General features: G+C 41.2%; 1 protein-coding gene across 1 annotated transcript; it reads right to left on the bottom strand.

Annotated features, from left to right (window-relative positions):
* Positions 1-39293: 39293 nt before the first annotated feature.
* CNPY1 (canopy FGF signaling regulator 1) lies at positions 39294-47635 on the bottom strand. Its single transcript, XM_073334569.1, is given in 5 exon segments — positions 39294-39694; positions 44680-44776; positions 46539-46615; positions 46618-46741; positions 47263-47635. Coding segments are annotated over 4 exon segments (276 nt in total). The 5' UTR covers positions 46682-46741; positions 47263-47635; the 3' UTR covers positions 39294-39656.
* Positions 47636-72089: the final 24454 nt, after the last annotated feature.

Below are 72089 nucleotides of genomic sequence, written 5' to 3'. Positions count from 1 at the left end.
GTGTGGGGGGGCGGAGGGCGAGAAAACCTGGATCTGCGCTGGAAATGGCCCAACTTGATGATCACTCTAGATAAGCTTCAGAGTAACAGCCGTGTTAGTTTGTATTCACAAAAAGAAAAGGAGTACTTGTGGCACCTTAGAGACTAACAAATTTATTTGAGCATGAGCTTTCGTGAGCTACAGCTCACTTCATCGGATGCATACCGTGGAAACTGCAGCCACTCTCCCTACGGTGTGCATGGTGGTCGGGGTGGGCCATTTCCAGCACAAATTCGGGTTTTCTCACCCCCCCACCCCCATATGTGTGTATGGGGGTGGAGGGGTGAGAAAACCTGAATTTGTGCTGGAAATGGCCCACCTTGATTATCATGCACATTGTAGGGAGACTGGTCACTTTGGATGAGCTATTACCAGCAGGATAGTGAGTTTGTGTGTGTGGTTTTTGGGAGGGGGGTGAGGGGGTGAGAGAACCTGGATTTGTGCAGGAAATGGCCCAACTTGATTATCATGCACATTGTGTAGAGAGTTGTCACTTTGGATAGGCTATTACCAGCAGGAGAGTGAATTTGTGTGTGTGGGGGGGTGGAGGGTGAGAAAACCTGGATTTGTGCTGGAAATGGCCCAACCTGATGATCATTTTAGATAAGCTATTACCAGCAGGACAGTGGGGTGGGAGGAGGTATTGTTTCATATTCTCTGTGTGTATATAAAGTCTGCTGCAGTTTCCACGGTATGCATCCGATGAAGTGAGCTGTAGCTCACGAAAGCTCATGCTCAGATAAATTGGTTAGTCTCTAAGGTGCCACAAGTACTCCTTTTCTTTTTGCGAATACAGACTAACATGGCTGTTACTCTGAAAGATGATCTGGATGATTTTGTAAACTGTAGTAATAGAAATGGGATCAAATTTAATAGTGCAAAGTGCAAGATCATGCATTTAGGGACTAACAACAAGAATATTTGCTATAAGCTAGGGACATATCAGTTAGAAATGACAGAGGAGGAGAAAGATCTGGGTGTATTGGTGTCTCACAGAATGACTATGAGCTGCCAGTGTGATGTGGCTGTGAAAAAGGCTAATGCAGTCCTAGGCTATTTCCAGTAGATACGGGGAAGTGTTAGTACCATTATACAAGCACTGGTGAGATCTCATCAGGAATAGTATGTCCAATTCTGGTCTCCCATGTTTAGGAAAGATGAAGTCAAACTGGAACAGGTGCAGAGAAGGACTACTAGGATGATCCAAGGAATGGAAAACCTACCTTATTAAAGGAGACTCAAGGAGGTTGGCTTGTTTAGCCTAACCAAAAGAAAGCTGAGGGGAGATATGAATTCTCTCTGTAAACACATCAGAGGGATAAATACCAGGGAAGGAGAGGAGTTATTAAAGTAAAGCACTAATGTGGACACTAAAACAAATGGCTATAAACTGGTCATCAACAAGTTTAGGCCTGAAATTAGGTGAAGATTTCCAACCATCAGAGGAGTGAAGTTCTGGAACAGCCTTCCAAGGGGAGTAGTGGTGGCAAAAAAACCCAACGGGCTTGAAGACTGAGCTTGATGAGTTTATGGAAAAGATCATATAATGAGACTGCCTACATTGGCAGTGACTGCTAGTAGCAAATAGCTCCAATGACCAGTGATGGAACACTAGATGGGGAGGGCTCTGAATTACTACAGAGTATTCTTTCCCAGGTGTCTGGCTGGTGGGTTTTGCCCTCATACTCAGGGTCTAACTGATAACCATGTTTGGGGTCAGGAAGGAATTTTCCCCTGGGTCAGATTGGCAGAGACCCTGGGGTTTTTTTGCCTTCCTCTGTAGCATGGGACACAGGTCACTTACAGGTTTAAACCAGTGTAAATGGTGGATTCCCAACTTGAAATCTTTAAATCATGATTTGAGGACATCCGTAACTCAGCCAAAGGTTAGGGGTCTATTACAGGAGTCGGTGGGTGAGGTTCTGTGGACTGCAATGTGCCAGGAGGTCAGACTAGATAATCTTGATGGTCCCTTCTGACCTTTAGGTCTACAAGCCTGTAGTTAGTGAATTGAATTGATTATATCTGGTCACTACACATGCCCTTCAAGATTTTAGAATTAGTAGATCTCATCCTCCCACATCTAATTTTTATTGTTTGATTGGATGAGAAAAACAAGCTCTCCTGATTTTTCAACTCCCAATTGCTTTCTTAACATTGAATGAACTGAACTAGTTGAATAAATTGAAATGAAGAATATATTCTCTCTGCACCTGAAAAAGAGGCCACTGAAGTCAAAAGCTGGTTTAGCACTTCATCAAACTCTGGTTCCAGGTACTTATCCAGTAACTTCTTCCAGTTCAGTGTACTAATTATTTTTTGTATTTAATTTAAATGATTTTAATAGATTATAATAAGTTTAGGTCTTAACATAGGTTGTCACTTTCAAATTTAATTTTAAACAGGTTTATTTTTTAAAAATAAACCCATAGTTAGTTTATATTAAAGAAATTGTGATTTAAATTTAAAAAATTGATTTTGAACTAAAAAAATATTCAATTTTTTATCTACCGTGCTGTACAATATGGACGATAAAAAGTATTTTCAAGATATATTGCTTATTTATATATAAATTGAATATATAAATATAAAAATATATACACTATTGTATAGTGTACAGGTTTCAGAGTGGTAGCTGTGTTAGTCTGTATCAGCAAAAACAATGAGGAGGACTTGTGGCACCTTAGAGACTAACAAATTTATTTGGGCATAAGCTTTCGTGGACTAAAACCCACTTCATCAGATGCATGCAGTGGAAAATACAGTGGGGAGATTTATATACACAGAGAACTTGAAAAAAATGGGTGTTGCCATACCCACTGTAATGAGATCAATTAATTGAGGTGCGCTATTATCAGCAGGAGAAAAAACCCCCAACCTTTTGTAGTGATAATCAGGATGGCCCATTTCAAACAGTTGACAAGAAGGTGTGAGTAACTGTAGGGGAAATAAATTAGCCTGGGGAAATAGTTTTCACTTTGTGTGATGACCCATCCACTCCCAGTCTTTATTCAAGCCTAATTGAATGGTGTCCAGTTTGCAAATTAATTCCAATTCTGCAGTTTCTCGTTGGAGTCTGTTTTTGAAGTTTTGTTGTTGGAGAATTGTGACTTTTAGGTCTGAAATCGAGTGACCAGGGAGGTCGAAGTGTTCTCTGACTGGTTTTTGAATGTTATAATTCTTGATGTCTGATTTGTGTCCATATATTAATATATTACTTCCTATTTAATAGTATAGAGTGAAATACATGTCTTTCAGCTTTCTCGGCACATTTTTTCTGACTCTCTCCTTCCATCGTCAGTCCCATTCTCATGCCAATATAATAAAATAAGTTTCTAAAAATAGGAAAATCAATCAATTACATTTGTTAAACAGAACTAACATGATACATACAGTGGAAAAACAAGTAACCTCATGAACTTCTATTGTGTATATCTGCCTACCATTAACCACAACCTTTGTCGGTTGTCATGCCTCCTTGTGCCATATTTTACTTAACTTAGGGCTTGATCCTGCAACATTTACTCTTGTATTAATTCCAGTGGACTACTGATGACTGCAGTCCCAGTCTGTATCTTCAAGTGGCCTGGGTACAGCATATCTAAAAGATCACCTAAAGCTCCAGGATGAGGATTGTGATCAACAGCTCTGTTCCTTGCACACAATAGAACTTTCTATCATCAGGGTAAAGCTTATCCATGTGAGAGACAGAGCTTTCTTGGTGGCTAGTCTGCCACAGTGGAAAGAACTCCTACTGGAACTAAGGGCCATGGCAAATCTCACCACCTTCTTCTCCAACGGCAACACACACCGACTTTGCCTTCTCTAACACAAACACATAGCAGCATGTACATTTTAAACAAAGAAAACATTACCAAAACAAAACCCTACATCTCCCTCCCCTCCCTCCAGGGAGAGGAGGAGAGAAAGAACACACCACACATGGCAAACATTAGTCATGTTGTTTAACGCACTATTGGAAGGCACTAAGTCCCAGACCCACAAAGCGACTTTGGCACCCAAATTGCAGTTTTAAGCTCCATTGCAATCCACAAAACTCCAGCTCAGCTACCACCTAATCCTGTAGGCATCTAAATTCACTCTGTGCCAAAGTTTTCAGGGTAAAAGTTCCTCGGCACCTAAATTTCTGCCTCTAGGCATGTGCACAGTTGCCGAGCTAAGCCTCAGTGTGATCCACAAACTGGGGGAAGATAGGCAGAGGAGCACCTATCTTGCCTTTAGAGCCCAAGTCAGTAGGTAGGCTCAGAGGTGGTATACCAGAACAGGTCCCATTCAAAATGTGGCTGGAGGAGTAGGTGCCAACCTTGTAACTTTTAGTCCAGTGGTTAAAGCACTCACCTGTAATGTGGGAAACTTGGATTCAATTCCCTCCTTTGGGAACAGGGGTCTCCCACATCCCAGGTGAGTGTTCTAACCACTGGGCTAAAAGTTACAAGGTGGGCATCATCACCGCCTTCTCCAGCCATTTTGTGTGGCGAGAGGCAGGCAGCTAACTCATTCTCACAAGAAACGGCTTAGGTGCCTAAGCTGCCTGACTTCAGGGGAGAGCTTCCTTGTTGTGGATCCCAAGCAGTGATAGGTGCCTCCCAGCAGCCCAAACTTAGGTGCCTAACTCTTTGAGAAGGAAGGAGCTCAAGCCCTCTCATCAGCATCTCCCATTGGCTAGCTGAAGCAGTTCCCTACCTAGTGTGCTAGCTTTTGTGGTTTGCATTCTAAGGTGCCTCTCTCTCCCCATGCATTGTATAGAAGCCTAGGCACCTAATTCAGGCTTTGTGGATTGCATTGTTGTTTCAGTGATTATCTAGGCACTCAAAGTTTTGGCATTGGAATGCTTAGTGTCACAACAGCTAAGCCTTTTTACTTAAGAACATAAGAACGGCCATACTGGGTCAGACCAAAGGTCCATCAATCCCAGTATCCTGTCTTCCGATAGTGACCAATTCCAGGTTCCCCAGAGGGAATGAACAGAACAAGTAATCATCAAGTGATCCATTCCCATTCCCAGCTTCTGGCAAACAGAGGCTAGGGACAGCATCCCTGCCTATGCTGGCTAATAGCCATTGATGGACCTATCCTCCATTAATTTATCTTGTTCTTTTTTTAACCCTATTATAGTCTTGGCCTTCACAACATACTCTGGCAAAGAGTTCCACAGGTTGACTGTGCATTGTGTGAAGAAATGCTTCCTTTTGTTTGTTTTAAACCTGCTGCCTATTAATTTCATTTGGTGACCCCTTGTTCTTGTGTTATGAGGAGTAAATAATATTTCCTTATTTACTTTCTCCACACTAGTCATGATTTTATAGGCCTCTATCATATCCCATAGGCCTCTATCATATCCCCTTTTAGTCGTCTCTTTTCCAAGCTGAAAAGTCCAAGTCTTATTAATCTCTCCTCATTTGGAAGTCATTCCATACCCCTAATAATTTTTGTTGCCCTTTTCTGAAACTTTTCCAATATATCATTTTTGAGATGGGGAGACCAGATTGGCATTCAGTATTCAAGATGTGGGGGTACCATGATTTATAGAGGCAATATGATATTTTCTGTCTTATTATCTATCCCTTTCTTAATGATTCCCAATATTCTGTTCACTTTTTTGACTGTCGCTGCATATTGAGTGGATGTTTTCAGAGAACTATCTACAATGACTCCAAGATCTCTTTCTTGAGTGGTAACATGGTATAATAACAGAGCTAATTTAGACTCAATTGACAGTCTTGCTACATGCTGCAGAGCTGAAATCACTGATACTTAGGTCTATGTATTAGACCTACTTTGGGACACTGTCTCTATTGCAAGAAACTGCCCAGCGAGCACCAGCAGTGAGGCTCCCCCACTAACAGCTGAAATCACTGAGAGCTGTGTTAAGTGGTGGGCCCTGAAGGCATTTTGGTGAGTGGCCAGCCGGGTGGCTGGCAGAGAGGTGCATCTAGCAGGGTGTCTGGTGGAGAGGCATGGCAAGTGGCCAGTGGGGCAGCAAGCGAGTGCCCAAGCAGCGGAGCATGTAAGGATGGGAAATGGGAAGTGAACTCTGAATTCTGGGGCTGTACTGGCCAAGGACAGCAACTGTGACTGGGGTGCAGAGAAGGGACGGGCACGTTAAGGGGACTTTTGAGTTGACTTTTGACTTCTAGAACCTGAGGGGGGAAGGACACTGCCCAGCTTACTTGGGAATGGGTCTTTTGCTCATGGTTCATGTTTATGAACTCTAGTTGCAGTGTTTTCCCAAATTAATGCTGAGTTACTTCCCCCCTTAAAAGTTTTCCCCTTATTAAAAGTTTTCGCTATGCTCAGACTCTCTGCTTGTGGGAGGGGAAGTATTGCCTCTTAGAGGCACCCAAGGGGGGTGAGTAATTGTCCGAGGTCACTGGGTGGGGGCTCGAGCCGGTTTTGTGTTGTTTTGATAAAAAGGAACTCCTAGATACTTGCTGGCTGGCTCCACCTGGCAGAAGGGTTACATTGAAAACTGACCATTTATTCCGACCCTTTGTTTCCTGTCTTTTAACCAGTTACCAGTCCATGAGAGGACCTTCCCTCTGTGGATCTGGGCCTAAGATACTATGGCAACAAGGGTGGTATAAGAACTTGAATAGAAGAGAACTCTTGTGTGGGTAAGCACTGTAGGATAAAGCCCACAGATTGTCCTTGGGGGCAGGGACTGTGGGTGAAATTCTGGATCTATTGAAGTCAATAGCAAAACTCCCATTGATTTCAACAGGGCTAGGATTTCACTGTCTCTTTAATTTAGCTTTAAAGCACCATGCATGCTGTGATGGGGTAGTGTGCCTATGACATTCCCCTCTGCTGTTATCCGGACCAGTGATCTGCTAGGTCTCTCCAATCCTTGACTCTGGGAGCCAGACTTACCCTGCTCTGCTGTGAGAACCCCCACTCCTGGGCTGTTCACACACAGCCTCTGGCATGTAAGCTGCTCCCAGCTAGTTGAAACCAAATGACATAGACAGTATCTCCGGTCCCAGACACAACTCTAGGAACCTCTGTCTTGCAGTGTCCAGTTATGCCTGCTGGATGCTGCAAGCTTATATGAGTTTGTCAATTTAACAAAGAAATTGATATGTACCAGGCTTGTTATCCCAAGGGGAGTCTCTGACAGGCTTCAAACCAAACGCACTGTTTCAGGTAGAATAAACAAACAAATTTATTAACTATAAAGATAGATTTTAAGTGATTACAAGTCACAGCATAACAAGTCAGATTTAGTCAAATGAAATAAAAGCAAAACACATTCTAAGCTGATCTTAACACTTTCAATGTCCTTACAAACTTAAGTATCAGAGGGGTAGCCATGTTAGTCTGGATCTGTAAAAGCAGCAAAGTGACCTGTGGCACCTTATAGACTAACAGACGTATTGGAGCCTAAGCTTTCGTGGGTGAATACCCACTTCGTTGGATGCATGTCAAACTTACAAACTTAGATGCTTCTCACCACATGCTGGCTGCTTACTCTTCAACCAGGCTCTCCCCTTTGATCAGTGCTTCCATTGCTTGGTGGTGATGTCTGTAGATGTAGGTGGAGGGAGCATGGTAAACGTCTCTCCCTTTTATCATGTTCTTTCTTCCCTCTTAGCTTTGCCCCCCACGACCGCTTCAGAGTTAGGTGAGCATTGCTTCATCACTGTCCCATACCGACCAAAGAAAGGAGGAGTGACTCACTCAAACAGATTTTTTTGTTGCTTCCTAGGCCAGCGTCCCTTGTTCCTGTGAGGCTGGGCTGGGTTTGTCTCATACCTGCCCTGATGAGACGTGAACTGCCTCTCTGCTCCTGGAGAGTTTTTGCCTGGGCTTATTTTAAGCCATGAGGATACATTTTCAGCCTCATAACCAAATACATGTAATTATAACCTATAACATTGCTGTAACAATTACTAGAACATCACTATAACAACCATGCTCAGTGCATTGTGAGCCTTCCAAAGACACCCAACATGACAAACTTTGCATTGGATACCACACAATCATTTCATAAAGATGAACATGGGGGTGTAGGGTGTTCCCACAAGGTACACAGCATCACAGTGTCCCTTAAGGGTAACGGTGACAATCGGTCAGCCAGGCACGTGGCATGGCCTTTTAAGGTTCTGGGAGTTATTTTGAGGTATACAAAGACCTAGGAAATAAGAGGTATTAGAAGAAAGGAAGAGGTTCCAGAAGTATGTAGTGTCTGTGAGAAAGTTATTCGCTGTTTCTTTAAGGCCTTGGGACCAGGAGCCTTGCAGCGTGGGTGAGGAAAGACTCCCCTCTTACCCAATGTCAGCAGAAAAGGCTGTTTGCGGAACCTGCCAAGGTGAAGGATTAATGGGGAAAGTGTGCTCAGCTGACCGTGAAGCCAGATTGAAAGAACCCCTGCAAACAGTGCTCTGAAGATGAAGCTTGACTACCCTACTGTATTTATTTTAATTATCATATTCCATTATCATTTACTAATTAAAATAAGGGAATAAAGTACCATTGAGATGCAGTATTCTGGATCTCTTCCCCCATATTTGTTCCCATATTTAACTCATTGACATCAATGGAAGTTTTTTCCATTTGGTATTTGATGTGTACACTAACTTACTAAACTGAAACCAGACTTTCAGTCAAAGAAGAACCTTCCATATTCCTTACTAAACTTGTCAAGGTTTTTTTAAAAATTCAAAATTTCTATAAAATACTTTCAGGAAAAACTGAATTTTGAGGGGGATAAGTTTGCAGCTCTTCTCAATGTGCTCTACTCCTTACTCAGAGAACATACCCAGTGAAATCTACTATTAAAGAATCAGTCACTGACAGCTGTAAAAAATGAATTCAAGTTTAAAAATGCTCTAAGCACAGGAAAATTCTGAGAAAGTGGATGTGAATCCATATTCTGAATCCTGCCTCAAGCACTGATGCAAAACAATCTCTGAATATGAGGGGGAAAGATTTTTGGCTGTGTCCATCTGTGATGCACATGAGTACAAAACCCCTCACCCCTTGCTTTGTTCATTAAACTACACTCCCTACCTACATAGCAAAAACAGAACAAGGTTTCTTGGTTATCCATGTTATATTGAAACAAACACACAATCTTTTGAATAAAAGGAACAAATGGTACATGAATAAAAATCTGCATCACATCACAGATTCAGGTCAATTCAGGATGATGTCCCTAGCCTCTGTTTGCCAGAAGCTGGGAATGGGCGATGGGATGGATCGTTTGATGATTACCTGCTATGTTCATTCCCTCTGAAGCACCTGGCATTGGCCACTGTTGGAAGACAGAATATTGGTCTAGATGGACCTTTGGTCTGACCCAGTATGGCCACTCTTATGTTCTAATGATGCCTTACAGTATGCTGTCCATTCCCCTGCCAATGCAGAATTGCTCATTATGGTGTATTTCCCTCCAGTGCTTAATTCAGTACTTGTATTTTTCATATGTGTTCAGTGATGTGGTTTTCACCACTTCCTTTAGCAAACTATTCAACAGTCTAATAGAGCTCTGTTTAGCAAGCTTTCCAGATACTAGATCTAAATTTTTCACTGAAATTCCATTGTTCAGAATTGCGCATCTTGCATTGTCCTTTCCTCACTGATGTTTAGACCCTCCAAATACCTGCAGACCCATCTAGCTGAGCTTTTTCTAACGCACCCATCACTGAAGTGGTATCTGAGCTCTTATCATGGCCCCACTTAGTCACTGTTTCTCCATGTTGAACCCTTTAAATCTATCCTTATGAGTAGTAGTGAAGTAAGGTGCTGCAGGGTCTGGATTCCTAATATTTTGTGCTCCCCCCCTAAAATTGAAGCACCCCCATATTAGATACTTCCTCTTAGATGGACTCCCCACCCTCAACTCTTCCTCTTCAATCCCTTTTCCTCCATGCACACTAACGTTGCTGAAAAGGAAGCAATGGCAATAACTTACCTTTCCAGCCTTCATGCCAGTTTCCTTCCAAATCTAGGCCCAACATTAAACTGTCCCGTGAGCTAAGTTGGGGGCAGGCTGTTGGGATCCTCTCTTGCTGGGAGTCTTTTGTTCTTCCACCCCACTCTCCCACACTCTCTTCTCCGTCCCCATTCCTTCAATTACTTGCCCATTCCCAAATCTTTCCCTCCCTCTGTCTGACTCGCTCTCTTCCTCTCACTCTTCACACATGGTGTTTACAGTCCTCACCCCATTCACTTCCCCCAATCCTTCCTTCTCTCTCTCCATATACTCTCCCCTGAACCTCTAAAGTAGAGCCATTTTGACAGCAAAGTTGGGGGAGAGAGACAGACCCTCACAAAACAATGAGTTCCTCCACACACACCCTGTGGCCCCCAGCAATATGTCTCCTTTTCCCCACTACCTCACACATAAGGCTCTGAATCCCTTCTTCTACCCAAACCTCCTCCTCTCAAAGTGTCCAGTCCCCCCTCCCTTCTTCCAAACACCTTTCAGTCCCATGACACCTCTCATCAAAGCTCTCCCAGAGCTTGTGTCCTGCCCAGCTTGCTTCCTCAGAAGCTCTCGTGTGTCTCTTTCATCCTGTAAGGCCTCCTTGGGCCTATGTCCCCCCACCTCAGCTCCAGTCTCCCTCCCCCCAGCCCTGCGCCAGTCCCACCCTCTGCTCTGGTGCCCCCCAATCCTGCACCAGTCCCACCCTGAGCTCTGGTCCCCTCAGCCCTGCTCCAGTCCCACCCTGAGCTCTGGTCCCCTCAAGCCCTGGCCCCATCCCACCCTGAGCTATGGTCCCGCCCAGCCCTGCGCTGGTCCCACCCTGAGCTATGATCCCCTCATCCCCCTCCCCATGGTTTCCTACTGCCAGCACAGTTCCAGCTCCCTCAGCTACAACCCCTCTCAGCCCAGACCCATGTCCCACCCTGCTGGTGTCTGTCCCCCTCACTCCCTTCCCCCACGTTTGATCCTGTTTCATGGTAGGGGATGGGGCTGGAGCTGCTGGGCAGAAGGCTGGCAGTTTGTCTCCCCTGTGGGCCAGCCCTAGCCAGTTTGGGGAGATTACCCCCTGCTCAGCCCTCAGAGCTGGTGCGGGAGGGGAGAGCTGAGCCACCTGCCCAGTTTGGGGAGGTAGAGTAGTCCCTAATGCAGGAGGCTGCATTGCACCTTCCACCTCCCTGCCCAGCTGTCAGTCAACCAGCTGTTCCGTGGAAGAGTGGCAGAGCCCCGAGCACAGCTGGACAGAGCAGCAGCCTCAGACGCCTGCTCTGGCTCTGCTTCCTCCCTTCTTCCCCTGCAAGGGGGCTGAAAATTGGGGTGAGGTGGGGGGAAATGCCTCCCTTAAAATTACACCCATGATCCCCCGTCTGCATTCACATTTGCTCCATCTCTCTGTCTGTCTTCTCTTCTCCCCTTCACTCACACATACACTCAATGACCCCTCTGGGGATGTTTTCACTATGGTGTTAACTGTTACTCCAGTGGGGACCCAACCCCTCGCCCCTTTCTACCCCTCCTCCCCCAAACTTCTGACCTGAGTTTGGTGGTGCTTTCAACCCTGGCAGCTGGCTTTTCTGGCTCTGTAGGGTAAAACCAATGGAGGCGTTCACTCAACCAGTTTGCAGTGAGGACATCAGCTCAAGCATTCGAGTGCTGATTAGTCCTCCACTGCCTTCCCACAAGACCCCTCCTGCTCCTGTGCCCAGAAGGCTAGGCAACTTCTCCCACAGTTCACTGGGAAAGACTCATAGAGCAGCTCAGTTTACTGCAGCACAAAGAACCATGGGATATGCTTCCAGAAATCATAAAGACACAGACAGGAGAGTGCAGCACCAGTGAGGTTACAGTAACTCCGGTTGGGTTTTGTAGTGTGTCTGCTCAGATCCGGCCTTGGCGAGGTACTCAGATCCATGTGCCAATTGCCCAAGTTCACTCTTCAGTGAAGACGCACCCTAAATTTGTTCCCTTTCAAAACCCAAACCAGGCCTCATTTGACACCCACCCCCACCCCATCCCATCTCCACAAACACCAGACAAGATGCCTCAGACTTCTCCCCTGCTTTGCCCTCCCACTCAGTTGTCTCTTGTCTTTTCTGGTCAGGGTATGAGTGATAACGGCATGTAATTCTGTCTGACCCTGCTGCCTTGGTGCTTGAGTTGTTGCAGATATCTTCTGCTTATCCTTTCCTGTTCTCCTATTGCAGGTGAACATGCTACCATGCTATGCGTTATGGACCATTTCAGATGGGTCCTCATTGGGCATGGCATAGTGTGCCCTGTGCAAATGAGAGGGAAAACAGCAAAGGACAGACAGGTCCAGGGATCAAGTATGCGGCCATCCTGTCTCATCCAACTCATACTTCCCTGGCCCCGCATGTCTCTATTTGTGGGGGCCCTTCATGGAGCCACAGATCCAGGCTTTGTAGGTCCCTGGGCACCTTCCCGACCAGGGGTCTGGATACATCTTAATCTACCTCTGTTCACTAATCAGTCCTGCCAGACTCTGAATTATTTTTATTGCTTTTCTCTTAATAATTTTCAGACTGTCACTATCTTTTTATGTGGTGTCATAATTAAATACCAAAGGTGCCATTGCAGCAGAGCCATACACCGAGGGTTCGTTACCTCCATGATCTGTGATGTGATATCTTCAGTCCAAGATCAAATTGACCTTTTTCTCAAGGCAAACTCATGTCTAATTTACTCTCTACTATTATCCCTAAATCTCTGCCAGCATTACTGTTCTTTGGGTTTTTATAACGGATTGACTATCTGGCTTTTAGATAGCTTTTCCTCAAATGTAGTTGCTTCTATCATCCAAGGTGAATCTTATTTTTATTTTCCATTCATATTTCCAGTCTCTTTGCATCCCTTTCCATTATTTCTCTGTCCTCAGTGGTGTTTGGAAGTCCTCCTAACTTAGTTTTATTTGCAAATTTCATCAACATGGTATTTACTTCCTCTTTTGGGTCATTAATGCAGTTGGTAAATAGGTCCTGATTCAGCAAAGTGTTTGAGCATATGCTTAAGTCTTAAGTGACTTGCTGAATAAGGATGACTAAAGTAAAGCATGTGTTCAAGTGCTGCGTTGAACTGGGGCTTAAGGCCTCTATTCTGCAATTTACCAGATGAAGGAGGCACCCTGTGCTTTTACAGAGCCCCGGTGCTTTCAGTGGACTTCTGTGTAAGTACAGGGGTTCACCTGCACATTGTAAATTGGAAGACTGGGCCTAAATCACGACCTAACATCAATCCTTTAATTCGCCACTCAACATTTCTCCCCATCCAGTACATTGTAGGGTTGCCAGTACTCCAGGATTGTCCTGGAGTCTCCAGAAATTAAAAATCTTTAACTAAAGATTATGTCATGTGATGAAACCTCCAGGAATATGGCCAGCCAAAGTTGTCAACCCTAGTACATTGCCATTCATCACTTCTCATTGTTAACAATAATTTTCCCATGCATTTTTTATTGCCAAGTTAATTTGAATTAATTTTAAGAGTAATATTTTTGAGAGGCTGCAGTAAATGTTCTGCTAAAATCCAAGGGCCCAGTTGTGCAGCCCATAGTTGTGTTGGTGAACACTTATTCATGCAAGTAAGCCCGTCTACTTTGATGGTGATACTTTAATTCACTAATTTTTAATGCTACCAAAAGGAAACCAGGTTTGCCTGTCAAGATTTGTTCTTCGTAAATCCATGCTGCTTATTTGTAATATTGTCTGGTAAGTGCCTGATTCTGCACCCATTGAAGCAGCTGAAAAGACTCCCATTGACTCTCATTGACATTGGATCAGGCTCTAAGGGCTTGATAACACAGTAAAATTGATCAGAATAGCTATTGTGGAATAAACCAATTCACAATAGGTATTCTGGAATAGTTGTCTGTGTGGGCACTGTATTCCAGAATAAAAATCATTTTATTCCAGAATAATTATCTCACTCACAGAGCATACTAATCATTCCAGAATAAAATTACTTTTATTCTGGAAGAGTGTGTTTACAAGTGGAGCTATTCTGGAATAGCTGCTGAAGAATAGTTTACTCCACAATATCTATTCTGGTCAATTTCCTTTTATAAACATGCCTTTAGTAGTGTTTTTCTTTTAATATTTGTTCCATTATATGATTATTTTGACAGATACAGTATAGAAAGTAAGCTTACTGGATGACAATTATGAGGACCGTTCTTTTCTTTTTGTCAATGTTGGTAACACATTTATTTTTTTCTAATTTTCTAGGAGATCCTCAGTTCTCCCTATAATTGCTAACGTTTTGGAGATTTGTTAGCTAATTCCATTATCACCATAGGAGAGGAATGCAATCCAGATTGCTAACTTCTATATGTTCACATTTTCCAAAACTGCACTTTCATCTGTGAATACCTATTCAAATTTTTAAATGAATCCACTTCAACCGTGTTCACTTTCTGCACATATTCCAGTGAATATGTTTGCTTGTAGGAATATTTATGAAACAGCAAATTTTAGGCATATATGAGTGAGTATTCTAGGAAAGCAAAAGTGAGCGTAAATGTGAGTATACACATTGGCGGCCTGATTCTAAGAGTTACGCTCATTCAGTCAGGTAATAGGTCAAATTTTATATTTCTAAGTGTTCACTGAAAACTAACTAGCACAGCTGGAATTTTGAGCAGTGAATACTTGCAATAAAGTGCTCACGAACAATACACAACACACAAAGAACTCAGAGTTTTCTTGGCAAATTTTAATAATGAATATATTTCATATAAATGCAAACATCTCTGATAATCTTAAAAAACCCCAAACAAACAAAAAGGAAAAATTACTTGAATAAATAACTAGATTTAAAAGTTTCCAAGTGTTCTTTTCTTTGATATTAATTATTTTACTAGGTCTTCATTCCTTCCAACTTCAATTATCCAGACTTCTTTCCCTTTTCTTATTAGACAGATTTTAAAAAGAAGTTCAGTGGCTCAGCCATTTTTGAGTCACCATTAACTTAATTCCTCTCCTTATTAATTAATGGCCTAATCTCTCCAGAATTTCTTTTTCTTTGATATGAGTTTAAAAGCCATTTTTAACCTCTTTGGCTAGCTTTTAACTTTTCTTTCCCCCTACCTTTATTATTTTCCTATAATCCTTAACCAAACCTGAATATGCTGGTTTGATTTCCTTCCACGCCCCCTCTTGCCTTACCATTTCAAGTACAGCTTTTTTTTAATTAAAAAACATTAAAAGCCTCAGATCTTTGAGCAGTCCTTTATGAAGCCACGTTGGCTCTTTCTTGTCCTCTCTGTTTTTCATTTTCAGAAGAACTGTAGCTTTTGCAGCTTAATTATGGCTTCTTATAAGATTCCCCCTGCTTCTTCTCGCTCTGGTGGCTTGTACAGTATTCCTCATCTCCAGTCTGCTGCTTTTTTAAAAAAAATAGAATGTGTACCATATATGGATTTTGTTTTTTAAGACTTGCCTGTTCTTACTTTGAACAATACCTTTTGGTAATATAAATTTACTCTGCTGGCATATACTTGTCGACAGATTTTCTGCTGTCCGTTGGACAGACATTTTGCTTCTGCTACCAAAGCTGCTTTTACCATCGTCATTATATTGCTGGATTAAAGACTGTTGTTTAGAAAGGACAAGGAGATATTACTACTTTTATAATTTTCAACACTGATTAATTCTTTATATTCCCGCAAGCGTGCTAAAAAGACTGCTCTCGATACAAAGTGCTGTGGCCATACTTTTTACACATTTTACATTAGTGGATCATATGACTCCACTTTTGAAATCAAAGGCCAGATCCACAGCTGATGTAAATCAGTGACGTCTATTGATTTCAGGGTTCTTACACAAGCCCAGGATCTGTCTTGAAGTTACTAATGAACTGTGATACTCGTCTCAAAGCTGATAATATTGGCACTTCTAGATGCGAATTTCCTGATGGCTTGATTTTTAGTGTGTATACACACACACACACACACACACACACACACACACACACATTTAGAAATGTTGAGGTCTTGAATTTTTAGAACTAATGGCTTGTATTTATGGAATCAAGTTTTCATTTCTGTTCTATTCGGATTAATCTGTTTCAGTTGAAATAAGATGAATTTGTTCAAATAAAAGTGGCAGAAACAACCATCTGAATTGTGTTTGGCTTGTAGAGCATCCCATTAACTTTGTGACCGCTGCTTTAACAACTATTTTTGATTATCATTTCTGTTCTTGTGTTTTCTCCTTTATGCACATATATCTACTGTTACCTTTTTAGCTCTTTTGTTCTGGAGCCTCTAAAACCCTCCATGCCTGATGGTGGGACTAAGATACTAGGATGCGGGGAACTCCCTTTGAAGGTAGGCATTTTAGAAAGGCAGGTTCAGAATATTTCTTTGATCACTGTTCTTGTCTTCTGACTGCTTGCATTCTTGCTGGGTTTTTTTACATTAGTTTGAAATTTATTGGGTTTGTTATGATTTGTTTTACTTGATTTGGTCAATTTTAAATTGATGATCTAGTTTCTCAGTTGGTGTAAATTGGATTAGCTCCATTGGATTCAATGAAGTTACGCCATTTTACACCAGTTGATGATCAGGCCTAATGAGTTTAATACCAGCTTTTTACATTTTCACCTTTTTAATCTTCCTGGCCTCGCTGGTTTAATACCAGCTCTCACTCCTTTATCCTTGGGAGTTTCGCCCTGCAGTTTTCTGTGAGCTCCCTTTTGTGCCGGTAGACTTTGGACATTTATTTGTTCATTCTTGATAGTCAACCTTTAGCAGGGCTGAAATTCATTTCCTCTTGTCGTGAAAATTGTTTGGACTGTTTGCTACTTAACGCTTGGATGATTTTTTTCTCTCTCTCTCTGCTGCCTGTAATTCCTCAGTTGCCTTTCAGCATTTCGGCTGCTAGTCATTGGCTGAGACACGTACCAACAATTCGCTGTTTTGAGTTATTCTTTGGTGAGATTTTCCTCTGCATTTTCGGCATTTTTTCTGCCATTTGTTCTGCTTGCATTTCTCCACTCGTGTCTGGAGTTCTGTCACAGAGAATCAGTGTCATGTGGGCTACCTCATGATTGACTTTCAGTCCTTCACAACTTTTCTTTTATTTCACTCAGTTTTGGCGTCATATGGCAACTGAATATAAAGCCCTATTCAGATTCTGTGGCGCTGAAGGGCTCCATTCCCTGGTCTGGATAAAAATCTTACCTGTAAAAGAAATACCAGTAGAGAGGTTGAAGTAACACCATGGCTAATGCCTCTAATGTTTCCATTTTACCTTTTATTTCTGGTACAAGAAAGGTAGGAATGAAATGACAGTATGTTTGCCAAGGATTCACATAGGAGGTACTGATAATTACATGACATTTAGCAGATGCAGTTTTTAATTTGCACGAATAATAAAATCACAGCAAAAATATGGAAAAAATCAGCCTTTCTATAATCAAAACACCAACATGTTGGCATTTGGTTTAGTTTTAGTTTTTGTAAAATGTTGAAATCCCTCACTCAGTTGAAAAATGTGACGGATGAGTAAATGACACAAATGTCGAAGGGTTGGATTCTCCTAAGTACCTAAGTGATTTAGGAACACAAGTTGCATTGAAAGTCAATTTGTGTTCCTAATTCATTTAGGCACTTTTGAAAATTTCTCCATAAGTGCACAATCCTCATCCCCATATTCACATAGGTAACTTCCCTCACACAAATATTCTCTTTGTATTCAGGATAAAGTTACTTATGTGCATATGTGGTTCAGGACTGGACTCTAAGGCTATTTCTTCTTACTGAAAATATACTAAGATGAGAGATTTTTCTGACAATTAATTTCAAATCATGCAGCTGCAATGTCTGTTTTCACCTATATGAGGAAAAACCTTCTACCTGTCTATCTAAGTCCTTATGTGGCTCATATCACTGTAGTATTTGAGTAGCTTGAAAACATCAAAGGATTTATCCACACACCATCCTTATGAGGTAGGGAATAACTATTATCTCCATTTCGCGGAGGGGGAAATTAAGGCACAGAAAAGTTAAGTGGCTTGCCTGAGGTCACCCAGGAGGTCTGTGGCAGAGCTGGGAAATGACTAGACGTCTCCTGAGTCCCAGACCAATGCTAGCTTTTGATGATTATTTTTAAATTCTGTTGCTCTTCCATCTGCAGAAGAACAAGCCTTACTATGTCCTAGCATGATTGGTTTTCAATGCCACCAACTGAGCAGACTACCAAAAAAGCACACATCCACCTAGGCAGAAGGGGTGGCCTGGGAGTTACAAAGAGTCTGAGGGTGAGGATAAATTCCTAGAGGTTGCTCTCGGAGAATCAACGTTATCACCAGAGAAATTAGAGGTAGAAAAGAATACTGGACCTATTAGATCATCCATCTCCCTGCAAGTGCAGAATTGTCCCTTACACTAAATGACGCAGTCTATGAAAGTACAAAAATAGCAGAAGCAGCACTTACAGGGTTTCTGTCAGAACAGAGCGCAGATCAGAAAACAAGTTGTAAGGGTGGAACAGATGGTTTAGAGCCCCTAAAGTGGCCAACGTCACTGCTGAGGGAGCAAGTTCAGCATCACTTCACTTGAGTGAGTGCGGGTGGTTAGGGTGGTTACCATGGAGACTGGTGTGGGATGGCTGCTGGGCCTGCCAAGGATTCCCAAGGTGCAGTAACCAACAGCCACAATCCAGCAAGAAGAAGCTGAAGGAAGAAGTAACAGCCTGTCCACTAAAGAAGTCATAGCTCCAACTCCAATGACTGAGAAAAGAAGAATGACAAAATCTATGCTGTGGGCTGTAGTTCAGAAGATCACAAAGGTGGCTTGTCTTCAAATGTTGGACATATCTGAGGACAAATGGCATGGGGAGCTAGCTCAATATTGCCAATACTTGTGACAAAAGGGGAACGGTAGCAACAAACGATTCAAATGAAGGGGGAAATGGACAGCAAGAGTCGAGGTGCTGTACAAAGAGGTCCTTGCCCTGAAGAGCTTACAATTTAAGTGTAAAACAAGATGCATGTGCGTACAACAGACAGAGGGAGTGCAACATAACAATGGGACAAAACTGGTCAGCATGATAAGCTGTGGTCACAGCACACCAGCTGTATATCAGTGGGGTTTTTGTAGGCATCATGGAAGAGGAGAGTTCTAAACTGGAATTTGAAGAGAACAATGAGGTGGCCTTGCTGATATTTATGGGATGCTGCTCCATGCATGAGCTCCAGAATAACCGTACTGTGATACACCCTTCCCCTTGGGTTTTTAGGGGTGGTTACACATGGAATGCAAAGTAGGCGTCAGTGCATCCTGCCCCACAGCTGGGAGTATCCACAGCAGAAGTCTTAATTCAAGTATCTGGGACTGGCGGCAGATCACACAAGATATTAGAGCTCCCGTGCTGAGGGAGGGGGCGGCATGTAGTCTGAATGGGGCAGATAATCCAGCAATGAACAGTGTGGGTGTGTCTCACCATTGGAGAAAAGCTGAAGCAGAATGTGAAGTTGTCAGTAGTCTGGAAAGTGAGGCAATGAACAAATGGGTGTTGAATATATATAGGTATGATGACCCCACTGTAGTTCCACTTGCTGGAATTGACCAGAAAGGAGGGAAATGTGGACTTCTATGATGATTTTCTTGATACACCACAGAATGATAACAGACCACAGAATGATAATGAAGAGCACAAGACTGATAAAGACAGGATGCTTTGCTCAGAAAAGTGGTGGTGGTGAAACTGGGTAACTGTACGTCTGCAAATCTTATTTGTGCAACTGGGCTGTGTGAAAAATATTCCATTAGGTGCAAAGCAAAATTCCCGCATAAAGATCTCAATGGCAGATGGGGTGAGATGGTTGTGGCTAAGGTATGATAAGGAGTATCAGCTGTGCACAGTAGCTGGCTCCAGCTTGTCCTGTTAATATTTTTGGCTAGCCCACAGAGTCTGGCCTTTTGTCTTGGAAATGGATAGCTCCAAGATCCACAGATATCTGTGCTTTTGGTACCTCCATACTGGACTTCCAACAGGAAGCTTCAGATAGTGTAGAATATGTCTGCCTGTCTTTTATAGGATGGGCTAACATGAACACAACACCTGTACTGTGTTCTGCTCCTCAATTCACTTCTAGTTTCAGTTCACAAGGCCGGTTATTTATTGATAAAGCCCTGGATTCTCTGAGATTTGGTAATCTCAGAAACTGACTCTCTCCTCCTACCCCATTGCAGAAGTCATAGCCAACTGGAATGCTCTTCCTGTTGTCCCTAGTGGTGAGCTTCCTGAGGTCAATGGCATGGTACCCTCACTGGAGAAGCCCTGCACTGGCAATCATTCTTTGATGCCATGTAGAATCCAATTTGGGTAACTTTTAGGATAGTGCAAAAGAGGAATTAATTCACTCTAGACCAAATTCCCAGGGGCTGTAACTGATTTACTCTGTTGCTTTCAATGATGCTACACCAATTTACACAAGCTGAGCATCCTGCCCTCAGTTTTACTTAATATGTTCCAACAGATAGGGCTATTTATCTTGTCCATGAGTGTAGGAGTTGGAGGTAGCTAGGTATGTGTGGTGACAATAGACGGCAATGGTTGCTTGTAGTAAGTTTTGTTGCATGCACCTAAATATCAGAGAGAGGTGCAATATAAATGAATAATTAAAAGCATTTCTGGTGGCAAGAAAGTGAATACTCAGAGCTGCGGTGACAATGGATGGCTCTACTTGACCTGCAATGCACACACCCAGCGCACTGCAGATACTATGCGGATTGTTGGTTCCCTTGTAGCCATCAACTCAAAAGACACAGGACAGTTGCTGTGTTGGGTGTACACTGAGAGGTGATGTTTTCATCCTCTCTTTAGCCTACAATTAAATGTGAATGTTCACACCATAGCAAGTGACTGCATGCACATGCGTCACAGGAGATCTGTTGTCCAAAGGGACAGTCTATAGCAGTGTTAGAAAGTAGGGTGGGGCCATAATTCAAGAGCTGGAGTGCTGGAAGGGAATGTTCTGTCCCAGTAGTGGCTCTATCATTAAATTTTAGGTAATGCTGAATGGATTATACCACAACCTATGAGGTACATTTTACCATTATAGACTTTCCTGAGGCAACATTTAGTTGTGTTGTTCCTAGAGTAAGCAGGGAACAAATTGTGATGGAGAGTCTCAAGTCCTTTCCTGCTCCCCCGTGCGCTGGGCAGGAAGCAAGTTGCTTCAGCGCTTTTCGTGGCATAGTTTCCCGCTGCGCTCTTGGACAGCATCTCGGGCCAATTAACTGCAAAGCCAGGTCTTCTCCAACCCTAATGCTTGCAGTGGGAAGCAGCCACTGCCATTCCCCTCACCCTTCTTGGCTGGAATCTTAATGTGATCAGGGCTGAATAAAGGAGGAATTACTCCCCTGTGTTTCTGAGTAAGGGGTGTGGTGATCTAGCCCTAAGGGAGTTAGGAATGACACTTAAAAAAATGTAATACAGAAAATATCCTATTGAAGAGTACTTTAGGGTACAGTCCTAGTGTCTGACACAAAGTTAACTAAAGTGTGAGCTCCATGAAAGTAGCTCACAAATAATAGGTATTAAAGGAGGGTTTAATTATTGGAAGCACTGCTTGTATGTCAGCTGTGAAGCTCCCAGTGACTTTAGTGGGAGTCAAACTGCTAAAAGCTCTACTCCCAGCTTCAAAAATGTACTCCCAAATTCTAAACCATAATGCACCAGACCCTTGCCTATGACAGAGGAACACGCCCTGGGTTAGGAGGGGAGGGAATGCACATGCCCACATACAAAGGAGGCATAATCCATCATCCTTGGGCTGCTGTATACAGGGACAGTCTCCCAGTGGAAATTGTACTACTGAGAGCTACTCTAATTTATATTGGCTGCTAAGTGCTTGAGGGGCCCAAAACCCACAGCCAGGGATCGGTGCAGTGTAGGAGTCTCAGCCTTGTCCAATTTCCTCCAGCCATGTTGTCCTGTGGCAGCATCAGGCTAGGAGGTGGCAAGAACCACAGCATCACTGACAGTATCAGAAAAATGACTTACCAGTAACTAGAGAGACAAGGTGGGTGAGGTAATATCTTTTACTGGACCAGCTTCTGTTGGTGAGAGAAACAAACTTTCAAGCTTCTTTAACTCTGTGGAAGCTCAAAAACTTGTCTCTCACCAATAGAAGTTGATCCAATAAAAGATATTACCTCACCCACTTTGCCTCTCTAATATCCTGGGACTGACATGGCTACAACAGCACTGCATGCATTAGCAGTAAATTGGTTTGAGTAGATCCCTCACCTCTGGAAAAAGAATGCACCATCTGTGCTGAGACTTGACATTCTGGAGATCAGTGACCTTTGGGGCCACACAATCTTCTTCATACAATGGAATATTTGATGCTAGGTTTTAAAAGGCTCCAACTTCACCTCACTTATGTATTAGAATTCAGTAGAGTCTCCAAAGCAGCGAGGAAGCATGGGTTACTGATAATCTACTTAATTATTGTCCATACAGATCGCCATCTCCACGAGATTAATTAGCAGTAACAACTTCAAAAGGACTGAGCATTGTCAATGAAACACAGATTGTAAAACTGCTCTCCTAGAGTGCGCCCCAGGTTCCATTGCTAAGGTGAGTGTAATGTTAAACTCCAGCCTTACACATGTCTGCAAGAGAGACATGCCTCAGACATGCTTTGGACTTAGTAAAAGTGATCTAAGGTACTGTCAGGTTTCAGAGTAACAGCCGTGTTAGTCTGTATTCGCAAAAAGAAAAGGAGTACTTGTGGCACCTTAGAGACTAACCAATTTATTTGAGCATAAGCTTTCGTGAGCTATAGCTCACTTCATCGGATGCATACTGTGGAAACTGCAGAAGACATTATATACACAGAGACCATGAAACAATACCTCCTCCCACCCCACTCTCCTGCTGGTAATAGCCCATCCAAAGTGACCACTCTCTTTACAATGTGTATGATAATCAAGGTGGGCCATTTCCAGCACAAATCCAGGTTTTCTCATTCCCCCCTCCCCCTTTTTCCAAAAACCAAACACACAAACTCACTCTCCTGCTGGTAATAGCTTATCCAAAGTGACCACTCTCCTTACAATGTGTATGAAAATCAAGGTGGGTCATTTCCAGCACAAATCCAGGTTTTCTCACCCCCCCCCCCCGCCCAAAACACACACACACAAACTCATTCTCCTGCTGGTAATAGCTTATCCAAACTGACCACTCTCCTTACAATGTGTATGATAATCAAGGTGGGCCATTTCCAGCATAAATCCAAGTTTAACCAGAACGTCTGGGGGAGGGAGGTAGGAAAAAACAAGGGGAAATAGGCTACCTTGCATAATGACTTAGCCACTCCCAGTCTCTATTTAAGCCTAAATTAATAGTATCCAATTTGCAAATGAATTCCAATTCAGCAGTTTCTCGCTGGAGTCTGGATTTGAAGTTTTTTTGTTTTAAGATAGTGACCTTCATGTCTGTAATTGCGTGACCAGAGAGATTGAAGTGTTCTCCGACTGGTTTATGAATGTTATAATTCTTGACATCTGATTTGTGTCCATTTATTCTTTTACGTAGAGACTGGCAGAGGGGCATTGCTGGCACATGATGGCATATATCACATTGGTGGATGTGCAGGTGAACAAGCCTCTGATAGTGTGGCTGATGTTATTAGGTCCTGTGATGGTGTCCCCTGAATAGATATGTGGGCACAATTGGCAACGGGCTTTGTTGCAAGGATAAGTTCCTGGGTTAGTGGTTCTGTTGTGTGGTATGTGGTTGTTGGTGAGTATTTGCTTCAGGTTGGGGGGCTGTCTGTAGGCAAGGACTGGCCTGTCTCCCAAGATTTGTGAGAGTGTTGGGTCATCCTTCAGGATAGGTTGTAGATCCTTAATAATGCGTTGGAGGGGTTTTAGTTGGGGGCTGAAGGTGACGGCTAGTGGCGTTCTGTTATTTTCTTTGTTAGGCCTGTCCTGTAGTAGGTGACTTCTGGGAACTCTTCTGACTCTATCAATCTGTTTCTTCACTTCCGCAGGCGGGTATTGTAGTTGTAAGAATGCTTGATAGAGATCTTGTAGGTGTTTGTCTCTGTCTGAGGGGTTGGAGCAAATGCGGTTGTATCGCAGAGCTTGGCTGTAGACGATGGATCGTGTGGTGTGGTCAGGGTGAAAGCTGGAGGCATGTAGGTAGGAATAGCGGTCAGTAGGTTTCCGGTATAGGGTGGTGTTTATGTGACCATTGTTTATTAGTACTGTAGTGTCCAGGAAGTGGATCTCTTGTGTGGACTGGACCAGGCTGAGGTTGATGGTGGGATGGAAATTGTTGAAATCATGGTGGAATTCCTCAAGGGCTTCTTTTCCATGGGTCCAGATGATGAAGATGTCATCAGTATAGTGCAAGTAGAATAGGGCCGTTAGGGGACGAGAGCTGAGGAAGCGTTGTTCTAAATCAGCCATAAAAATGTTGGCATACTGTGGGGCCATGCGGGTACCCATAGCAGTGCCGCTGATCTGAAGGTATACATTGTCCCCAAATGTAAAATAGTTATGGGTAAGGACAAAGTCACAAAGTTCAGCCACCAGGTTAGCCATGGCATTATAGGGGATAGTGTTCTTGACGGCTTGTAGTCCATCTTTGTGTGGAATGTTGGTGTAGAGGGCTTCTACATCCATAGTGGCCAGGATGGTGTTATCAGGAAGATCACCGATGGATTGTAGTTTCCTCAGGAAGTCAGTGGTGTCTCGAAGGTAGCTGGGAGTGCTGGTAGTGTAGGGCCTGAGGAGGAGTCTACATAGCCAGACAATCCTGCTGTCAGGGTGCCAATGCCTGAGATGATGGGGCGCCCAGGATTTCCAGGTTTATGGATCTTAGGTAGTAGATAGAATATCCCAGGTCGGGGTTCCAGGGGTGTGTCTGTGCGGATTTGATCTTGTGCTTTTTCAGGAAGTTTCTTGAGCAAATGCTGTAGTTGCTTTTGGTAACTCTCAGTGGGATCATAGGGTAACGGCTTGTAGAAAGTGGTGTTGGAGAGCTGCCGAGCAGCCTCTTGTTCATATTCCGACCTATTCATGATGACGTCCGAGTTGCTCAGGTGGCCTCTGGGCCAGCCACACCAGCCACTGATCGGGCAGACTTGGGCCACTGCGCCCCTATCCCCCAGGAGCAGCAGGAGTTTGGGTGCGTGTGGGAGGGGGCTCGGGCTGGGGGTTGTGGCATGAGAGGGAGTGAGGGCTCCATGCAGCACTTACCTTGGGGGCACTCCCTGGAGCAGCGACATGTGCCTCCCTCAGCTCCTAGCTCTGTGTGCTGCCTCTGCCCACAGGCACTGCCCCCGCAGCTCCCATTGGCTGCGGCTCCCAGGCAATGGGAGCTGCAAACCCTCGGGGCAGCGCGCGGAGCTAGGAGCTGAGGGAGGGACATGTTGCCGCTTCCAGGGAGCCCCAAGGAGCCAGGTAGGGAGCCTGCCAGCCCCGCCAAGCCCCCCTGCCCCCAGCACCAGTGGGGGTCCCAGACCATGCATCGCCACCCGCCCCCCCCATCATGGGCACTTAGAGCTCTTGGACCAGAAAGTGACTAATATCCCAAAGTGTTCAGAGGGGTAACTTTTGGAGCTTCACTGACCTGCGCAGAGAGGGAGCAGGAGGAGGAGGTCAGCTCACACAAACACATACTGTAGAGTGGGGTCATGCAGATTGCACCCTTGGAACCCAACCACTTAGTGCCAAGACTGTGAAACCAGAGTCACTAGCTTTGGAGGAATCAAGGCACTTGAAACTGAGATGTGACCCATGTGTTTTGGTCTCTAAGGTCTGAGAATAGTCTCAGCAGTGAGGACTCTTTGGAGCTGTTTCTCTTTCATGAGAACAGGAAGAATGCTCTGATCTATGGCACTTCTCTTCATGCACCATAGCCTCTGACTCCTGAGAGAACACAGGGTCAGTAGCTAACTGGGATGTATACCACTTCTCTCTCAGGCCTTGTCTACACTACTCAGTTTTGTTGACAAAACTCAGGTTTCATCAACAGAGCAATAGAGATGTACACACTGCAATGCTTCTTTTGCTGACAAAATGCTCCTGCTTTGCTGACAAAATAAAACCACCTTCATGAGAGGCATAGAGCTTTTTGCAGCAAAGTTATATTGACAAAGTGTTAGTGTAGACAACATGCTTGGTTAGGTTGCTGTAAAAGGCTGCCAGAAGGTGTTCCACAATGCCCATCCTGACTGCTCTGGTCAGCAGTTCGAATTCCGTTGCCCTGGACCCAGGTACAAAGGTATCCTCTCTTCCCCCCATTAAAGGCCTGGGAATTTTTGAAATTCCACTTTCTGTTTGCTTGGTGTGGAGAGTTCCCATCGCATCTTCCCAGCTCACCCTGGCAAAATGTACCACACAGCAAATGCTCTCCCGCTTGGAGCACACCTGAGTTGTTGGATCTGCTGGCACTGTGGGGAGAGGAGGCTGTACAGTCCCAGCTCCACTCCAGCTGTAGGAACTTTGATACCTATGGTCAGATTTCTCATGGCTTGTCGGATAAGGGTTACAAACGAGACACACATCAGTGCCATGTGACGATAAAGGAGCTGAGGCAAGCATACCAGAAGGCAAGGGAGGCAAACTGTCACTCTGGTGCTGTGCCAAAGACCTGCTGCTTCCATAAGGAGCTGGACGCCATCCTTGGAGACGACCCCACCTCCACCACAAAGAGCCCATGGATACTTCAGCAGGGTTGGAGGCAGCAGACAGTGGACTCAATCCTGAGGATGAAGTCCTTGCTGAGGAGGTTGAGTTTGAGGACAATGTGAAGCACATGGCAGGGTCATCCAGTGGCATGGCAAGCCAGGACCTCTTTTCCACTCCAGAGGGGTCTAGCCAGTCCCAGCAATCTGTCTCTGGCATGCATGATAGGAGAGCCCTGGTAAGTGATTTTTTTGAGTTGATGCTGGTTGGTTATATGAGGTAGATCTGTCTTTTGCTCTGTATATTCTAGAAGTGGGTGAAGGGATAGAAATGTACAAGACTAGCTGTGTTTGCGTGTGCTCCATGATCCCTTGTACATCTAAGCAGTGTGGCAGAACTGTTAATGCACACTGATATTTCACGGAAATCCTCCTAAGAGATCTCTAGGAAACTTTCCTGGAGGTATTCGCCAATCCTCTGACGAAGTTTTCTTGGCAGAGCTGATTTGTTCCTTCCCCCATTTTAGAAAACTTTCCCATACCAATCAGCAATCACTTATGCAGGGATCAAAGCAGCAGACAGGTGAGCAGCATAGGGGCTGGGTCTGAAGCCACATGCATGCAGGAGATGCACCCTTGCATCCTTGCTTACCCTCAGGAATGAGATATCAACGTCAATTACTCCCCACCTGTGGCAAAATTTACACTATTGTCTCTCGTCACCTGCAGTGATCCTTTTAAAAAAACACCTAGACCCTTTGCCCCATCTTGAGTGCCCACCCGCACCCCCTACCCCGAACTCACCAGGATGTTCGCCAAGATGTGTGCTTGCCAAGGAACAGTGAAAAAGTTATTCATATGTAAAAAGAGGTGTATTTTACTATCATGATTCAATGCTGTGCCTACATTTACAATCATGCTTCTGTGTATTGTTTATTGTCTTTCTGAAGATGTGGCCTTTAGGGGAACATATTGGCAGAGTGCTTCCACCAGATAAGGAAGTGAGCAGGTAAGAGTCATGTTCTGAGACATGCTTCAATCCTCAGAGGCTGAAAAAATGAGAACACAGGGAGTGGAGAGAGACCCTGAAGGAAACATTTAAAATAGAAAGGCAGGACAGAAAGAAGAGTGAGGAGTGCATTGTAAGTGGCCAGGAGTGGATGATAAAAGTGATGGAGGAGTAAACAAAGATATTGAAGTCCCTAATCACGCTCCAGGCAGAAAACATGTATGCTTGCCCCCCACCCCTGCAGTTGATACAGAACTGCTTTCCATGCCCTCACCAAACTCCTCCCCCACATTCCTTGCAACTTCCCGGAACGTCTCAATACCCCATTCACTCCACTCCTTCGGACAGCTTCCAAAATGATAGCTAGCCTTACCTGCAGTTATGAGAGCCTACACTGACCTGCCCTCTTATCTTCCTTCCCATCAAGCCTTTGGTGTGTGTTGTTAATTGGTATCTAATGACAACAAACTCTCTGAAAGATAACCAATCTTTATTTGTCTCCTACACATAGTGGTTGCTGCTGGTGGTAATATGTAGTGGCAATTTGATCATTTGCTGACTAGAAATCCCATTCTGAAATCATCACAATTTTCATGCAAGGCAGCAAGTTATCAAAGCATGGCAGAGTGCTGTATAGAAAGACACATTACTAGTGTTCATTGTCAAAATGTTGCCTTAAAGTCTCCCTGATTTGAATAGCTCCCCGTTGTGCCCCTCTAATAGCCCTAGTATCTGGCTGCTCAAATTCAGCAGCCAGGTGATCCACCTTCACACTCTACCCCGGGGGTAACTTTTCACCCCTAGCCTTACAAGTACTATGGAGCGCACAGCAGGTTGCTATGACCACAGGAATATTTTCCTCATTTAGGTCTAACCTGCCATAAAGGCAGCACCAGTGTGCTTTTAATCTACCAAAGGCACATTCAGCAGTCATTCTGCACCTGCTCAGCCTATTGTTGAAGCGCTCCTTGCTGCTGTCCAGGTTTCCCATGTAAGGCTTCATAAGCCAGGGGAGTAAGGCATACACTAGGTCTCCCAGGATCCCTATGGGGATTTCAACATGCCCCACTAGAATCTTCTGGTCTTGAAAGAAAATCCCTGTTTGGAACTTTCTGTACAGGCATACAGCAAGATGTGTGCTTCATGTACCTTCTCGGACTGCTCAGTGTTAATGTCAGTGAAATGCCCATGATGACCCAGAAGCACCTGCAGTACCACAGAGAAGTAGCCCTTTCTATTGAGGTACTCCATCACAAGATGGACTGGGGCCAAAATTGGAATATGCGTGCCATCTATCACCCCTCTGCAGATAGGGAATCCCATTGCCACAAAGCCATCCACTATTTCATGCACATTGCCAAGAGTCAGTCCTGCGCAGCAGGATGTGATTAATGGCCCTGCATGCTTGCGTTACTGCAGCCTCAACAGTCAACTTCCCGACTCCAAGCTGATTTGTGACTGACCAATAGCAATATGGAGTCGTCAGCTTCCACACAGCGATGGCCACATGCTTCTCCACTGAGAGGGCAGCTCTCATTTTGGACTCCTTGCACCACAGTGCTGGGGCGAGCTCTGCACACAGTTCCAGGAAGGTGGCTTTCCACATCTGAAAATTCTGCAGCCAGTGCTCATCATCCCAGACCTGCATAAAGATGCAATCCCACCACTCAGTGCTTGTTTTCCAATCCCAAAAGTGACGGTCCCTCATGTTCAGCTGCTCTGTGAACGTCAGAAGTAATCTGACGTTATTTCTTTCCATGGTACACAGCAGGGCAGGCACCTCTGATTCCCATTCAGATTGGAAGCTCATGATATACTGCAGGACTGTCTGCAATGTGTTCATAACAGCCACCGCAACAGTAGAGAGCAGGACAGGAGCCATCCTTTTGGACAGAGATGGTGGGTGCACAGTAAACAGGGGCCATTGAAAAATGCTGCGAAACACAGTCGGAAGCCCTTGGAATGCTGGGACAGAGAAAACTGCATCACGGGACATTGAGCCCGAGCACTGCAATCCACTCTGCCTTCCCACCCCTCCTAGCTGCAGAAGGTGGCGAGTAGCACAGCAGGATAGCTACCCACAGTGCACTGCTCTCACTGTTGATGCTAGAGCACCAACTGTGGATGCTCTCTGCCGACAGAAGTAGCGTTATGTGAACATGCAATGTAATTATATCGGTTTTTGATAGTTGGCTTACCTTTCGTGTAGTGGAGACAAGGCTGCACTCTCACTTGGATCTGTGCTGGATGTAAGTCACGTCTTCACCGCCTCTGTTTAACAGCCTCTTCATTGAGGTAGCTGTTGGTGCAGAAACTCTTGAGAAAACTGCCTTAAAGTGGGAGCAGGCTCAGCAACTGTGCCTGAAGAACCTCCTCCATCAGGAAAAGCTGCAGCTTTCTCATACCTTGCAGGCTTGAGGTGCAAAGTCTACACAGGCCTTCAGTGTATGTCCCTCTTCTAAAAACAAAAGGGAGCAGACGTGCTGATCTGTGTCAGGTTTTGCAGCATGGACACAGTTTGCAGCCTGAGCACTTAAGAGCCCACCACAGGGCAACAGAAACAAAACTATGGGAAAGACAATGGGAACCAAACAGTTTGGATAAAATATTAGGAATCGGTAGTTGTACAATGCCACTAACTGTCAAACAGAGTCACACAGTTAGTGATGGATGGAGTGGCCTCCAGGTAACGTGCGCCAGTTTTATCAAGGACTCTGAAAGAGGAGGGCTGAAGCCTTGAATTTGGTGTAGCATTGTGCAGGGAACCAGTAAAGGAAGAGTTTCACTGGGTTAATGTACTTCTGATTGCCTATACTGCTGAGCAGTTGGGTGCTGTGTTCTGGTCAAACCTAGGTACATAATCAAACCTGGAGGCCATGAAGGTGTGCATCATCCCAGCTAAGTCATTTTAAGCAATGTGGTGCAGTGGGTAGGCACTAGACTAGGAGTTAGGAGACATGGGTTATATTCTCATTTCTTCCACTGAATCATGGTGTGACACTGCCTTTGTGTGCCTTGGTGTCTCCATTTTTGTAAAGTGCTTTGATAGCCTCAGATGAAAAAGCATAATATAAATGCTATGGATTATATAAAGATGAGCTGGGGCCACAAGCCTCCAAAACTCTTGAATTTATCTAATGGCCTAGGGTGGGCTTACAAACCCAGGCCCTAAAAAAAAGGGCCAATTCCCATCTCCAGAACTATATGGACTCTTTATTGCTCTCCCACCTCTAACATTTTTATCTGGGTTCCACTGTTGAGCTGCCGAGGGGGGCGTTACCACAGTTCATACTTAACAAGCAGCCAGATGCCAGACCCACTGATTCGGGATGTATGTAAACAAGATTGTGAGGGAGAAGTGTCAGGCTGCTGCTTTCTGGCATTTGTAGAGGAATGGGGCAGGGCACTGTGGGGAGCAGGGATTTGATGGACTAGAATTAAAGCCATGGGACTGGACAGAGGACGATCGTTGGACTGACAACGTCTACCAACTGAGGCAGCTCAGTTTTATATTCTGAAAATTTGGTGACGGGGGGAATTAAGGGGGGGACTCATACTTGAGTGTATTCATTTTCAAAGCCTAATATGAAGCATGACCTTATCTCCCCCTACCTTCAGCAATCTAGGTGCAAAGCACCTGGGGGCTCACAGAGGGCTTTCTGGTGCTCTCTTTGCATGTGTCAGTTTAAATATAAAATCTGCTCATACTCTGTTTCCTTTGTTAGTCGATGCTTTGTCTGAGCCTAACAGGATAACTGCGGTGTTGTTCCTCAGGGATCCATGTGGACTGAGCCAAATGGAGGACAGCGCTGCTCAAGGGCACTACAGCACTGGGAGAAAAACCACATCCTACATGCCAAGGACAAACCTGCACACAGAAAACAATTCTAAGTGGGCATCGAAAGCAGCCCTCCTGTTGCTTGCCAAGAGTGAGGCTGTATCTGTACCTCTCCTGTATCCGTTCTCGTAGCCATTTGAATGCGTCAGACAAAACCTTCAAATATGCTAGCAGCAGTCATACATTTCATGGATTGTGAATGATACTGGCTCTTGTTTATCTTCCAGAGGAGCCTAGAACCCTGTCTTGATGGTGCTGTGTTCCCCGCTGATAATCATGTTAGCTTAAACACAACTGAAATACCCCATTAAAATGCAAGTAAACATGTTTGGAGCCCTGTCTTTTCATAGAGGGAGAGCCTAGGCTATAACACAGCCAGCTAACACAGTTTCAGACGTGTTACCATAACACACTTGAAAAGCCCCACTAAGATGCAGGACACTGTCTGACCATCATGACATACCCTAGGGTGGTAAAGCAAGATAAAACACTAGCCCTTGAGTTCTTGGGTAGCAGTGAACATGCACTTGGTAGCTGCTCTTGATCTTAAGGATATGTTTGTCTAAAAGACAAAGCCATATAATTCATGTCCTCTGTTTAGGACAGGAAGGATCGTTGTGTGTAGGGTTGCCAACTTTTGAATTGCACAAAACTGAACACCCTTGTCCCCCCACCCTGCCCCTTCCCTGGGGCCCTGCCTCTGCCCTGCCCCTTCTCTGAGTCCTTACTCACTCCAGCCCCCCTCCCTCAGTTGCTCACTCTCTCCCACCCTCACTCACTTTCACTGGGCTGGGCAGGGGGTTGGCATGCAGAAGGGCTCTGGGCTGGGGCTGAGGGGTTTGGGGTGTAGGAGGGGGCTCTGGTCTGGGGCCAAGGGGTTTGGAGTGCGGGGGTGGGCTCAGGGCTGGGGCAGGGGATTGGGGTATAGGAGGGGGTGTTGGGTGCAGGCTTCAGGAGGGAGTTTGGGTGCAGGAGGGGGCTCACGGCTGGAGGAGGGGGTTGGGGTGTGGGAGGAGGTTTGGGGTGCTGGCTCTGGGAGGGAGTTTGGGTGTAGGAGGGGATTCTGACCTGGGACAGGGGGTTGGGGAGCAGGTAGGGAGTGCGGCATCTGTGAGGGAGTTAGGGTATGGGAGGGGGTTCTGACCTGGGGCAGGGAGTTGGGTTGTGGGAGGGGGGTCAGGGTGAGGGTTCCAGCCAGGCAGCGCTTACCTGAGGTCACTCCTGGTCAGTGGCACTGTGGGGCTAAGGCAGGCTCCCTTCATGCCCTGCCTCTGCGCTGCTCCCAGAAGTGGCTGGCATGTCCAGCCCCTAGGCGGAGGCATGGCCAGGTGTCTCTGCATGGTGCGTACTGCCTGTGCCCACAGGCGCTGGCCCCATAGCTGCTGTTTCAAGCCAATGGAAACTGCAGAGCTGGCACTGGGGGCAGGGGCAGCACATGGAGCTTCCCTGATCGTCCCAGTGCCTAGAGGCCGCAGGGACATGCTGGGAGCTGTGTGGCACCAGGGCAGGGAGACAGCCTGCCTTAGCCCCGCTGCACTGCCGACCAGACTTTTAATGGCCTGGTCAGCAGTGCTGACCGGAGCTGCAGGGTCCCTTTTCGACCAGGCATTCTGGTCAAAAACCAGACACCTGGCAACCCTAGTTGTGTGGTTAAGGCTCAAGACCGAGGCCTGGTTTATATCTAAACCTAGCTACATTGCTTAGGGGTGTGAATAAGATGTAGTTAAGCCCCAGCATAAACACCACTAGGTCAACGGACAAATTTTCCTGTTGATACGGCTACCACCTCAGGAGGGAGTGGATTAAATACAGCAATGGAAAAACCTTTTCCTTTGCTGTAGCTGTAGTGCAGACAAGTCCCGCAACTCAGAAGTCCTGGGTTCAATTCCTGGCTTTGCTTGTGACTTCAGGGAAGTCACTTAATCTCTTTGAGTTCTCTAGCTATGAAAATAATAATATTCCCACCTTTTCATTGTCTATTGAGATTGTAAGCTTTTCGGGCCTGGGATCATCTCTTACCCGAGCACAAGGAGGTCCTGATTCTGGTTAGAACCTATAGTCGCTACTGTAATACAATTAATAATGATGACAAGAGCATATATAATGCACACTAGACGTGATATTTTGTGAGAAACTTTACATAGTGCTTCTCCTTTATTTTAAATGGCTCTAGCCAGCTCATTTTTATGAGTCCCAAATTCACACTGAAAACTATTTGCCTCTATTTGACTCTATTAAATAGTAAGTTGCTGTAATTGGGTGTTGACTACTAAACAGTTGACACTGTTTTAGATTTATTTGGCCCTCACCACAGATCTGAGCAGTGGCATCTCTTTGCTGCTTCAGTGCTTATGTGACATCAAAACTGGCTGGAGTTCAATTCCAATAGAACAGAGGTTCTCATTAGCAGAAAATGCAATTGATCAGCTCCCTCTCTCACACAAAAAAAGAAGAAAAAAGCCAAATATATACACTAGTATTTAGCCTGGTACTGAGTCATTCTGAACTCCCACCTTTCCTTCATCTCGCATTTAATATGAGAATGAAGAATTTTTACCACTTGAGAAACATATTGAAATCTTTTCTTTCTTCCTTCATTAATGCCTGTGTCACCTCCAGGGTTGTTATATTTCTTTATTGGCTGTTCTTCCAGAATGTGGGCTAAGAAAACTTCAGCTGGTTTAGAATGCTGCTGCAAGATTAGCTAGCAATATAAAATGTCATGAACATGCTGGATATATATCCCATCTGCTCCTCTGCCACTAAGCCAGCTTCTCATAAAGTTTGAAACTGATATTAATATTTAACTTTTAACTCACAAGATCCTTCATGGTCTCAGCTCTGCTTAATTAGCTGACATTTAGCTCCCTGTATTCCACAGCACACACCTAAGATTCCTTAGGTACCCGTTTATTAACATTCCCCAAAGTAGATTGGAGCAGGCAGTTACCAGACTCTTTATCAATTGCTCCTGAAGGCTATGGAATTCATTGCTGAGTGCCATTAGACAAGACAATTCTGTAAATATGTTTAAAGGCACGAAGACATCCTTGTTTTCAAAAGCTTTTCAATCAGTTTAAATGAGCTTTGAGAATTGTTATTTTAAACAGAAAGCTTTCTTGAGATGCTCCTCAAGAAAGTCACTGTATTAACCTAGGTTGTATTATGCACAATTCTGCTGTTAATCAACATTTTTACAGCAATATGTGATCCTACAACCCTGCTCAGGCACTTAGGTCCGTGAAAGCCATTAAGTGTAGCAACTCCATCTTGTATTTATTTTCTAACCCCATTGCTCTCTCCTTACTGAAAGCCCCCCTGCATCTTTTGTATGATCTCACAATGTCCTGGATTAGACACTTTAGGGTGTATATTATTTTTTAAATTGACACTTTGCTCACAATAGAAGAACATACCAAGATAATTTGATCATTTTTCCTCTCATGCCCGTTTCTAACCTCTTGGGAAAAGATTGTCTCCTATTCCACCCCCTCCTCCCCCAGGTGAAAGCTACAATTCTGAACAGTGCCCACCTTACCTGGCTCAGTGATGTAATTCAAGTAGTCTTACTTGATGTATATCTGGATTTACCTTCAACAGCAGCATATAAATGTAGGAGCAGTTATTAGAGACTAACATAGCTTAAGCTATCTAGCAACTGAATAATCTTAATACTAATTATCTACTTAGCTACCATAACAAAATATGCTGCATATGAATGTGTATAATATAATTGCAGAGCATTTCATACAGCTCACTATGTAAGAGCCATTAATAGTATTTAATTAAATTTAGATTTGGATGCCCTAATTTGTGATAAACTTAATGTGCATTAGGAATACCATACAAGTTAATATTTGGCTCAGAATATTTTGACATAATTACACCTTATGTCAATAAAATACCAAAATACTGCAGACTAATAAGCATTTTCTAAAACTGTATTTTGATGAAGCTATCATATGTATAAACAAATGTCAGACCACAGAGAAAAATATGAATAGAAAATATGACTAGTTATTGAACAACCTTGTTTTTAGGGCTTATCTTAGTAAATAACATATTGATCTTTCCCATTTGGGACCTTGGTTCAATTCCACTTGCCATTCCTAAGTGAAATGAATGTAGTGGTTTCAGCTCATTCCTAGCAAAGAGTAATCCACATTAAAACTAAAATCTATCACAGCAAATTTGTTCTTTGCCTGATAGACTTGGCATGGAGAATGAAATAAACCATTAAAAAGTAAATGTATAATTTTAATGGTGTCAACATCACTTGAATAAAAACTTGGGGCCCAGAACCCCAGTTGGGTCAAATGGACATAGTTCCATTTGAAGCCAGGAGAACTACCCTCAATGAATTACACTAGCTGAGAAACTGACCCTGGATTCTTCCAAACAATCTCTATGTTTTTGTTGAACTAATAGGACAGATTCTTCATGCAGTTATACTTGTATAACCCTATGACTTCATGACTGTAGGATGGTATAAATAAGGATGGGATAGGGTTTAAAAAAGAAATGTATCCTGATTCCATTTCCCCTGAGTTTTGAGTGAATATTCACGTATTGGAAAAGTAAGAACCTATCAGAGCTGTAAACCAAACTTTCTATTTATAACCGTGGATTACTTTTTATTAGCTGACTATTCACTAAGCAGCAATATTTCACTTGGCAATCAGATATCATGGTGAGCAGTGTGATATAAATACCTCGATAGATGGGATCCCAAGTACACCCAGGATGTCTTTTACATAATCTGTTAATTTATAAAAGGTAAAATGCATGCAGTGTTTTATTAGGCACAACATTTCTCACTGAACAATAATTAAGATGCTTTAGAGAGAGCCTCAAAGATGAAATACATTTCTCAGTATATAGTAATTGCAGTAGCAAAACAGTACTAACGAGAGGTGAAAATTCACACAAAAGTCTTTTTCAAGATGGTCACAGCAGATATTAGGTGGGATCCACTACTGTGTTACTCCATTTTTACAGTAGAGCAACCTGACTGATTTCAGTGGAGTGATGCTGGCGTAAAACTGGAGCAATGTGGTGGTGACTCTGGCCTACATTTTATAACCACGAGTATCGATATGAAAGTCTCCCAATACTGTTTTCACTGTGAAATATAAAAACAGAGTGAAAATGTGCAGAAAGAGTCTTGAAAAGATAACAACGGATACTGAAGGGCCATATACCGGTACTACCTTCTAGATGCAGTAGAAATCACACTGACCTCAGTGGCTGTATGCAAGGATTGAAGACGGCATATGGCCGTTGATGAATAGTAAAACACCCCAGACAGACAGTCAAATTTTCATTCATATCCTGTAAGTACACAGCACTATCACGAAAGATTCTCAGTGCTTAGCCAAGAAAGTATAACGTAACATCAACATTTTAAAGGGGGCATGAAAAACAAAGTCTGAAAATATTTATTACATGCAAAGTCTACGATTAATGTAACTGAGAAAGATTTGAGGAAAATATTTCCTCTACTCCTCTACTCCATCCCCCAATTTATTTACTTCATTAAAAAAAAATGGGGCTGTCAAATACCCAATCAGTTGGTTTGTTTCTCCAGTATAATTAGTTTCCTTTGTTTTTTGTATGGGTTTTTCACACAGTAATGGAGAGAGAAATAAATTCTTATTTATTTATTTAAGAGGGAGGAAACTGTGATTGTCAAATCCCCCAAACTGGCAGGGCAGTTAAGAGGTACTATCTGAAATCACTTCTGACTTCTTTTTCTAAATAGATGAGATTCCACATGGACTGCGTGTCTCTTTATTATAACATTTTAATACATTTCTTTTTAAAAATATACTCAGAACCAAATTCTGCCCTTACCATCCCCTCAAAAAAATCAATAGGATTGCATGAAGTGTAAACAAGGGAGGAATTCGACCCTTTCAATTTAATTTTATACTCAAATATGGATAGGCGGCCTTTTCCTACTTCATCCGATGAAGTGAGCTGTAGCTCACGAAAGCTTATGCTCAAATAAATTGGTTAGTCTCTAAGGTGCCACAAGTCCTCCTTTTCTTTTTGTGGATATAGACTAACACGGCTGCTACTCTGAAACTTTTCCTACTCTATGAGTCTAAATTAAACCAACTGGAAACCTAACTGTTTATGGTTCGTATTCAGAGCGTTTGCTAAGTAAATCAGTTTTATATCAATACTGAAGTCCTCAACTTGGTAAAAGTTGACCAAGTTTACCCTTTTGTTGAATAATGTAATAGAAATGTAGTTTAAAGTTTAATGTAACTCTTTTGCTCTTGATGTAATGTTAATATATACATGCAAGCTTATAGTTCAACTATATTATTGAAAAATGAGAAATGTTCTCTAACTATGGCAAATGTTTCCCTTTTACATAGTACTATTGCTTTGTTGTATTCAAACTGTAACTCTTGCTAATTTGTTCTATAACACTGAACTGCCAATAGGAGAGGACAGAAAATATTCCACATTTCAAAAAAAAGTAGAACACTTTTAGAGAACATTAAATCATACAACATATCTTTGCGTGATAACTGTATGGGGCCAGATCCTCAGCTGGTGTAAATCAGCATAGCTCTATTGGCTGCAGTGGTGCTATGCCAGTTTACACCGTTTGAGGATTTGTGCCTGGCTTTATAAATACTCCATCTTGTAAATTTAAATGTTTGTAAATATGCCAAAAAGAAACTTTCACAGATACTAATACTTTCTTTTAGTCAGTATGCATGATTTGTTTGCATAATATTGTATGCCAGTTTATATATCTTAGATGGTAGTCAAATTGCAACTATAGTGACATAAATTTTTAAGAACTCTTTTTAGGTTAAACCAATCTGTTTTTCCTCTGAACATTCTACTGAACCTTCATAATGGTTTGGATGAGCTATCCTGGTAAACTCAAAAATACAACTAAGTTGTTCAGTCTTTCAAAATAATATTTTCAACAGATATTTGAGACCTAACCAAATATTCTCATACAGCATCCTATGGGGAATATTCCACACACTAAACGCCAATTTACAACCATCGGTGTTCTGCGTGTGGAATGACTGCAGAATGTGCTCATGTATTTTTAATAATCAAAGACAAATAACTTTAAGCAGAATTTTTCAGAAAGTGAACAAAGATTTTGATAGCTAGATTATTAATATATCCCATAGCTACTGTACTAGATAATGTTATAAAATATTGACAAATATAAAGAAATACTTTGTGTTAGTTAATAAATACCTTGCACTAAAAACAAATGACTAGATGCATTTTACCTGTGTGGGGTATATTAAGGGTACTTTAATGTTTCTCCTTTTGAAAAGCTTGTTTAAAATCTGAATGCCATTACAGTAATTATTAGTATTAAATAAGATCACTTTTTAATATCTTTTGATTGCAGCCTTTCTGAACACTTACAGCATGTATCAGTAGTGCTTTGCCACCAGATTAAATATTTCAGTGTTTGTTCAACTTTTCATTGTACATAAAGTTTTGAAACTTAGGGTTGGAAATTTTAAGGGAACGGCTTGTTTTAAAGAAATCATGTGTGTTTCATTAACTTATATAATTTATAAGGGAAAGGATAAATATTTGGAAAGAGTCTCACTTTCATCCATAGAGAGAATATAAAGCTAACAGGTACTCAAAACTATTTTGTAGTAAAATTTGTTCATGTATATTTGGAAGTACATTGGAATCAACCATTTGTTAAAACAAAGGACAAATGCACAAGAACAGTAATAGGTTTCTTAAATTGTATTAAGTATTTGTTTTAGTTAAACAAAAGCCATAATTTTTCACACTCAAATAGTACATTTTTTTTTATGATTAGACATTGGTTTTGTCAAAATTAACACACCTGCCATGAATATCTTGAGAAGTCAATTGTTTTACCTATAGAATCGGTCAATAGTTAATTACATGTTAAACCTAAGATCTTGCCAAAACCATGCAAACTTCAGTATAAATATTTTAATATGAAAACATAAAAAAAATTAAACAAACAGGAATTGATGCACATCTAAAAATATAAATGTAAAAAAACAAAAGATATTACAGGGGCAAAAAGGGCAGAGAATCACTATTTGATTACACAGGAAGATTTTTTTGTGGTTGTCATCTTACTTCACTCTGTAAAATTCATAGTTTAGTCGATGCTATAGCTCAGTGTGAGTAGCAGATTCTTTACAAAGACCTGAGGGGGGAAAAGGTTACATAACATTACTAATGTTTTAAACAGTTACATTTTGTTAAAAGCACATAACTTTTGAATAAATAATAATAAACCAGTGACAAGTGGGTGTCTGAAGCATAATACTGAGGCTTTGATACCAAGCCTGTATTTTTCCTGGATACTGATGATCCACCCCTCTTTAACACAGAGCAACCAGGCCCTTTTAAAAGTACTCTAAAACTACCAGTCATTGCTCCCTGGTTTTCAGATATGTTAAGTTAAAGTATTTTAGGGGCCAACCCTACTGTTACATGGTATGAATCAGATCTATCCAAACGCATGTGGTGTGGCATCTTTGTAAAATGTTTTAAATGCTATGAAATAATCTGTGTGTTCATTTTAATTCAACCGTTATCCCATTATGAGCCATGCAATACAGATTCCTTAATTATCACATCACAAAAATAGAGGCATATTTTACTGAAATACATATTTAAACACTTCAAACTCAGGAAACGCCCAAGGTTTCCAAAGTGACCTTAATGTAAGCACATTGCACACACGGGTTTCAATCCGTTCTTCAGACATTTCCACGCACTCGCTGAAGTTGACTGGAGTTATGTGTGGATCTCTGAGGGTAGAACTGGGCATATTATGTCCTAAAGTTACATTTAGCAACATTAGTAGTGATAGAAAATACTCACTATTATGCAATGTGAAGAGTTCGGGTTAATATGAAATTTAATTTGTGTATTGCCTGACTTCTGAGTGTTTAATTGTAACCTTAAGGTCTACATTAAAATATGGTTTGGGATTTTATTATTGAATTAATTTTTTTAAAAAAGTAAAAGGAGATTGTGGCCCCAATTCTGTAATGAGACTTCCCAGCATGTACCCTGCTATCCCTGTAAAGTCTTACTGAAGTCTGTGCTAACAGATTCCATTGCAGGAAAGGAGCCTAAAACACAAGTCTTTGTATTGACTGTGAATTTCCATAGCTGCATGGTCAAAACAAAACAAAACAAAAAAATCAGTGAAACTACGGAATTCCACAGTGAAATATCAACAAAATACCACATCTATATAACAAATGAATGTGCTTTATTTCATAACCCAGTAAATGGTATCATAATACTTAACTTAGTAGAAATTTAACATGCCACACATACACAAAACAGGTATTTTCTTTGCTTATAACTGTTATATTTTTTAGCTTTGGCAAACTGTCCTGGAGATTAGTTCTCAGTGAGAACTAGCAACCTAGAAAGTATCAACTTGCAAAACACAACTGTTTGAGTAATACAATTGCAGAAAAAGTCTTTTTACAGTAGAAAAGGGTCCCCCCACCATCCTTGCATAACTCAAAAATGGGTGAATAGAATCTGCTCAAAATTTCATAATTAGTAAATGAATAATTAAAAATCACCTTTGGGATGAGACCAAGAATAGAAAACTTCCGCCAAAAAGAATAATTTTGCAGAGTTATGAGCACGTAAAAAAAGGATTGTAATAGAAGTCTCACTGTTACGTTAATTATAGCTTTCACTCCTAGTGCTTGTATTGTTTTCCACTGATAAAACAACTGACACTAAACTATGCATTAATATAATCCACTGTTGGCTGGTTTCCTACTTCTCATTGGTCTAAATGCACTTTATCGTAATTCAATACAAAATTTGAATTAGAAACAACTGATATGTCAGTGTTCCACAATTATCATGGGGTGGGGGGATGAAAACTTTTGGACAACAGTTTTTAATTCAGGATACATCAGTCTGATTTTATTTATCAAATACTTTATCATTTTATTGGTCAAACTGGAAATTTGACCTTCCTGTTTGTAGCTTGAAAAAAAAAGATAATATGTTTGAGAACTAATTCCTAGACTCCTGGGCATGTGAAAAATTGTAGAACATCTAAAGGCATGTCTCAGCACTTTTGGTTGCTTGTCTATGGAATGGGTAGCAGAGAGTTTTTTGTGTGATCAAAGGATACATGTGACAGAAAACTGATCTATGGTTACAAATATCAAACAGTTTGATCTTTCTAAAACACTTCACTGAAGTTTTTCCATTCTTTAATCAAACAAGAAACACCAGTGTATTATGAACATGTATATAACATCTAGAATAGAGATGCGACTAAAAAAAGAAGTACTAAACATGTCTTGTGGGTAGTTTCTTCTCAGTGTGCACATGACTCCCATTAGCATCATGTTTATGCATGGAGAGGATATTGTGCCCTTTAATATTTTACCTTAGCATGGATTAGAAGGGATATATTTATTATACTGATAATAGGACGTTTGTTATAGGTTACCAGCATAAGTCACATTCACGTCCTTTGCTTTCAACAAATTAACATTATGGAGATTAAACCGACTATTTTGATTTTCCTTTAAGATGAAATGCATAGCAGCAAAATCAATTATTTGCCCATAGCAAAACTTTATATAAAGTTGTGTCCACTTTGGTCACTCTGGTATGATAATTTTTGCCCCCACAAACTTTAAAATGGTATCTTGAATGCACACATACAACTACGGATGCAAAGCGCCGAAAGTTGACAGTAAGAACATGTCTATAATATTGCTTTAATTTAACATATTAATGAAGTATACCATTGTAATATAGACAAAATATTACAAAAGGCACTTTTAGTTCTTATCAACTGTACTCCTTGGTAAGTTACATATAAATGTTTTATACTTGGCACACATCTTAACACAATGCTTTTCAGAGAATTGCAATTTCCATTTTCTCGGGAGTTTGATGCCAAATTCCATGGAAAATTCAGACAGACATTTTCCCACCACTCAGGTACCATACTTTTCCTCAACCAGCTGTAGCCACAAGATTATTTGTGGCATCTTGCTTTCACTGAACTTCACTGGTGTTTAATAAATGTCTTTTTATCCCTTTTCATGGCTTATTATATTAATTAATTTTAAAAATTGTGCATAGTGGCCTTTTTTAAAAAAGTCTTCTTATGAGTAATCTATTATCTTTTCCCTTTAACATAATGACTTTTTTTCCTTGTAAAATCAGATCATACAAAGAATGGCAGATTAATTTATTTCCCTCTGCATTTCTTCACAGTGTTAGAGAGGTTTTCTTTTTAGTGTGACTATGGTTTTTGCAGCTACTTGAATTTGCAGTGGCAACTATTTGCATTGTTTTGTTTATTAAATGGCACCTTATTTGTCTGTGCTAATTGCTGGTAAGAGGAAGTACTAAACTTTTTCCCCTTCTGCAAAGAATTTTTGATTTTGCCTCAGTCACGCAAGTTCCAAGAGCTGCTCTCCCTACTCATGTAAACTGTCACCTACTTCAATGGGGATGCTCATGTGAGTAACACTAACACGTAACAATGAGAATCTTCTCCACTGTAAATTAGGGAATTGTTTTATCAAAGTTATAATGTTGAATGAATATGCGCAGAAAATATGGTCATACAGCTGAGCTGAAGCCCAACAAAATGATTATAAAAAAAAATGAGGACATCTTGTTAATGAAGAAAGAGATTTCAATAGCTTGCTCTTTAGCATAAATAATTTCTGTGTAACTTGGCCTATTATCTAAGGTGTACAAAACAGCAAGTTATTTTACACCAGGTTTACAGGCAATTGTGACAACAGCCAGCAAGGTGAAGAAAGCTACCCAATTTATTCGTTTACGAAAAGTATATTCATGATTGCTTTTCTGCACTGTGCTTTCTATGTCTTTATTTTTACCTTTGAATTGCCTTTTTCTTTAACAAGCAGAACAGCAAAAACCATACTGTGCGTTTTGAAGGAGCTGTGGTGTTTTGAGAATGATTTGTGCTAATCTCTTCATCTACTGATTATTAAGCCCAAATATAGCTCTATAACCAGAGCATACATTATTTTTTTAAAAAATTGAAACATTTTTGGAAAGTTCCATTTTTTAAATGATTTATCTGCATAGCTGATAAAAAGAACTTTAAACTTTATAATAATGGATTTTTCCAGTCCTCTAGATCAAACTTTTTCAGCATTTGTTAAAATACATACTAACATGAACAAATTCTATATACTTATTTCCTTTAACTTCTATCAAATCAACTTTAGCACTTTTACTGTATGTGCTACATATTGAAGACTTTGAACCTTAAAACACATACTAATATTACAAACATTGATTCTGAGATCAATATTTCAATGCATATTCTATCACTTTTCACTATAAAAAGCACATCCCAAAAGGATGGTCCCGCCACGTTTATAATTTTATGATATTAAGTGCAGTCAGTGATGTGCTTCTTGGTTTTAAAAATGATTGCATAAAATAAAATCCCATTGAAAACATGACTAACAAATAGCATCATGTATGAATTCTCGTAATAAATAAACTAAATGTCATTTATCAAGGCATTTTTTCCTAGTTTCAAAGTTCTAAGAGGCATTACATTTTTGAGAGGAATATATTTGACATAGGAATACCAATATATTTAAATGCATTTTTTCTAACAAACATCTATAGCATGCCAGCAGTTTTAAAGTTTTAAACAGAACTCTTCACTGATCTCAATGAAGAGTTCTGTTCACAAATTGATAGCTGCATGTTAATTCTCGCTTGTAACATGAACTATGAGCAATAAACAACTAAACTTTAAAAAAAAGCCTCCCCCCACACCTCTGTTTTATTGCAAGAGGTTATTTTCATTTCTTGCTTTGGGGTGGCAAAACAAATACACAGAGTAAAAATGTGCTGGCCGTGTAACACTAGAAGAAAAACACACTTCATTACATGTGGAGTGCTGAAATTATGCTACGTTAAAATGTGCAAAAGAATTAAAAACAGATGTTAAAATCTTTCTTTTAAACGAACCATTTTTAAGCTAGTTATGTAGTGCTGTTGTTTATGCAGGTAACACTTCCCCTCCAAGGTGGTTTGTTGCACCCAGAGCAGTACACTAGGTTTCGGGGTGGGGGGAGGGAGAAAAAAATGCTGTAGAGAGAGCACATGTTACATCAGACACAGTACCTGATTTTTCACTGCACAGCTTGTCAGCTAGATAGTCTGCCTCCTGGGCGATAAGTGAGAACATTTCATCTTCATACTCTTCTATAATATTTTCACACTGTAAGAATAAAACAGGACCATATATATTATATATACATGCACATACACACACAGACAGTACCACTCCAGCAAAGAAATAAACAAGATTGCTAAACCAGAACTGTAAAGAAATACAGTGGAAAGGGGAACCTTATTTTGGTTTGCACTTCCTGTTTGTACAAACAAATGATTGACTGTTAATTTTCAGAAAAATTACAGTGCAAAATATTCCTTAAGATTTAACTATATGCTCTGTCTGGTTGTCTTTTTAAAAATACACTAACTAGGAGAAGAAATCACTTACAGGTCACATTTTACTTACTTTTGAAAGAACCCCTTTCAATGTCAGTCTCTATACTCAAAGAACAGTCACTCAAAAGTTAAATTAAATAATAATCCATTTCATGTTATTACACTAGTATTCACAACATGCAGATAAATAAAGCTCTTTGATCAAACTAATGCATCTTTGATTTCACTATAGATAACAAAATTGACAGTAATCTACCAAGTGGTCTCTTTTCAATGTTGTAAACATTTTAAAGACTATCAGTAATTTGACTTCACTTATAGAAGATGGATTTCTGATGTTTTGAACAGGGTTCAACACTACTGCTGAGGCAGAGTCTTGGTGGAGTGTGTCTAAAGAGACGTTTTGTTCTGAAGAGCTGTATTATCTACAGTTATCTTTTGGCAATCCTGAGCACATATTACGAAGGACATAAAGTACTTTCCCAAAAGCCCAGACTATGGTTTAATCATTAAACAAGGGTAGAAGCCCCATGAAATGGATTGCAATTAAAAAAAAATACACTAAGGAAAACTCTGATTTAAATAAAGAAGTCATAACTCCACTACCAAAAAAAAAAAACACCTCTTGTATTTCTCGAAAAATTAGCTCTAGAATGTGCCATTGCAAGAATACAATTTTTAAGCTGTTTTAAGTCAACATTTCACAGCACTCAACATCTTTGAAACTCAGCCATTACCTTTACTTCTCAGTGAAAATGCAAGTCACTAAATGTGCACGCTGGCTTAATTTCATGGATTTAATAGTCTCACAACATTGCTTTTGTGGTAAATTGAGTACATGTGGAATCATATCCAGCATATCACTGCCCTATACACTCTTTTCTATATTGTGTGTTTCCTGACACTAGAAAGATACTTAATGAATAAACAAAACAAAATGATATGATGAAACTGCCACCTAAACATTTGTTTAGCTCAGCCTAAGCCAGCATTCTTGAATTAGCTCACAGAAATTTGTCTCCATTCAACAAGGCCTAAAGAAAAGATGACAGCCCTCCTCCTTCTTTAATCCAACTATAAATATTAAAATTACAGTAGTATTCATTTGGATTTTTACCCAACACCATAACTCCCTATTTCCTGCACAGAAATTAACAAAGATCCTTCCTTAGTAACACTGATTTGTATTTAATCACTTACAAAAATTCCCCAAGTAAAACATAATTTGAATTGTTCCAGTTTGGGAAATTTGTAACATGTAAACTGAGAACACACAGTATAATCCATGGGTAATTCTTGCAACTAAAATGCCATCTGTTTCTAAATAACATTATAAACCACATTATTATTTTAAAACACTTAACACGATACTGTGACAGGCAAAAACAGAGCATATTAGAATATGTTATTATTAAAACAATTTACTGTAGGCACGAATTTAGTACTTGAAGCTATATTTATCATACAGTAAAGAGTATACACTAGTAATACTTAACATACAATGTTACCAATTTGTTATGTTAGCTTACCGCAAATTTCAGAGGTTTGTAAGCATCAGAATAAAAATAGAATTTTTTAAAATCTGCATAGATTTTCTCATCTTTCCTGGAGCAAATCTCTTGAATGTCCTTTTTTGGGTTTGAGGATCCACTTGCAGTTGGTAATCATTCATTCTATCACATATATTTTCCAATACTTCCGTTAAGTAGGTCTCTGACTTTGCTAAAGGAACCTATTGGGGGAGGAAAATGGAATTTTCTTTTCTTATTATACATATTACCAAAAATAACTTTAAGAGATTGTACCTCTATAGATAGATGGGTCATAGACAGAGAAAAAAATCAGTGCATATCTCTTAATCTGCATAACTGTTGACCCATATTATATTACATACATAATTAAAAATGTCAGCTAAAGCTAAGGTGACACTGAAAAATAAAACATTTACTCTTGCATAAAACATCCCTTTTACACTGAACCAATTCTAGTATGCAGTTATCAGATTTTAATTTGTAAACATATTGTCATTCAAAAAGACATATACCATGCAGCAAATAAACAGAGACCATAGACTACAGTTGATATTTTATCGACATAACCATGAAAGATTTCTTAAGTACTTTGTTTCTGTAGTTGAAGTAGAGTTCTAGAAAGTCTTTTGCTTTCACTTGGTCTGCCTTAGTTGCTGTTCGTCAACTCAGATGCAGCTGTTTAATACCTCCCAGGGGTTTTGTGAAGAAAATAATAGCTTACAAAATTTAACTTCTCCCAGGTTCTACTATTTCAGCTTTATTTTCAAACAGCTGGTCCATGTCTTTGTCCATTCCCTTTCCTTCAGAATTAAGCAAGAATTCAGCAGAAACATTTAGACACTACCTACATACTTAGTGAGAGTCTCAACAGCTAGTGCTCCCAGGGTCAAAGAGCACTCCTCGCCCTTGGTAACGGGGACAAAAAACTTCTCTCCCGTCTAGACAGGTCAAGGTGCAAGATGCTCCTATCTCTGTTGCTTCTTCCGGAAGGGGGCGTGAACTGAAGCCAAGTGCACAGTAAACAACAGTGCTGCATCCTTGGACCTTTAGAAGATTTTTCTCTCCACCCTCTGCTGATCAAAGTAGGAAGTTTTCATGACAACCATAGTCAAAGGGGCTGAATCACAAATGAACTCGATTTCTGCAATGTTGATATATCCAGTCTCTATTGTCTCTTTTCAGACACAGTATGAACCCTTCCGGTCTCAATGATTACATTACAGAAGCACTTTCACATGTGTGCTTCATTTACACAAAGGGTTTCCTTGCTTCACCACCATCTGGCCACAGATCAGATAAATAGAGGCAGGAGAATTAAAATTAAAGCCTAAAGGTTTTTCTTCTTCTTAAACTAGGTCCTATTATGAAATCCTCCCTCCCCCAACCTCATTCTGGATGTGGAATCTACTTTTTATGAAACCTGGAAAAAGCAAAAAGGGCATGAGGCAAACACTGTATATATTTTTTAAAAAGTCAGTTTTTAGTTTAAAATAATCTACATTTATAGAGATGTACATTCTAGTTTACAGTAAGGTTGGGTTGAGTTGCATTTGGCCGTGAAAATTATTTTATTAATTTCAATATTAACATTTAAAAAGCAAACGTGTATCATAAAGCAAGGAAAGCGAATGGCAGCACAACCTGGTTCCAGAAAGATGATTTGAATTATATATTCCAATCTCAAGTGGTTTTTTCCCACCCATTAGAAGTTGAGGATAACAAGACAACATGGCACATGGATATGTCTGACTGCCTCTTCCAAATAGTTAATATGCGAAAAAAGGAAAACTACAGCATCTGAATTTGCAAATAAAATAGAACTTTTACAAATCCTCTTGCCAAAGACAAAGATTTGACATAACAGACCAAATTCTCTCCCAGTGTAACTTCCACTAAGGTCAATGAGATTATACCAAAGATGTATCTGACCCAACGTGCTTTCAGTAGCAATAAACTATACTATACTGCACATACTCACATCTCTAAACCTACTTGCATGACAATAAATCCAACCAGCTCACGAGCAGGGGGGATTTTTAATGGAAATACTAACTATAGTTATTTGCAGATAAAAAGAGATCTACCATGTTTTCCTAATACAAGCAAGACTGTATTTTAAGTTCTGAAAAAGAGATCTATCTATAGGCCAACTGTTATTCAAGAATTCACTCACATGCTACACTCTTCCCCATCCCCTTACACGTCAGTAACTCCCAATCCAATCACAAAAGTTAACAGTGGTTGAGCAAGAGTATACATCATGAATGGCAAGTACTGTATATGAGCATGGAGAATGAGACTATTACTATATGCTGAAAACAAATCACCTTTGCATTAGGAAATGCTTTTGAAACATACTGAACGAAAATCAAACTTCACAATGCATGTAACAGCAGCTACAGATAAAATTCCCTAGATACTTTGCTTACAGGGGTTAACACTTATGGAAGGAATTTTGCAACCTGTTTATTCTTATATTTATACATCATTTTTTGCTCTCATTTCCCCCACCTATTATATTTCCCATAATGCTCTCAGAAGCCAACATATGAACTGCATTTTCTTAACTTCTCTTTGTATTTCAATATGTTGTCTTATTATACTTAGGAAAATCATTTTAGGAGTAGCATATTCGTGAAGTAGATTAATAAAATCATAATTACAAGAACTCTGCTTTAAAACAGTCACTGTTGATTTTTTCTTGCCAAGTTAATAAAAAATTATACTTAACATGTGACCTCTGGATAACTTTATTTTTTCACATAACTATTAGTTTGTCTGGAATCAGACTCTCAGTCCCTGTAAACTATATTGAATGGGATGTGCATATATATGGTAAACCCTTACACAGGCTATATGTATGTATCTGTTCATTTCTGGTGTCTACTTATTAGCTTTTGGATGGTGAGCTTTTATTAAAAGCAAATACAACTTGAATTTAAAAGAATATAAAAGATTTTGTTGAAAAATACTCAGTTATACCTGACAAAAGTTGAGTGCTCTTTTAAAAAGTGTTTTAATAATAAAAGCAATAAGTATTTGGACAAGTGGCAGAAAACTAAAGCCTTTCTTCCTATACTGTGAAGATTTTGAATAGTGCTTGTCAATAAAGCAACTCCTATTGTAATTGTACCGGAGACATGGGCCTCCTCCCCGAAAAAGCTGTCTCAGAGATACTAACCTCATTAAAATATGAATGAAAAGACAGCCATCATTGTAATGGGACAAAGCCATTTTACCCTGCACCAAACTTTATCTGCTATTTTTTGTAAAAATATAAATATGGTACCCAGCAAATTAGTCATTACATTTGATATGCATATTGATGATAGAATGCATGAATTATTTTAATTTTTCAAATAAATCACAGCCTTTGATCATTCTAAATGTTTGATTTTTTTTGTTAATCATTTCATAATCTGTTGATTCTCCATATTATTTAAAGAATAAAAGATACCCTTTAATTTTTTTTAAAAGTTCACTGAAATTTTTGCTGTTTATTTTTGTTTCCCAGAATATTTCAGCCAATTTCAAAAGACAGCTAGAGAATTAATTACAGACTACTATGGCAATACCTTAATATCAGTCAGTTACAGGATATTCATATGCCAGTTCATTACTATGTCTCTGTTAATCTCATCGTAAATTTCTTGCCTGATAGATACCCCAACCAGCCACAAAAAGAATACAATTGCATTATGTTGTGCGTTAAGAGATATGAATATGTAACTGCAGTATATATGCATTTTCCAAAACAATCAAGTGTTATTTTCAATAAAACTGTACATACTTGGTTATATTTTAAAAAAAATAGAGAGAGAGCCAGAACTGATCATATGCAAAGTTTTATATTTTATTGGAAATTGTTTCAAATAATTTTTAAACACGTATTTTAAAATGTTTCATGTAGTTTAATCACTATCTTTTCATCCACAAAGTGTTCAAATCATTTTTGATATTAGTTAAAAGTCAATATTTAGAAGTGAAAATTCAAACCTCCTTTGCTCTAGGCTAAAACAGGAGAAACATGAATGCTGAGCTACTCTAAAGGCTGATGGGATATATAATTAGCTATTATGTTAATTGAATCCACTGTGAGTTTGTTGTATGAGATTTCTTCATATAATATGCAAATAGCTTCTAAGGTTTATTTTTATTAGACAATATAATTAGAAATCATCTAAAGGAGTGAATTCTAATGAGGCATAATAAAGGTTTGTAAAAATATCTGTTTGCTACATGAGCAGACCATCTGGGCTTAATCAATAAAAGAAACTGTATTGTGTAACAGAACATTTAAAAGAAAGTTTAAGAATTTACCTTTCCAGTATCCATTCATAACAAATTCTACTTTAAAAGCAGGAGAGTTCATGTTATTAAGGAACGAGGTGAAATTCTTGTAATATGGGAGGAAGTCACTCTGTTAATCAGACAATTGGAATATTGTTTACTTAAAAATAAAAAGCAGCTCTCAGCTGTGATGTCAATTGTGTTTGTATAGATACACTATAAGTGAAGTGTTCCATGAGCAAGGTTAGCCATTATTATTTCTATTAAAGACGTGATCCAAGCAGATGTACATACATTAGCTTTTGTAGTGTAACTAATCAGCGTAACTTCACTTTCAGTAAGATTCTCCAGCATCTTAATATCTGGAATTAAGAACTCTCTTACAAAGGAAGAAATTCACACTATGGTATTCCACAGCAAGTCACAAACTCAACAGTTGCATTCCTTTTCATTTAAGGCCAGCACCAAATATTAAACTGGTTTAGTTAATGCCAGAATTCAAAACATGTGTAATCTCTGGCCTAATGCAGGCTAGTCAAACTTTAACTAGTGCCAGAAAAATTTATTGTACAACTCTTAACCAGAACTGAACGTCATAATCATAGTAATATACTTCACTCTCCTGTGGTATCCAAAGAGTAGTATGGTTTTGGCTTCTTTTTAAATGTTTAAAAATGGTCACTATCAACCAACTAAGAAAAAGCAGCCGCATAATGGCAGCTGAAGCTCCACCCATACAAAAAGAAATATTATCCCAACAAGCACACTGCCACTTCAACTCATGGATAGACGTGAAAGAGGACTTCAAAACATGATTAAACTACTCATTCATCATCTGGACTCTGTTTCTTCCGGAATAGGCTTAGTTTTACTGGTCTGTGTCAGAAAGCCTATGTTCCTAAAGGGTTAAAGGTCTGAAATACCAAAAAAAAAAAGAAAAAGGTAACTCTTTTTTAAAAGGCAACACATTGCAGATGGTATGATAAACCTATCAGACCCACTTATATGGCTGATATAAACATAAGCCTATCATTGCGGTTAATTAACGCTTGTTTAACCTAGTCACTTAAAAATCTGCAGGGGCAAGTGTTTGTTATTCTGAATAATATGAAGTCCTCATCACTATAGAAAAAGGATCACCTCATACACACCTGTTCTTCAGCTGAAATACAGTTTACTCGGATATCCATTTTCCTAAGTGTTGCTCTAAACCGTTAACCGGTTGCTTACCATCTCAAATGGGCATCCAAACACTGCCCAGTGTGCCTGAAGTAACAACTGGACAATCCGAGCAAACCATCCTATCAAAACACAAACTTTATTTACACGCCCACTTTCATTTTCTCCTTAAAATTTAACACCTTCTTCAAAAGAATGTTGAGCTGCCCTAGCGCAGCATTCAGAAATCAGGTACATGCCCCTGAGCATTAGTGTTCCTCAAGTGTCAGAGGAGGATGTTCCCTATTCAATATTTCTACTAGTCGCTGACAAGCCCCTTACAGCACAGAGGGAATCTATCCCACCCAAATAGGCCTAGGAAGCAGGTGAAGAGGAGTCCATGTGCCATTCATTCTCCTCTCTCACCTCTCCTGAGACAAAAAAAACACCCCTCTCATGAACACCACGTGGTTGAGGCTGAAAACGATTTTGGGTGTGTCTGTTTGAAGGCAGAGATTGAAGTACTGTTCATTTCCTTGCAAACTGGGGAAGTTATAACAGCAGTACTTTGGGTTCTGTATATGGCTTCTAGCCATGCAGACGACTGTAACTATACAGTCACAATCAGGTCACTAATGATTCAGATTGAGCTGTGCTGCTAGTAATAGGAGGGAGCCAAAGAACACAGAGGGCCAGCCTTTTACAGGAATACCCTGAGATCCGTGGAATTAGTACCAGGATTTCCTGTGTATCCCCTTCAAACTCTGCACAGTTCCAGGGCACTCCCCTCTCTGAGTAGCCACTAAGATTTTCTCTCCCAGGAGTTAGTACTTTGTAAATTGTGTAACGGATTTTCCAAATAACTTTTCCACTTCCATGCACATTTGGGTGCAGAGGGATGATGGTGCCCAACCTTCTGAATAAAAGAGCAAGACATCAAAAGTGGGGAAGCATCTGTTTTTGATGTTCTATTAATGGAATGATTTTAAAGTAACAGCATCTGTACAGACAATGGATTCATGACTCCAGCACAGAAAACTATGTAAATAAAGGGAAATCCCTAAGGAAATTTCAACTAGGTTTATACATGACAGTGAATAAAGTTTTCTAATCAGCTGAAAGTTTATATGCTTCCTAGATTTTCTTTCTAGAAGTTCAAGAAACAGCAACTATCCCTGCCCCATATTCTCTCTTCAGAAATACAGGCCCTTGATTCTCCTCCCATATAAATCAGGAGTAATTCCACTGAAGTCAATGGAGTTACATCGGCATAACACTGAAACTTAGGCATTGTCTATATTAAAAATTGCACCCTTTAAATTGGTTTTTAAACTGGTTTAGTTAAACTGATGTAAAACTCAATGAGGACACTCAATTCAATTTTAACCAGACGTATATCAATTTAGTTTATCAATTCCTTACCAAATTAAGATAAATTGATACCATAGGTTTGAAACCAGATTAAGAGTGTCCACATTGTGTTTTGCACTGATTTAACCAAATTGGTTTAAAAAGCACACCCTTAGTAAAAGTGATGTAACTCTGAATTCAGACAAGGCCTAGGTGAATCAGATCCCCAGCACCATGCAAATTTTTATCCTTTCCTAGATTCTTTCAAGAGATTGCCACCTTTCAATTTCCTTGTCACAGAATCATTTCAGAAGGTCACTGGAAGGGCTTAAAATAAGGTTGTGATTTTTAGGAATATGACCACAGACTGAACATTAAACACCTAAAATCTCTCCCTAGAACCAGAGATTTTTTAAATTAAAGACACTGGTTGTTGGAATTATTGTGGACATTGGCCACGTTTGTGTTCAGGAAGTAAGTGAGCATTATGAGTAAACTCATCTCTGTAACACCCCTTCCATTATAGAGGGTCAGTAAGAGCAGCCTTCTCCCACATGGTAGATGCTGGGGGTGTGGAATGTACACAAGTGCCACTTGCGACTCCTTGTGAAAAACGTGGAAATGAATGGTCAACTATACCACATCAGGAACTGTCTCCACAGATGTGCAGCCAAATACACCAGGTCTTCCCAAAGCACACTCATTATGCAAAGGAGCCAGCTGGCCACATATCTGACAAACAAGCCAGAACACTTTGTATGGCTTGTGGGTAAGAACACAGACAGCTGAAAGGAGCGGGGATGAAAGGTTTGCTGACATTCTACTCAACCTTAACCATTCTTTATTCACAGGAAATAATGGTTAACTGCAGGAGACTTGGCTCATGACCCCATTCATCTATCCAGCTAGGCTTGCTCAGCTCAGGAGAGGTAGAAAGCGGCACACCGTGGGGCACTCTGCCATTGAATGTACTTTTGGATGGCTGAAAACTTGCTTCAGGTGACTGGACAGAACCGGCTGGTGAGGAAGCTGGGAGAATGGACGCACTCCCCTGGCCACCTGGCAAGGGGCTCTCTTATCTATTCCAAGCTGCACAGGGTTGCAATCTAATGTATTCTATTTCCCCGGCAATACACTTTCCGTACTGAAGAAAGACATCCTACCCAAAACAACATGTGAGCCAGAGCTTGCCCCCTTAGTCTACTATGAGTCTCCGGAGCAAAGAGCACTACTCTTACAACGAGAACAATGACACACAAAGTCCAGACTAAGATTTCTGTATGCACACTTCACGGGTAAAGGAAAGGCTGCAGGATTTCAAAATGATTGTAGCCATATAAAAACACAGAAGATCTGGAGCCAGAAGTGGGGGAGACATTAAAACAGCTCTAATTCTCTTGTTATGCCTCTCCGGACTGATGACAATTTAGATTCTGATTCACCAAAACAGTACAGCACGTTCTGAAATTGAAGTATGTGAGTGGACCCATTGACTTCAGTGGGATTTAGCAGGTACTGAAGTGTTTTGCTGAATTGGGGCCTTGCTGTCTACTTCTTCAGTCTAGCACAGCGTCACTTTAGTTTCTCAGCTTGGAATGGCTGGGAGAATGCCTCAGTGAAGGGCAACTAAGGACCCTTGCTAAAGAAAGTCTTAGGCCTTTGCGCAAGATGGATCAACAGCCGACATGGCCCAGTTGAATTGCACTGCTGGGAAGAGCGAGAGGTAATCACGCCAGTAATTAGGCCTATTTTTTGAAGGATTTTCTATAGTAACACACAATCTTGAATTGTATTCTGCAGCAATGTGGATCCCAGAAGATGCTTTAAGACCCAGCACTGAGATGAGGTGAGCACCCTTCAAACCCAGCCAAGTGTGCTGCTGAGAATCAGCTCTCTCAATATATGCAAGCTCAGCTGAGTACGAAGGTGTCATTTTTACACAGTCACCTTTCTGAGTAGAACTGTGCTTTAATGCACACTTATCTATTAACTGCTATGAGCCCTCCTCTGTGTGTACATGGCAACATGCTGAGACCAGACCTCAAATCATCTGCATGAGCCACATTTCAAATATGGGTATTGACAGATATAAGTACATGTCCCCCATAACAGAATTCTATGGAAATCAAAGAATTATAGGGCCAGTTCCTGGTTCATATTAAGGTTCCTTTGAACCACTCAGGCAGCACTATAGGCCTGAAAACTGCCCTAAATGTGTAGATGAGGCTTCCCCTAGTGATCCCTGGCCAATGTAACACTTTCTAGCGGACTGTTACAAGACAGCATAGTTTAGAGAAGGTTCAGGATAGCTCTAAATTACAGAGCAGCCAACTGTCCAAGAGATAGTCAGGAAGTGCAGAAGTGGGCTTAAAGCCACCTTCATGCTCTGCTGCTCAGCTACGCAGAGTGAGTATCAGCACAGCTCAAGATTGGGACTACGCTGTCCAAAAAAACATGGTTGCAAGAAATTAACTTACTGCTCTTCCTTACTTCAGTCAGTTGAAAACAAGCACATGTTGAAGCTGACAGTCCTTCCATATTTCCTTTTTGCAAAAGATGTTTTAGAAATTCTTATGTTTCGGTATGGATTTTGCTCTTTTTTAATAAAATAAGTATTCATATCAAGTTTTAGGCCTGTTTCCTAGCCTACAATATAGCTACCTACATATAAGACAAATCAAATTAGAGCAACTACAAACTTTCATTTAAATATAAACATTGTTTTAAACTTGCCTTCCCTATGAGTTTCTGCCAACCCATTTAGCCATGTGGAGAAATGGGATCTGTTGATAAATAAACATTACAAACTAATTCTATACAGACTTATCAGCTATCACTTAATGGAGACAAAGAGGATTATCACCACAGCTGTCAGGAAAGACTGCCTCTTTACTACACTGACAGGTACCAAAGGTCATGTTCTTATGACAGTCTTTTGGGACTACACACATTTCTCCAAAAGAATTAACCCACATTCTGAAGAAAGCAGAAACTCAGAGTTGATTTTAGCTAAGCACTGAAATGTATTTTATGAATAACAAATAGATTGAGACCAACAACATCAGGTAAAAGAATCAACAGTAATAACTGATCTATAGCTCGTCATTGTTAGATTAACTTAAGAGGAAAGGTATGACTAAGATGTTTCTTAAATTTGGTTAATATGACAAAAGCCACAAATATCAACTGCTTTTTTGATGAGTGCATGAAACTAATAAATAAAATTACAAAAGAAGTTGATGGGCTGTGTCTTATAGGGTGTTTCTAAAGACAGTTATTCCAAACATTGAGAGCACATAAATATTTTTCTGGGTGATCTACCTTAAGAATCATAGAATCATAGAATCATAGAATATCAGGGTTGGAAGGGACCCCTGAAGGTCATCTAGTCCAACCCCCTGCTCGAAGCAGGACCAATTCCCAGTTAAATCATCCCAGCCAGGGCTTTGTCAAGCCTGACCTTAAAAACCTCCAAGGAAGGAGATTCTACCACCTCCCTAGGTAACGCATTCCAGTGTTTCACCACCCTCTTAGTGAAAAAGTTTTTCCTAATATCCAATCTAAACCTCCCCCACTGCAACTTGAGACCATTACTCCTCGTTCTGTCATCTGCTACCATTGAGAACAGTCTAGAGCCATCCTCTTTGGAACCCCCTTTCAGGTAGTTGAAAGCAGCTATCAAATCCCCCCTCATTCTTCTCTTCTGCAGGCTAAACAATCCCAGCTCCCTCAGCCTCTCCTCATAACTCATGTGTTCTAGACCCCTAATCATTTTTGTTGCCCTTCGCTGGACTCTCTCCAATTTATCCACATCCTTCTTGTAGTGTGGGGCCCAAAACTGGACACAGTACTCCAGATGAGGCCTCACCAATGTCGAATAGAGGGGAACGATCACGTCCCTCGATCTGCTCGCTATGCCCCTACTTATACATCCCAAAATGCCATTGGCCTTCTTGGCAACAAGGGCACACTGCTGACTCATATCCAGCTTCTCGTCCACTGTCACCCCTAGGTCCTTTTCCGCAGAACTGCTGCCTAGCCATTCGGTCCCTAGTCTGTAGCGGTGCATTGGATTCTTCCATCCTAAGTGCAGGACCCTGCACTTATCATTATTGAACCTCATCAGATTTCTTTTGGCCCAATCCTCCAATTTGTCTAGGTCCTTCTGTATCCTATCCCTCCCCTCCAGCGTATCTACCACTCCTCCCAGTTTAGTATCATCCGCAAATTTGCTGAGAGTGCAATCCACACCATCCTCCAGATCATTTAGGAAGATATTGAACAAAACCGGCCCCAGGACCAACCCTTGGGGCACTCCACTTGATACCGGCTGCCAACTAGACATGGAGCCATTGATCACTACCCGTTGAGCCCGACAATCTAGCCAGCTTTCTACCCACCTTATAGTGCATTCATCCAGCCCATACTTCCTTAACTTGCTGACAAGAATACTGTGGGAGACCGTGTCAAAAGCTTTGCTAAAGTCAAGAAACAATACATCCACTGCTTTCCCTTCATCCACAGAACCAGTAATCTCATCATAAAAGGCAATTAGATTAGTCAGGGATGACCTTCCCTTGGTGAATCCATGCTGGCTGTTCCTGATCACCTTCCTCTCATGCAAGTGCTTCAGGATTGATTCTTTGAGGACCTGCTCCATGATTTTTCCAGGGACTGAGGTGAGGCTGACTGGCCTGTAGTTCCCAGGATCCTCCTTTTTCCCTTTTTTAAAGATTGGCACTACATTAGCCTTTTTCCAGTCATCTAGGACTTCCCCGGTTCGCCACGAGTTTTCAAAGATAATGGCCAATGGCTCTGCAATCACAGCCGCCAATTCCTTCAGCACTCTCGGATGCAACTCGTCCGGCCCCATGGACTTGTGCACGTCCAGCTTTTCTAAATAGTCCCTAACCACCTCTATCTCCACAGAGGGCTGGCCATCTCTTCCCCATTTTGTGATGCCCAGCGCAGCAGTCTGGGAGCTGACCTTGTTAGTGAAGACAGAGGCAAAAAAAGCATTGAGTACATTAGCTTTTTCCACATCCTCTGTCACTAGGTTGCCTCCCTCATTCAGTAAGGGGCCCACACTTTCCTTGGCTTTCTTCTTGTTGCCAACATACCTGAAGAAACTCTTCTTGTTACTCTTGACATCTCTCGCTAGCTGCAGCTCCAGGTGAGATTTGGCCCTCCTGATTTCATTCCTACATGCCCGAGCAATATTTTTATACTCTTCCCTGGTCATATGTCCAACCTTACACTTCTTGTAAGCTTTTTTTTTTATGTTTAAGATCCGCTAGGATTTCACTATTAAGCCAAGCTTATTAAGCCAAGCCTGCCATATTTACTATTCTTTCGACTCATCGGGATGGTTTGTCCCTGTAACCTCAACAGGGATTCCTTGAAATACAGCCAGCTCTCCTGGACTCCTTTCCCCTTCAAGTTAGTCCCCCAGGGGATCCTGGCCATCTGTTCCCTGAGGGAGTCGAAGTCTGCTTTCCTGAAGTCCAGGGTCCGTATCCTGCTGCTTACCTTTCTTCCCTGCATCAGGATCCTGAACTCAACCAACTCATGGTCACTGCCTCCCAGATTCCCATCCACTTTTGCTTCCCCCACTAATTCTACCCGGTTTGTGAGCAGCAGGTCAAGAAAAGCGCCCCCCCTAGTTGGCTCCTCTAGCACTTGCGCCAGGAAATTGTCCCCTATGCTTTCCAAAAACTTCCTGGATTGTCTATGCACCGCTGTATTGCTCTCCCAGCAGATATCAGGAAAATTAAAGTCACCCATGAGAATCAGGGCATGTGATCTAGTAGCTTCCGTGAGTTGCCGGAAGAAAGCCTCATCTACCTCATCCCCCTGGTCCGGTGGTCTATAGCAGACTCCCACCACTACATCACTCTTGTTGCACACACTTCTAAACTTAATCCAGAGACACTCAGGTTTTTCTGCAGTTTCGTACCGGAGCTCTGAGCAGTCATACTGCTCCCTTACATACAGTGCTACTCCCCCACCTTTTCTGTCCTGCCTGTCCTTCCTGAACAGTTTATAACCATCCATGACAGTACTCCAGTCATGTAAGTTATCCCACCAAGTCTCTGTTATTCCAATCACGTCATAGTTCCTTGACATCACCAGGACCTCCTGTTCTCCCTGCTTGTTTCCAAGGCTTTGTGCATTTGTATATAAGCACTTGAGATAACCTGTTGATCACCCCTCATTCCCAGTATGAGGCAGGAGCCCTCCCCTCACAGACATTCCTGCCTGTGCTTCCTCCCGGTATCCCGCTTTCCCACTTACCTCAGGGCTTTGGTCTCCTTCCCCCGGTGAACCTAGTTTCAAGCCCTCCTCACTAGGTTAGCCAGCCTGCTCGCAAAGATGCTCTTCCCTCTCTTTGTAAGATGGAGTCCGTCTCTGCCCAGCACTCCTCCTTCATGGAACACCATCCCATGGTCAAAGAATCCAAAGCCTTCTCTCCGACACCACCTGCGTAGCTATTCGTTGACTTCCACGATTCCACATGCCAACTGCCTTTGATAATGCCTTAGATATAGCTAAATAACTTTACTACACTATTTGGGGTATTCCTGGGTATTTTCTATAATAAGTATAAGTAATTCTACAAATACTAAAAATAATTTTCTTTTTTCAAGGCAAAATGGCAAGTTTTAATGGGTTCAGCTGGACATATAAAATAACAGCATACAGGTAAGTCCACATTTTCAAAGTGAAGCATACATAATTGCATGTACATCAAGTACTTGTGCATACACGAGTTAAGAATGTGGAAATCTACGCCAGGAACTGTACATATCTAACTTTGAAAATCTGGCCAACTATAGATGCACAAACATACAGTAACAAAATACATCCAGTGCTCAAGGAGATGTTTGTAACAGTGACACTCGGCCTATAACAGCTGAAGAGACTTTGATATTGAAAGGTTTCAGAGTAGCAGCCATGTTAGTCTGTATCTGCAAAAAGAAAAGGAGTACTTGTGGCACCTTTGAGACTAACAAATTTATTTGAGCATAAGCTTTTGTGACCTACAGCTCACTTCATCGGATGCATTCGGTGGAAAATACAGTGGGGAGATTTATATACAAAGAGAACAAGAAACAATGGGTGTTACCATACACACTGTAAGGAGAGTGATCAGGTAAGGTGAGCTATTACCAGCAGGAGAGCGCGGGGCGGGGAGGGGGAAACCTTTTGTAGTGATAATCAAAGTGGGCCATTTCCAGCAGTTGACAAGAACGTCTGAGGAACAGTTGGGGGGTGGAGGGGGATAAACATGGGGAAATAGTTTTACTTTGTGTAATGACCCATCCACTCCCAGTCTTTATTCAAGCCTAAGTTAATTGTATCCTGTTTGCAAATTAATTCCAATTCAGCAGTCTCTTGTTGGAGTCTGTTTTTGAAATTTTTTTGTTGAAGAATTGCCACTTTTAGGTCTGTAATCGAGTGACCAAAGAGATTGAAGTGTTCTCCGACTGGTTTTTGAATGTTATAATTCTTGACATCTGATTTGTGTCCATTTATTCTTTTACATAGAACATTGAACAATCACAAATAATTAAACCTTTCAAATACACAATGAATATGACAAGCTTATTATGAAGTAGCATGTATAGAATATCCTCCACTAGAGTAACTTTCTGAAAGCTTCAACATCAAAGCAGACATACCTGTGCAAATATGGGTTTAGTCCCTCTGCCTGAGTGTGTCTCTGATGTTTTTCTTTTCCAAATTGCCATTTCTCCTCCCCAAAGCAGCTATCACATTAACGTCAGATACATTGCCCAACAATTGACACACGCATCAGACCCCCATTCAAAGCTATAAAGACCTGTGAGTTGAGTAACACTGGTTTGCAACATAAGCAGAACCTCAGAGTTACAAACATCAGAGTTATGAATTGACTGGTCAACCACACACCTCACTTGTAACCCGAAGTACTCAATCAGGCATCAGTCGAGACACAAAAGGAAAAAAAGAAAAGCAAACATAGTACAGTGCCATGTTAAACATAAACTACTAAAAATAAGGGAAAGTTTAAAAAAAGATTTGACAAGGGAAGGAAACTGTTTCTGTGCTTGGTCCATTTAAATTAAGATGGTTAAAAGCAGCATTTTTCTTTTGCATAGTAAAGTTTTAAAGCTGTATTAAGTCAAGTTTGACTTGAAATTAGACAAAGGTATCTAACCATCAGAGGAGTGAACTTTTGGAATAGCCTTCCAAGGGAAGCAGTGGGGGCAAAAGACCTACCTGGCTTTAAGATTAAACTTGATAAGTTTATGGAAGATATGGTATGATGGGATAACATGTTTTTGGTAATTAATTGATCTTTAAATATTCATGGTAAATAGGCCCAATGGCCTGTGATGGGATGTTAGATGGGGTGGGATCTGAGTTACTACAGAAAATACTTTCCTGGGTATCTGGCTGGTGAATCTTGTCCATATGCTCAGAGTTTAGCCGATCGCCATATTTGGGGTCGGGAAAAATTTTCCTCCAGGGCAGATTGGAAGAGGCCCTAGAGGTTTTTCACCTTCCTCTGTAGCACAGGGCACGGGTCACTTGCTGGAGGATTCTCTGCTCCTTGAAGTCTTTAAACCACGATCTGAGGACTTCAATAGCTCAGACATAGGTGAGAGGTTTTTCGCAGGAGTGGGTGGGTGAGATTCTTTGGCCTGCATTGTGCAGGAGGTCGGACTAGATGAGCATAATGGTCCCTTCTGACCTTAGTATCTATAAATCTATTAATCAATGTTCAGTTGCAAACTTTTGAAAGAACCATACAGTTTTGTTCAGAGTTACGAACATTTCAGAGTTATGACTAACCTCCATTCCCGAGGTGTTCGTAACTCTGAGCTTCTACAGTAGATTAAAAATATCACACATTTCATTTCCAATTGACAAAAAAATTTACACTTCATTGGCATGATATCAACCACCAAAATCACAAGTCTGAGAAAATCATAGATTAATCAGCATATCTTCTGATAATTATTGTAGATTTAAATAGAAGGCATTTCAGAACATTTTGAAGTAAACAAAGTAATTTTACTTTTAACTTGTAAGTTATCTTTTGCATCCCAACTCCACTAGTCTGGAACTGATGGGTACTTCCTTTCCAAACAAGATTGACAGGTAGTAGTGACCAAAGAGGATTCTTGAAACGTTTTGGCACCAGCTGGCTGAGAGCCATTTCGATCTTTACTTCCTTCGGTATTATAGTCTCAGAAAACTTCCCAACCCTCCTTAATTGGCAAAACTCAAGGGAAACTTTTAGTAACATGTTACCTAATTTGCAGTATGGCCAAGATTAAAAAAATGAGTGCCTAAAGGTAGCCTCCCAAATCAGTAACATGACTTTCAAATGTCTCAACTTCAGTGGGAGCTGCTGAGTACTCAGCACATTTGAAAACCTTCACTTATTTAAGTGCCTAAATACAAATTTAGGAACCTAATTTGCAGTTGGTCTGGAGTCTTATATGCCTTTTAATTTCTTACTATGTTTGAATTTCTTTTAAGTCTGACCTTAACTCTGAAGTTCCTGGATTTGCAATACTTGGCTTTGGGATAATTACAATATCCCCGTAATGTTTTTTTAAGTTACTGGTACGTATTCTCAATTTTAAATCCATTTTAATACAGTTTTTTCTCTGGGAATTTCCTTAGTTTTAAAAAATTACTTAAAAAGTCATAAACAAATGATAAACAAGAGAGCCAAAGAGAATGCTATCATGAGATATTTTGAATTCGTCCTCTTCTCCTTATCCCATCACCGGGCGTCATGTCATCATGCAAGCATCCACCATCTTCTTCTGTCCGAGGCCTGCTTACCATCTTCTTTGATGCAATCCATCCATTGATTCTTCAGCATCTCCTTCCTACCATGGTATTTTCAACAGGTCCTCTTCCTTCATTCTCTGCATGTGTCCAAACCCACTTCCCAGATTTAGTCAGCCACATGATCCTCTTTGACTTCCATCCTAATACTTTCATTTCAAAATTTGTTTCTTTGTGTGACTCCTACTGTGGTGCAAAAACATCTCGTTTCCAACTCCTGTAGGCATTGAATCTGCTGTCTCTTTATCGTCCACGCTTCTGCACCATACAGCACTGTGGGCACATCGCTGTTCTATACTATTGGCCTTTTAGTCTCAGTGGCACATACTTGTCATACACAACACCTAATATATCATTCCATATTATTCCAGGACCCCCAATCAGCATTGTATCTCATGTTCAAGCTTGCTATCTTCCATAACCCAGTGCCAAGGTACTTGAACTAGTCAGTCAGATTTAGTTATGTTCCATTGATCTCTATGTCTGATTTCCCTGTGGCACCTCTGCTGACCCGTATGACCTCAGCCTTAGTCATGTTAATTTTCATCCCATGCCTGCATAGCTGGTCATACCATTGGTTTACCGTTTTCTCTAGGCCTTTTTTTGAGGATGTCCTTATCGTTATGTCATCTGCATATCACAGCGTCTCACCATTGTCCATTGGTATCTCCCTGCTGACGTAGTCCATCACAGAATCTTAAAAATGTAGGACTGGGAGGGACCTTGATCAGTCATCTAGTCCAGTCCCCTGCACCAAGGCAGGACTAAGTATCATCTAGACCAGCAGTTCTCAAACTGTGGGTCGGGACCCCAAAGTGGGTTGCAACCCCATTTTAATGGGATCACCAGGGCTGGCTTGGACTTGCTGGGGCCCAGGACTGAAGCCCTAGCCCCACCACCCAAGGCCAAAGCCTGAGGGTTTCAGGCCTGCATGTTGGGACTCAGGTTTTAGGCCCCCACCCTGCCTGGGGCTGAAGCCTTTGGGATTCAGCTTTTTCCCGCCCCATCCGGGTCAGTGGGGCTCGGGCAGGCTCAGGCTTCGGTTCCCCCTCCTGGGGTCATGTAGTAATTTTTATTGTCAGAAAGGGGTCATGGTGCAATGAAGTTTGAGAACCCCTGATCTAGACCATCCCTGACAGGTGCTTGTCTAAATTATTTTTAAAAACCTCCAAAAGATGGAGATTCCACAACCTCCCTAGGTAATTTGTTCCAGTGCTTAACTACCCTGACAGTTAGGAAGTTTTTCCTAATGTATAAAGTAAATCTCCCTTGCTGCAATTTAAGCCCATTGCTTCTTATTCTGTCCACATTAGTTAAGGAGGAGAAATTTATCAACCTCTCTTTACAACAATCTTTTACATACTTAATGATGGTTATGTCCTCTCTCGAGCTAAACAAACCCAATTTTCTCCAATCTTTCCTCATATTCATGTTTTCTAGACCTCTAATCTTTTTTTCCCCTCTCCTCAGGACTTCCTCCAATTTCTACACATATTTCCTGAAGTACTTTCACTTCAAAGGGACTTGTCATTCAAATCACATTGTTTTAGGTGATCATATAAGGCATTCACCATAGTTTTTAAATCCTCATACACTCCACATTTTCTTAGCACTGGTGTCAGAATCCTTCTGTTTATCATATGCCTTTTCTAGGCCTATAAAAGCTCAGAAACTATCCTGTTGGTTCTCTAGTGACTTCTCTATCCCTTGCCAAATTACAAACCTGGCATCTGTGGTTCCTCATCTTTTCCTAAAGCTGAACTGTTTTTGTTTAAGGAGGGATTCCACCATTCTCCTAGTCCTAGTATCCAGGATACATTCCAGTATCTTCATTCCATTGGACAGTAGCTTTATTGTTCAATAGTTTCCAAATTCATCCTTTTTATATATTGGGACTAGGATACACTTGCACCAGTCTTGGGGGATTTTTTTGTGTCACTATACAGCTTTAACCATTCTGCTCCTCCATTTTATGTGTCTCTTGCCCAAGACTTTCACCAGGTTCGCTGTCACTTCATTAGGTCCTGCTGCCTAACTCTTCTTAATTTCCTGGACTGCTTGTCTGACCTCCTCCTCCTCTGTTATATCAGGCTCAGGAATCACATTAGGATTACGCATTAGCAATTCTGTCCTAAAACAGTTCACCTCATTTAATATACTCTCAAAGTATTGTTTCCAACTTTCTTTCACTTGTTTGGGTGTTACCAGAAGTCTCTCCAAACACCATTTACAAATGGCACTACAATACCATCCTCCTTCCCTTTCAGCTCATTTTTGTAATGCTATAGCTTTTTGCCAGCCTGCTGAGGATCATTTTCAAGCTCAGGATACAAATTGTCTAGGGCACTGTTTTTGGCCTTCTTTGCTGCCTACTTGGAAGCTCACTTTGCTTCTTTGAATTTGTTTTCATTTACACTCAATGGCTTCATTGACTTTTCTCTTTGGACCATTTTCTTATTTCAGATTGTTACTTGCACATCTTCAGTCCACCAACACTCCTCTTTCTCCTTGGTTTGCCCCATCTGCATCAGGTAACTGTGGGGAACTGCGGACCTCCCTGCCATGGGTGGGGAGGCCGCCGTGGGGTGGGGACATGGGCCAGAGGCTGCTCTCAATCCCCCGCCCCATCCTGGGCAGGTGGAGGGTTCACAAGGTAGGGCTCCACAACTGTCTGAGCTCCCCGGCTGGGCTCCAGGTGCTGGCCTGGCTGAGGGGGCGGGACCTCATGAGGAAGAGGAGGGGCGGGGCGGGGCCCCTGCCAGAAAGTGGGAGGGCAATGGCCCCCAGGCCCTGCCTATTCCAGTGCCGCTGCAACATTCTGTTCTCTTTTTTGACTGCTGCTGCACATTGAGTGGATGTTTTCAGAAAACTATCTACAATGACTCCAAGATCTCTTTCTTGAGTGATAACAGCTAATTTAGACCCCATCATTTTATATGTATAGTTGGATTATGTTTTCCAATGTGCATTACTTTGCATTTGTCAACAACTGAATTTCATCGTCCATTTTGTTGCCCAGTCACTTAGTTTTGTGAGGTCCCTTTGTAACTTTTCATAGTCTGCTTTGGATTTAACTATCTTGAGTAGTTTTGTATCATCTCCAAATTTTGCCATGTCACTGTTTACTCCTTTTTTCAGATCATTTATGAATACGTTGAATAGGACTGGGCCCAGTACAGACCCCCTGGAGGACAACACTATTTACCTCTCTCCATTCTGAAAACTGACCATTTATGCCTACCCCTTTTTTCTCTATCTTTTAACCAGTTGCTGATCCAGGAGAGGACCTTCCCTCTTATCCCATGACAATTTACTTTGCTTAAGAGCCTTTGGTGAGGGATCTTGTCAAAAACTTTCTGAAAATATAAGTACAATATACCCACTGGATCATCCTTGTCCATATGCTTGTTGACTCCCTCAAAGAATTGTAGTAGATTAGTGAGGAATGATTTCCCTTCATAGAAAAACATGTTGACTTTTCCCCAACACATCGTGATCATCGATGTGTCTGATAATTCTATTCTTTACTATAGTTTCAACCAATTTGCCTGGTACTGAAGTTAGGCTTACTGTCCTGTAATTGCTGGGATTGCCTCTGGAGCCTTTTTTAAAAATTAGCGTCACATTAGCTATCTGCCAGTCATCTGTTTCAGAGGCTGATTTAAATGATAGGTTACATATTACCAACATCATATCAATCCAGCTTTTGTTTCCACTATTGCAGTACATAACCAAATAATGCACCCTGTTTTTGGAACCATGTATTGGTTATCATGCATTAGTTGGCAATGCACATGTCTAGCAATGCTTTCCCTTCCTCATGACAGGCTAGAGGCAGACGAACATCTGAAATAGGACTAAAACACCATCCCATCATTAGCAGTAGTCCTTGGCAGAAAAACATAAAGCTAGTGTCACCACTCCTCATAACCAGTATCTACTACTGCCCTTTGGTAACTTGCCACATAAAGAAGAAAACTGCTTGCACTGATATAGTTACTTTGCACCAATAAGAATTATAATGTCTCAGCTGATGTCTCTGATATGCACCACGGTGAGAGTGTCTTTCCCCAGTTAGACTAAGTACATACCCATTCTCTTCCCACCTTGTTGCTGTAGGAGGCCAACAGGAGGTACTGGTGTCACCAATGTCCAACACCAGACTTCATTTAACCCATAAATGGGTGGGTGGAGATCAGAGCTTTCCTTCTCTTAGTTAGGCTGCCCTTGTGTGAACTCTTGACCCAAGCCTGTCTGCAGTCTATATAATTAAGTTATTTACAATTGTTGTATCTATCTTAATTAGTCATAGAGTTAATGGCCAGAAGGGACCAATAGATCATTTTAATTTCTTGATGTATTACCAATGTGCAAGATTTTAGTTTAAGTTAACTATATGGAAAGTTTGACGAATCTGTGTTGTTTCATTGTTAAGATTGTTCAGGACAAAGAAAAGACAGACAGTGGTAAAAAAGTGTTGAAGGACCCAGTTTTTAATTCACTTTAATTTATAAACCAGTTAACAGATTTACTTGTAAATTCTTGGAAAATTCATTCTGTAACCAAAAAGAGTAAGTGCTGCAGGTTTAGGAAGGATACACTGTATTTTTCATACCAAAAACCAAAACCAAACAAAAAAAGAGGTTGAATACCTGCTTTAAATGCAAAATGGAACCCAATCTTAACTATGGAGTCAGAACCAGCACTTTCATAACGTAATGAAAATATCTTTGTGAATTGGAATATGATTAATATTTAGTCTATGTTCTTACAGTAGCTTTGTCTCTAATGATTTTTGTCTAATTAGAGCACTTGGAATTATGTTGCTCAGTGGAAAAAGATTGTTATTTGGATGTGCTTGTATACTATTGCGATGGCTACTAGAGAGAAACAGATGACATTCAGATAGCTTGGAATTGTTGAAATGTCCATGATTTTGCAGATTGTATATGGGTTTATGAAAGACCAATGTTTTTACTTCCCTGGTATAAATAAAAGTAAGGTATTACGCTTTTTATATACCGTTCCCAGAGAAACTATGGGAAGAGCAAATAAGGTTCATTTTGACATTGTAGCTATTGCCAGTGTTATATTACAGAGGCAAAGAAAAGGTTTGATGGGTGTTAGTCATTGAGAATGTTTCTCAATTATCTCCTTTGTGAGTTGGGAGCTAAGGTTAGTGTCAGTATTTTTTATTAATTTTAGCTTGTTATTTGCATAGTTTTAATGTTTGTGGGGTTTATGTATTTTTAAAGAGACATGTTTAATAGTGCATCTTACTCTTTAATTGCACCTAACAACTTGAATGGTCACATAATTAAGGGGCTTTTTTGGAATTTTCTTGAGTTTTTCTAACTCTCTGATTTAATCTGATGCCAGGGTCATGTTATGGTCTTTGAAAAGCTGGTCATGTTCTACAGTGAATGCGTGAGTGTGAGTTCAAGCTTTCTCTGCCAGGTGTGCAATGTTATTCCCGGATCAGCTATGATAGTTTTACCAGCTCCCGGCCCCTTCCCCACCCTGCCCAGTTCCCCAACCCCACATTTCCCCAACCTCCAGTCATTCCTCATTGCGCAGGTGCATTCTTACTCCAGGGCCCAATATGAGCCAGCCCCTTCTGTTGGATCTCTTTATGTCTTTCTCCAGTTCACTGTACAAAAGGGAAACTCTACTCCACTGGACCTTGGCAGGTCTGCCAACTGCTAAAGATGCCTGCATCTCAGAGCACAGGATCTCCCCCTCATGCTGACCCCTACAGCCCCACATCAATTCAATGCTCCACTGAGAGCCACCCAGCTCTGCCACCCTCAGATTCTGGTGGTCTTTTCATGCAGGGAAGCACTTAGCACTTAAAACTTTAGGCTGAGATTTTCAAAGGGATTCAATGGGATTGGGTGCCTAAATCCCACAGGGCCCTTTGAAAATCCCAAATTTGTGTGCTAATTGTTTAGTAATAAAAATGTGAATCGCCCATCAGATAAACTACTTGAATCACCATGGCGTTGCTGGAAATTCAGTCTTCAAAGATTAATTTATAATTTTATAAAATTCCTTTGTGAAAACTGCCCTGTTCTCCAGTGGGTAAAAACTAAAATACCGATGGGAAATTTGGAGTCCTCAAAGAAAAAAGAAAGAAAAAATGCTGAAGAAAAAAGTGTTGAAGAAAAAATGACCAAAGATTCATGAGACAGTGCTGTGAAATTTAGATCATGTCTAATTTCAGATTGAGTATCGTATGAATGTGTTTTTCTTTTAATCTTCTAGTTTCTAAATTCGCAGGATAAACTCTCGTCTAAACTATTTTACACAGACACACATCCAGACAAATTATTTGGATCCTCTCCATAAATATGCCTGAGGTTGTAGGCACCCTGGGGCAGGCAGTCTTTTTGTTATGTTTGTACAGCATCAAACACAGGTGGGCCCTGGTCGACGATTGGGGCCCTCAGGCACTGCCACAATGGAAACAGTAAATACTATCCTGATTGGATATTAGTATCCTTAGTAGCCACTTCAGGAGGGACGTTACAAACACAGCAGAAGAACAGAATTCTCAAGAAGAAATCACAGTGATTTGCAGCTAATCACAAGGTCCAGGTCTCCCTGGCAGTTGGTATCTGGCTTTCTTTCTAAGTGTCCATGCCTTAAGCAGAAGAGTCTGTGAAATGCCTGGAGTTCTGGAAGTTTCCTAAGGGAGGGACACAAGTACTTACATAGGAAGAGGACTGGGACTCAGGAGACCTAGGCTCTGTCACTGACCTACTGGGTGAATTTAGGCAAGTAGCTTAATCTCTTGCCTCTGTTTTCCCATAAAAATGTCCATGAATGGCTATTTGAATATTAGACTCTCAATATTTCCACAATCAATGTAGTACCTATGACCCTGTGTAGAAGGTCATGTCAGAGCTGTTTTCTTCTACTTTTAAATTGATTTCCTAGTGATGGGGAGATGTAGGAAAACAATTAGTCAGATTTTGTATTAAGTGCTTCTAAAAATAAAGCATGTCCTCACTATTTAGTGTCTAGGAGAAGGAGGAGGTCGTTGGGAATAGCAACAACCCTGAATGCCACACATACATATTCCTGTATATTAAACTGTATCTTGATCTCAGACTACATCCTTAGACCCTCCTTCTTGCTAGGAAGTATCAGTAAAATGGTACCTCCAAATGAGGGAGACTAGAGCCATTCACACTTTGGGGAATATGGAAAGTGACAAGAATTTCTATGAAGAGGTTTAAAAATACATTGTGTATATATGTCATAATATATAAAGGCCTCAACAAGGGATCACTCAATAACTGTGCTAAACACCACACAACACACACTCCTTGCCCAAACAACAATGAGACACAAGAGACGGGCATAACAGACAGAGGGGAACACTTAGTAAATTAGCTGTATTTTAAAAAGCAACCACTGTAGCTTTCCCTTAAAAGTTTTCCCAGCCTTATTATTTTCTTCATTTTTTTTTGCTTTTCAACATATCCAGTTATCCCCCTGTGAGGGAAATGAGCAGCTCCCTTCTACCTGGAGTCAACATTATTTTTTCCCCGTAGTCAATTTTAACCTCTCAGCTGTACAGAGCAGTGCTTTCTACATGTGCTAGGAGAGATCTCAGTGGTGAGTTTCAGAAAGATGGCCATGCCTTTGAGGCTACCTTTGGGGTGGCTGTAAATTGTGTCTCTAAAGAGAAACAGAGCCTCCACTTTCATTACTCTATACAAAGCATTAAAGATACAGCTGCACACTGGATGCAGAGATATACATTAATTTTAAAAGTGCTATTTAAAATCGTGTATGGGTTATGACCTTAGGGCACCAAAGCAAGAAAACAACTGCAGGCTCTCCATCTGCAACTCACATTGTCGTGTCTACATGTTACAAAACCCCTGCAGTTGGGCAACCCAGCTTTCCAGATGAAGATGGGTGACCAGGGCTGCCTTCAGATCTTGTCATTGCTTTTTCTCAACTCAATAAGGGAGGCTCTATACTAGCCTGCAAAAATCCATCGAGATCACTGTCCACACAGTGATCCTCACCATTATCAGCAGGGGAGCAAGCCCATATGAATCTCTTGTGGAACCGCATGTTGCACTATTAGAATGCTGGCCAGGCCTTTCATTTTATTATTTCCGGGCAATATTTTGTAAATAACTTCCGTCCATACCATATTTCTATCAAGCATGTAAAACACAATGGAAAAGAATATTTCAAAGGAAAGAACTTCATTTTTCCTGATACTGTGTAGAAGGCACCTTTAGCACAGAAGACAGGTCAGTGGACCCAATAACTATTGGCTATTATTATTTGTAGCACATATTCATGGCACTGTGAGGACAACTGTCCAATAGTGCCTAGACTAAGAGTAATGGACACATTAGAATTGTGGCCTACAGGATGTCATATAGATCCAGGTCTCAAGAAGTGAAAATGTGTACCTAACCCTTTTCTCTTGATGCTTTTCGCATAATCATAAAACCAGGAAATAGCAACACTGGAGATACCTTTTAGTGTGGTCATGAGCGCTCCATATGACCATGGATACCAACAATGAAAACAGTGAAAATGGGTGTGTCCTGGTGGATCTGAGATCTTGCTGTTCAATTGTTCTGATTTGCAGGACAATCCTAGGCAGGCAAGCTGAGAACTCAAACATCCATTTCAGTCTAGCTTTTGCGAAGGTGGGACAGTGAATGTTCAGACCTGAAAGGTTCAGACCATTTTGATGGTGTTTGTGAGAGCAGCTTCAGATTTGACAGGTTGATTTTTTTGGGAGTGGGGTTAAGAATGCAGGATAAGTGGCATATAAGGCCCAAAGAGCCTATTTTATCTAACTTAAGGAAATAAATTGGAGAACAGTTCCTTTTTTAACAGACATTAAATTTTTAAATGCCTCAG

The sequence above is a fragment of the Lepidochelys kempii genome, chromosome 2 (genome assembly GCF_965140265.1).
Source record: "Lepidochelys kempii isolate rLepKem1 chromosome 2, rLepKem1.hap2, whole genome shotgun sequence".
Classification (NCBI taxonomy): domain Eukaryota; kingdom Metazoa; phylum Chordata; order Testudines; family Cheloniidae; genus Lepidochelys; species Lepidochelys kempii.
This window is presented reverse-complemented; position numbering and strand designations above follow the sequence as displayed.